General features: G+C 43.2%; 1 protein-coding gene across 2 annotated transcripts; it reads right to left on the reverse strand.

The window, feature by feature from the left end:
• Positions 1 to 263: 263 nt before the first annotated feature.
• LOC134403643 (regulator of G-protein signaling 5-like) lies at positions 264 to 58,933 on the reverse strand. Of its 2 annotated transcripts, XM_063133997.1 has the most exons (6): positions 58,767 to 58,933; positions 37,221 to 37,331; positions 16,007 to 16,068; positions 13,604 to 13,770; positions 12,621 to 12,677; positions 264 to 396 (listed from the first exon to the last, which is right to left on the reverse strand). In XM_063133997.1, the coding sequence occupies exons 1-6, from the start codon at positions 58,808 to 58,810 to the stop codon at positions 304 to 306; spliced, it is 534 nt and encodes a 177-aa protein (XP_062990067.1). In that variant the 5' UTR covers positions 58,811 to 58,933; the 3' UTR covers positions 264 to 303. The 2 variants fall into 2 exon arrangements, with proteins under 2 accessions (XP_062990067.1, XP_062990060.1); XM_063133990.1 differs by lacking the exon at positions 264 to 396 and having other exon boundaries at positions 8,464 to 12,677.
• Between the last annotated feature and the right edge of the window lie 12,061 nt (positions 58,934 to 70,994).

Genomic DNA, 70,994 nt, shown 5'->3' on the forward strand with positions numbered 1-70,994 from the left:
AGTCTTTGTGCTCTTTTTCTTTTGCAGGCTTGAAAGCTGGAGCATCAGGGTTAAAAATAAAAAAAGATGTATTATGTATATAGTTCGAGTTCTGGTTGTCTTCTGAGCCCAAGCTGCCAACAGCTTCCGGTGTGTCAGGCAGCAGAGGGCTGGGTCCTCTGGGTCCCGGACCAGAGGGGGATGATATTTCTTTAACCTACTGCAATGTGTCCACTTACTGCTTCCAGCGAGCTTCACGCAAGCATGGCTGATGGCAATGATGTTATAAGGTCTTTCCTACTTTTCTTTCAAGTTTTCTTTATTCTACTTTTTGAGCCAAACCAGGTCTCCAGGCTGGAACAGGTGCAGGAAGGTATCGAGCGGCAATGTTTGGCAGGAAGCTGCATACGGCCGGAGCTGCAAGAGAATTTTTTGCAGGGCAGTAAGATGTTCTTGTAACATGTGGTCTCCTACTTCCCAATTAAGAATTTCTTTAGTGGCTCTTGGGATTCTAGGTGGGAACCCAAACATTAATTCAAAAGGCGAAATTTTCATCCCTCTTCTGGGCATCCTTCTAATTTTTGTCAGTGCTAATGGTAGGCCTTCTACCCAATTGAGATGAGCTTCTATCTGGATTTTTCGCAAAGTCTCTTTAAGAGTTCTGTTGGTCCTCTCTACTTGATCTGAGGCCTGTGGCCTCCAGGGGGCATGAAAATCCCATTTGATATTGAGGGCTTGTGCCAAGTTTTTTGTAACTGTGGCGGTAAAATGAGACCCTTGGTCACTCTCAATGCAGTCAGGCAGGCCAAATCGAGGCAGAATCTCTTGGAGCAGCTTTACAACTACTACTTGGGCTTTACAGGTCTTACAGGCAAAGGCTTCTACCCATTCTGTAAGCTGGCAGACTATTACTAACATGTAGCGGTGTTGTCGAATTGGGGGCATTTCTGCAAAGTCAATCTGGATCCGCTGGAAAGGGTAAAAGGCCCATTGGCGTCCTCCAGGAGGGACTTTTCTCCCACCTGGGTTGGCCTTTTGACAGGTTAAACAAGATTGTGATACTCTTTTTGCATGCTGGGCGATTCTGGGACAGAGGAATTGTCTCTGCATGTATTCGATAAGGGCAGTGGCTCCTGGATGACAGAGAGACTGGTGATATTTTTCTACCATAGGCCTTAACAGAGCCTCAGGGATATAAAGCCGTCTTTCATCTACTTCTATCTATCCATCGTCTTTAACTATAGTAGGAATCTTGTTATCTGTTAGGAGCTGCAGGTCCTGTGTGGAGTACTTAGGTGGCTGTGGTGGTAAAGTTAATATCATAGTTCGGATTTGATAGGGGTCTCCCCACTGGGCCGCTTGTTTGGCTGCCTGGTCAGCATGATAATTTCCCTCTTTGAGGAAGGGGTCTTTTGCTTTCCCATGTGCAGGGACATGTATAACAGCTACTTCTGCTGGTTTTAATACAGCTTTTAGGAGCCTCAAGATGAGCTCTTCATGACTCACAGGTTTCTCTATTGCTGTGAGAAATTCTCTCTCTCTCCACAGGTGACCATGGCCGAAGAGGATCCCGTGAGCATATTTACTGTCTATAAAAATATTAATTCTTTTTCCTCTTCCCCATTCTAGAGCTTCAGTAAGGGCAATTAGCTCCACAGCCTGTGCTGACAATGTTCCAGGCAACCTGATTGCACATTGCTGGGGCGGGTCTAGTGAAATAATGGCCGCACCAGTATATCTCTTCTCTTGGTCCACATAACTTGATCCATCTGCAAAAAGGTTGAGGTCGGGGTTACTCAATGGTTCACCTTGAAGGCCTTCTCTGGCCTTTGTATCAAAATCAAGTACCTCAACACAATCATGCTCTAGGGGGCATTCTTCGGGGATGTTAGGGAGCAGGCTGGCGGGATTAAATCTTCTCACAGCCTTAAAAGTTATTTCTTCATTGCAAAGGAGTTCTATTTCATATCTCAGTTGTCGGGCAGGATTTAAGAATTTGGTGCCACTCTTGCTGGCCAGGATCTGAGGCACCCCGTGGGGAACCAGGATTTCAGTGTGCCCTCCTAGAGTCATCTTTTGTGCTTCTTGAAGCAAAACAGAGACCGCTGCTACAGCCCTAAGGCAAGTTGGCCACCCTTTAGCGACGGGGTCTAGGACTTTAGAATAATATCTAATAGGGTGCCAGCCAGGTCCTTGTTTCTGACACAGGACTCCGGACGCTACTCCTTTCTTCTCAGAAATATATAAGCGAAATGGTTTTTGATAGTCTGGTAGACCAAGGACAGGCGGCTTAGCAAGGGCAGCTTTAAGGGAAGCAAATGCTTTTCTTCTTTCTCTAGTCCATTCCCACTTGTGCGCATTTTCTTTATTTAGGGCCTCATAAAGAGGTGAGACCTAAAAAGGCTCTGAGTTCTTTCTGACATGTGGGTTCTGGTGCATTTTGCACAACTTTGACTCTATCTTGACTGATCAGTCTTTGTCCTTGGCGGATTTGATATCCTAAGAAGGTAACTTCTTGCTTTAAAATTTGAGCCTTCTTTTGGGATACCTGATATTCGCAACCTGATAAGGTATTCAAAAGACTGATTACAGCCTCTTTGCCCTCCCTGAGTGTTTGGGTTCCAATCAGAAGATCATCACAATACTGCAAGAGGGTAACATTTTTGCGTTGTTCCTTCCAGGGTTTTAAATTTGCCTGGAGCTGGCGACTGAAGGCATCAGGTGCGATATTCAGCCCTTGAGGCATCACGGTCCAACCTAGTTGAGTCTTATGGCCAGTATCAGGATCTTGCCACTCAAAGGCGAACAGCTGTTGACTATCGGGGTGTAGTGGGATGCTGAAAAAGGCATCTTTGAGGTCTAGGACGGAGAACAAGGCATCCTCTTTCTGTATCTGCGTGAGGATGGTGCGTGGGTTTGGCACTACGGGATGTGGGGCAATAATCTGCCGGTTCACGAGTCTCAAGTCCTGTACCATGCGATAAATCTCATCAGATTTCAGGACCGGCAGGAGGGGGGTGGAGTCCAGACAGCAGTGGAGGCTAACAGTTTATTTAGTTGCAACCAAAGGTGCGACGAGGTCGGACCTCGAAATGGCGGCAAGCATCAGGTTATATATTCTCTAAGCACCACCTCAAAGATAGTGGAGGTCACGTGGCTAATAAGGCGGAGCTCCACAACTTTGCGTACGTGGCAGCAATAACATACAGCACGGCACAATAGAAAAAAATACAAAATACACTTCTCTTTCCCTCACAATAGCACTTAGACCCTTCCCCAGTGTTGGCTCCAGGTTTTTGAGGGACCTTGAGCAAGAAACCCATTATTATTATTATTATTATTATTATTATTATTATTATTATTATTATTAGTTACATTTGCATACTGCCCCATAGCCGAAGCTCTCTGGGTCGTTTACATAAGATTAAAACACTTAAAAACAACATACAAAATTTTGAACTACAAAAACATACAACATACGCAGAAACATACATTTGAAACAACTAAAAAAAACCTTCCCACAGTGAGTCTACCTTTTCACCACCATTGTCACCAGCCTTTTCTGTGGTGGCCCCCCAATTGTGGAATAATCTCCCTGATGAGGCCCACCTGGTGCTGACATTGTTATCTTTTCGGTGCCAGGTCAAAACTTTTCTCTTCTCCCATGCATTTAACAATATGTAATTAGCCTCGGTTTGTTTTTGTATGTTTTTGCGATTTAAAATTTTTGTATATTGTTTTTAAGTGTTTTTATCCTATGTAAACCGCCCAGAGAGCCTTGGCTATGGGGCGGTATACAAATGTAATAATAATAATAATAATAATAATAATAATAATAATAATAATGCTCCTCATCCTCTTTTGCATCATTGCTACCACTTGCAGAGAGTCAGTGAGCAAGTAGACAGTGGCAGCAAGTAGACAGTACCTAGGGAGGTTGTGGGCTCTCCCACACCAGAGGCCTTCAAGAGGCAGCTGGACAACCATCTGTCAGGGATGCTTTAGGGTGGATTCCTGCATTGAGCAGGGGGTTGGACTCGATGGCCTTGTAGGCCCCTTCCAACTCTGCGATTCTATGATTCTATGTATTGTTGCTCTTTCTCACCACCTCTGTCATCTGTGCCAGAGTGTGAGGCAGGGGAGAGGCAGCTGAGGAGGAGGAGGAGGAGGAGGAGGAGGTGGTGGTCCAGGGGGCTCTTGTCAGTGAGCCCCTGCTAGGTCGTGGGCCCTTGACAGATGCCCTGCTGTGCCTACCATTGATGCTGGTCCTGGCTGGACAAACCTACTGTTTTTCACGCTAGGCTTAGCCTGAATAGTTGCAGCCTATCATTATTTTCTGGGGAATTCTTACACAAGGAAGACTCTACAAGTATGAAAAGACTTACACACACACACACACACACACTGTAACAACAGTCTAGACTCCATAGTAATTAGAAGAGAAATGGAAAAGGGCACAGAAACAAGAGTGATGAGTGATTTATTAATGTCAAAAAGGAGAAAGCAAAATCTTGAGTCTCGTGATCTTCTCGCACAGAGTAAACATATACAAGGGTAGTGTTAGTCCATAAGTACAGGTGCTTATGTCTGTGTTTCCAAGTGTTATCATTTCTAAAGGGTATTGCCTAGCAATACTGCACAAAAGAACAAATACTGCACAAAAGAACAAACACTGCAAGGAATAGTGAGATATTTTATTTCATACTGGATAAAAAGCTGAGTAAATACTTTTAACTTGTCATCTGAATGCGGCTAGCACATTCAGTTTATGTACAATTCAACACACAAGTTACTACATTCTAGCAAATAGTAATTCCCTAAGAATTCAGACAAGACTGAGAAAGATTCACTGGGAGCTTCTTCTACTCAGGCCCCAATGAAATGAAGTATAAGTTCCATTCATTCCAATGGGACTTGTGCAGGAGAAGTTCTATGTGATCTCAGCCCATAATGGTTATATATGAGTCAGTAGGTAATAATAGAGAAATATAATGAATGTAATAATATGTGTATCTTATAATAAAAGTAGCATAAATATATAACTTAACTGGAAATGAAGCTTTCACTAGCCCACTTTCTCTGTAGCAGCCTCCAAAATAGTAATTAAAAAATCTTCATTGCTTTCTATCCCCACCCCCAACACACACATCTGACTTGCATTCCTGGAAAATTACACAGAATAAGAGTACACAATTACACTTTATTAGAAATACTGGAAACTTATGTTTGGCAGGACTTCTCCGGTACGCAGTGGTTTACAGTAATCCAGGTTCACTGGCTCATTGTTTAAAAGGTGCCTAAAAGGAGATTACATGTTTCATTTGTTGTGGCATAATTAAAGAATGCACAAGTTCTTAAGAACAAATCAAGGTGCCCCCCAGCCCTTGCCCCAAGCTGGGCACGTGTACAATGAATGTGTGAAGTGACAGAGTTCTGGCTTCGGCTTTATGTGAGGGCAGTAAACTAATTATAGCTCCAGTCAGTCTTTGGCTTCCAAACACTTCCTGCTTGCTACATGATGCTGTGCAAAATTTTCAGTATTTTTATTGGACAAATCAAGTTAATTAATAACTACTGACATGACAAGGGATAGACAGCCAAGCCCTATCTATGGGCATGTGTACACTAGCCCTATATCCTGGGATCATCCCGGGGCATCCAATTGCCACACAGGGGATCCCGGGAGCAGGCAGGGATGATCCCTCCATTTTCCTGGGATAACCCTTAGGTGTAGAAAGGGCCTATATGTCAGAAGATGAGGAATAGAGTAGATATAAACATGTTTTTGGGAAGTAGATAAAAGAAAATGCAGGCAATCTAAAGAGCTGATCACCCAAGTATATTTCTATACGATTAGACAAATATTTTTGCTAAGGTGTTGGAGGAAAATTCTGAGAGTGCCTTGGACTGCAAGAAGATTAAACCAGTCCATACTCCAGGAAATAAAGCCAGACTGCTCACTGAAGGGAATGATATTAAAGGCAAAACTGGAGTACTTTGGCCACATAATGAGAAGACAGGATACCCTGGAGAAGAGGCTGATGCTAGGGAAAGTGGAAGGCAAAAGGAAGAGGGGCCGACCAAGGGCAAGATGGATGGATGATATTCTGGAGGTGACAGACTTGACCTTGGGGGAGCTAGGGGTGGTGACAGCCGACAGAAAGCTCTGGCGTGGGCTGGTCCATGAAGTCACAAAGAGTCGGAAGCGACTGAATGAATAAACAACAAACAGCCACCTAGGTTGTGTAAAACTAAATTAGAGAACACAATTCCCTACACCTTTAGATCATTCGAGAAACACATGGACTACAGTTACAAAAACAAGTGATCTTGAGGGTTTTTCGGTGGTTTTTGCACATCTATAGGTTCCCATTCAATCCACCTTGAATCTGAATGCACAGCTATTGTTCTGCTACAGAAGCTTTGAAGTGAGAAGCAGTGGTCTGCAATAGAGAGGTGGCTATTAGGCTTTGGGTACTGGAAACTACTCAGGCAGTGAACTCATTGCACAGCCTTTGGCCAGTCAGTCACTCTCTCAGCCTAGCCTGCCTCACATGTTGATATAAGACTAAAATGAGAGAATTCAATATGGGCTTGAAGGAGAGGCACAGTGAAAATAAGACATTTCCCAAGACACATTTCAATCACCTTGAGAAACACTTACATTAAGGGCCCATTGGGTTTGAATTCCTACAACTGTCCTGTCCCGATGGGTCCCTGATCCAATCCTATTGAAATCATTGCTTTCTGTTCAGGATGGAAAAGACCAACATGAGCTGAGGAAACTACTATGATTTTTTTAATAGCCCCTGCTTCTCTCCTACTCATTTATCTTCAACTCTAGACAGCAAAAAACTGAAGCTAGTTCAAGACATTGGGATTGTAATGTGTTTAAGATAAACTGGGCCAGGCCAACTCCTCAAATGTAACTCAGAATTCCTGATGCCACAAGTCTTCTCCAGATCACCCAGAATGCAACACAACGCCATTCAAATTGGGCCAGGACCCACAGTGGCCATTGTGAATAATACAATAATGAATTGGACACGTCCATGTGATTAACTCCCCAATGCTTATGTGATGATGCAAACTTGACATCAGAAAGGACTCCAAGCCTCCTCCAGGAGGCAAAAGCAATCTATGACATTCTAGGCAAAGAAATCAGCAAAACCCCAGCATGGAATCCTTTTTCTCATGCTGCAAAGGTTTATTAGATGTTTTCTGGAAAGATCAACCTGACCCTACTTTTAATACTATTAGCATGGAAACAATATTCAACAGTTTATTTTATTTATTTTTACCATACTTATAACAAGTTTGTTGAGCCTTTATTTTATTTCATTTCACCAGCTGTCTCATTGAGCCAAGTGAGTGAGCTGCTGGATTAAACATGTTGATATGTTGTTTATACTGTCAGAGACAGAGAAGCAGAACAAGCCCCAGCCTAAGCAGCAGCCATGCAGGCTTGCTCATGCCTCACTTGTTGGCCAGGATCTGGAAAATCTGTCTCTAGGGAGGTGGTGTCTTGATGGCCTGTTCAGTTATCAGCATCTCTAGGAAGTGTGTGTTCCCAAAAATAGCCCCTGGGGATAAGCCAGCCTTTCCCACGTTTACCCCACAATAACTGCACACAACAACAATAGAAGGCTTATGTTCCAGGGTAAGACGTTGGTGAAAACCAAACTCCAAGCTTAATCAATCCTCATTGTCATGTCTTTCTCCCCAAAAAGAAGAGGATTAAAGCATCTTAAAGAAATTGGCATTTCCTTTGAAATGGGGGATACTTGGCTCAGCAATACTACAAACGAGAAGGATCTTGGAATTGTTGTAGATCGCAAGCTGAATATGAGCCAACAGCGCGACATGGCTGCAAGAAAGGCAAATGCTCTTTTGGGCTGCTTTAATAGAAGTATAGCTTCCAAATCACATGAGGTACTGGTTCCTCTCTATTCGGCCCTGGTTAGGCCTCATCTAGAGCATTGCGTCCAGTTCTGGGCTCCACAATTCAAGAAGGACGCAGACAAGCTGGAGCGTGTTCAGAGGAGGGCAACCAGGATGATCAGGGGTCTGGAAACAAAGCCCTATGAAGAGAGACTGAAAGAACTGGGCATGTTTAGCCTGGAGAAGAGAAGATTGAGGGGAGACATGATAGCACTCTTCAAATACTTGAAAGGTTGTCACACAGAGGAGGGCCAGGATCTCTTCTTGATCCTCCCAGAGTGCAGGGCACAGAATAACGGGCTCAAGTTAAAGGAAGCCAGATTCCAGCTGGACATCAGGAAAAACTTCCTGACTGTTAGAGCAGTACGACAATGGAATCAGTTACCTAGGGAGGTTGTGGGCTCTCCCACACTAGAGACATTCAAGAGGCAGCTGGACAACCATCTGTCAGGGATGCTTTAGGCTGGATTCCTGCATTGAGCAGGGGGTTGGACTTGATAGCCTTGTAGGCCCCTTCCAACTCTGCTATTCTATGATTCTATGAAAGGCTAAACAGTTTATTTATATTTAGAACTTGGAGGATTAAAAGTTCTTTATTAAGCAATTTAAGAAAACTAGAGATGATGATCAGGGTGATGACAGCAGCACTTACGTTTAGCACTTTGGGTACATTTTATAGGTCAACTCCTGTTATTCCAACATAACTAACCACATTGTATTGGTAGAGTTACCAGGTCCCCTCAAGATTAGATCTGAGACTCAAGGAATAGTGCCAGGGACCTAAGGGTTGGCACTTGGCATGTATGGGGAATAAAACATTATGGAATTGGGTAGAACTTTAGAGGATGGCACTTGGAAGGGCAGGGGGCAAAACCTATCTGTGCCTGAAGATGGGGCGGCCTACACCACAAAACCTTTCAATCCATGTGGAAAGTAACTTACTCTTTACTTTGGATCCATCCCCTGACTCTGAGATTTTAGTCTTTCACCTGGAATGAGATTGAAAACCTGAAGTTTTAAATCAAACCGTAAGAACTGGCAACCATGTGTATGAAGCAGTGTTACAGGCTTATTAAGGCCGCTTATAAACACTTTGTACATTACAGACCTTAATTTACTTTCCATTTCTGTATCCATATCGAAGTAATAGGATTTGTGCATGAGCCCACTAGAAGTTCTCCTGTACAAACCCCACTGGAATGAATGAGGGCTCTTCGAGAGCATGGTAGCACCCAAATTTAGCTTTGCCTGTCTTTAAAAGGGAATAAGTTATAAAAAGGGCCCTACATGATGGTGTTACTATGAGAATTAATCAAATAACAACATGGGGTCAGGGCAAGCTAGAAGCAAACATCTATTTGTGTAACGTTGGCACCTGTCAGCTTGAAATCGTAGTGAGATCAAAGACGTTATTTGCAACATATAACAGGGTATTTTCTTTGGCCAGGGCTCGATTTGAGTTGTGAGGGTTCCACGTACATTTGATGGGAAACAGCACTAACGTATCCCCATTACTAACATCCTGTGGAGTCAAAGTAATGAGAACTGAGTGACTATTTTTAACCAAAAACTAAAGCTGATTAAATGCCACTTTTTAATAAACCAAACATTTATAAGAAACATAATAATTCCTGCCAGAGGTTTCTTGGTTTTGTATTTTCTTTTTATCTTGAATTTAAAAGGGTTTCGCAAATGGTTTTGTGTTTTGTTTTTAAATCATATAGATTTGGGGTTCATTTCCTTATCTTTACAACTTCCCAAGTCTTAGAATTCTGGAAAATAACAAAATAGTTAACGAAATAATTTTAATTTCAATTTTTTTAAAAAAAAACCCTATTAGAACTATATCCAACACTTTTCTCTAAAATTTCCAACCTTCCTTGTATTTGAAGCAGTTCAACAGACCAAAGGAGGAAAAACCCTATGTTTAACCATGCAATGTTCCAACATATTGCTGGACATTGGAACAAACTTTATTAAATAGATGCGTTTATGCACCCTGATCCAGATAATGCCCACATGTACACACACATTTATGCTGTTTGCACAGTTTCCTATCAGCAGAGATCCACCAGACAATTGTGTGTATGTGTGTGTAGCTCTGGTCAGATGCTCTGAATACCAACAGTTAACTGTTCAAGACAGGGACCTGGGGGCTGGATTTCCCATGACTGGCACTATCTCCCCACGATTGGTACTCTTAAGAGCACGCATGTACACACTTGGATTGCAAGATGATATTATTTACTCTGGTAGCACTGATAGGTTTTCCAAATTTAAATTTGCTTCCTTCAGTTGTGTTTGGATCTATGTCCTGTCTATGTAAATGCAGTCTAAACAGGATTCCTTAATGATGTTTTTACACACATCCTAATAATAATTTCTTCAGATTAAAGTTTCGGGCCAGAATACCACTTTGGCAAGCCTGCTACAGAGAGAGTTAATAAGAGAAGACTTCACCACAAGTATTTTCATCACAATTCAGAAAAGAGTACTTCAGGAGCATTACGTAAAGCTGTGCGTAGGCACTGGAGGATATGCAGGGCCACTATATGAAATTACAACCCCAATAAATCTAATGCAGGCAATGAAAATAGGTAAGAGGCCTGGGTTGTTAAATAAGCCATGCTGTTTGGGCAGTGATCATTTGATTTATTTTTCTCTGTGTCTCCACCTCCAAATGTTTGGGTAACAGCTATTTTGTGTGAGTATTTTAAAATAATAGGATTTACAAATCCCTCCCTTTAACTCTAGCACTGTGCAATATACTCGAAAAACATCAGCCACTGCCTAAAAGCAATCACTTTCTCTTTAGCCTTCTTTGTAGTACAGCTGCCCTGCACAACTTGGGATCCACCAAGGTTGCAGAGCCAACAAGGAGCTCGACAAATGCTTGGTTTTGCTGACTGGCAGGACTGCAAAAAGAGGGGGCTTCTCAAGCACCTGGCATCTGACTTTGTGGGTCACACATTGTGCAGACCTGCAGAAGACGTACGTTTCTCAGTTCCCAGGAGATAATCCTTTGTTGCAATACTACTACTACTACTACTAATAATAATAATAAATTATTTATTTTGTGTATATACTGCCCTTCCCCCAAGGGAGCCCATTGTAACTCATCAATCATTGTGCTGTCCTTGTTATCTGCTGCCTATGAAGGTTATTGATTAATGGTTCTACTTAAGATAAATTTGAGGCTTTTAGCAGTTATAGCAACAATGCTGCCCAGGACTTTGATCAGCTGATTTGTCTGATCAAAGTGACAGACAATGCATTCATTAAAGTTAAATTCAGATTATTGAGACATAAACCTAAATCCATCATCTACTTATTGCAAACTTCAGGTGAGTTTCACCAGTGTTAATTTCATCTGGTGAACACGTTGTGTAAATGCTCCCTGATATGACAGGTGCTGTAAGGTAAGTATGGTAAGGTAAATACCATCTCTCTTCAAGCAATGGTATATTCAAACAACATATTCACCGGCTGAAATTACTGGGGTAATAACACCTTGTAGTAGTTTTGACATGGTAATATATGGACCTCACGGAATGAATTACGTTTTAAAAAGCCACAATAAAGCACATTGTTTCTATGTGCCAATGCTCATCCTTATCCTTCCTTATAATCTTGAATTCTTACAGCTGAGTCATGCTGTCTTGATCATCCACCTGGCTACAAATTTATTTATTACATTTATTAAATGTCTCATAAAATACATTTCTCTAGGTGTTTTACAATTAGTATAAGAAATAGTAGGATGACACATGCAGCTCTGAATCTTTCTTTTGAAGGACACGTAACATTGTTAGAAGACACTGCAACCTTCTTATCATTGTTTATTTGACTCTGGATCTATGCAATCACTGATTAACTTGCAACTGATAGTTGATGGGGATAATAAGTACAAGGCCGTAGCTAGACCGAAGGTTTATCCCAGGATTGTCCTGGGGTCAAACCTGTTGATCTAAGTGCCACACAGGGCATCCAGTGCTCAGGCAGGGACGAACCCGGGATGATCCTGGGATAAACCTTAGGTCTAGCGACAGCCCAAGTTTCATGGGTTTAAAACCATGTGTATACAGTCTATCTGGTCACTGATTGATTTGCTAATGATGAATGATAACTACCGGTTGCCCAGTAGTTCTAGTTCTCTTAGCATAGAAAGTTCAAACAGAGGTGCACATCCTATACTCTCCTTGAGTCTAGGGTGCTTAGTTCAAAAATGGGTAGTAGGATTTAGAATCTATTTGGCCTTGCGTGTATAAATAGTTAACATCTGTTTTAGCATTTTAAACATTTTAACTAGGAATGCCCATCTAACTCTTTTTTGTAACACTGATCTTAAATGGAGCAGAGTGGGGAGGACAGATATGAGAAGATAGGGTAAAATGGAATCATCTGGAAGGAGAGACACCAAAACAGTATGAGCAGAACGTTTAACACAGCCATTGAATCTCAGAAGCTTGGAATACACACAAAAGCAAAGCAACTATCAAGATAATAGTACACACTGGTTACTAATAATTGGAGTAAGCAATGACCCTGCTTTGATGGGTGGGAGTACCAATGCCTTGCACAGCTCTGATACATTGCTACTTTACTAACTCCTGATATATGCTGGAACGCACAAATCTGGGGAGGGAATCTTTCTCCATCAGCATGAAGATTCTCTTCTGGGCCAAGTCAAAAGTACTCACAGATGGCTCCACCAGGTTCTTCATGGTCACAGACTTGGTGAAATGGTCGATATTCACCTGGTAAGAGGGATGCGAAAATAATACTTGTAGGAATTGCACAAATTCTGTCTCTTACTGGGTTATAGAAAACAAGGGAGCTACCAACAATATACTTGCCAATAACGTTTTTGTTTTGTTTTGTTTGTTTTTGCAGAATTGGCAACATGCATCGCCCAGAATTTGGAGTTGGCAGCAATTCCATACATGAAGCAAGGAAAAGTCTGTCTATAAACTACAGCTGAAATTAATATACATTCAACATCTGGAACACAAGTTGAAAATAGTGAAATATTTGTATTTCTAGGTGTAAATATGGCTTGAATTTGAGATTTTGAATGTGTGCTACAAATCCTAGAATGTATGAGGTTGCCTTGCACTGAGTCAGACTATTGAATATCAGGCCCAGTTTTGCTTTCCAGTTTTGCCTATGATGGAGGGTACTTCCAGGTGAGGTTTTTATGGTGGCATTGCCCTGCCTCATTCATGGATGTCTACAAGGGGGCATGGGGGCATGTTCCAAATAACACCATCTTATAGACTTGTAAACCTCCTGTGTTTTCTGACCACTACTCCCCCTTAAACCTTTTTAATGAAAATAGGTAAGCCAGTGTCCTGGCTTCGAAGCCAGGAGCAGCTTCCGGCCGGGCGCTGGCTTCGAAGCCAGGACTCTGGGGTTGGGGGGCTGGGTGGCAGCTTCAGAACAGTGCAATGTTCGGCGCCCTCCTTTGCTTGGCGCTCTAGGCCGCCACCTGAGCTGCCTCTATGGCAGCGCCGGGCCTGCCCCCACCCTAAGGAGAGGTTCTTCACACAACCAATGGATTGCATTTAATTACAGGTTAGCTGTGGGTTGTTTAACCCACAATTAACCTATAATGTCCGGGTTTGGACATCAAATAGCAACTGGATATGTTCAATTGACCTCTCTTTCAATTCAATCAACTGACCTCTTTGGGAGCCTCACATTGGATAAATTCCTCATAGATTTTCTTGGCCTTTTCAGCCATTTTAGCAGGCAATTTGGTTTTCTTATAGTCTTCACAAGCAATCCAGAACTCAATGTTCTCCTCACTGAACTCAGACTGGAGGAAGCTCTGGAAGCTGGCAAGCCCATCTGCACAGAGAAAAAATGAGAAAAGTTCAGCTTCTAAAAACATGGATTGACCACAGTCCATTCACATGAGAGATTTTGATCTCTGACATGGAAATTCTTACCCAGTTATATTATCCTCCTCCAAAAACTACTTACACACACTAATGGGATAAATTCAGACAAGTGGAAATCAAATGAGAAAAAGGAGCTGGGGCAGAAATATATTGTTCCAGTATAGTAAACATAATCTGAATATGTGATCAAAGCAAAGGTAATGCAGAAGTTGAACAATAGGATAATATCCAACAGGTAACGTTAATTATGTTGCACTAATATAATCTGCTCTTGTGCAATGCTAATAGTGTTAGCTAGTATGCCAATCTTCCTGGGAAAACTGGCATGCCAGCTAATGCTATTCCTTGTATTATTAGTTTTACATTATTTGGAGCATTTGATCTCGAAAGGGACTCCCATGGCAGCTTACAAAAGATTTCAAAATAACAGTAAAAATCAATTAAAATTCAATACAATAGTCAGTAGAGTGTGATCACTGGGAGAAAATCGGGTTTGCTTACCATCACTTCTCCGCCCACGCGTTTGTCCCTCACTACTTCCTCTTTCAAAAGAGGAAGTAAACAACGTGCATGTGGCCCATTCAATGGGTCGTTTTGACCACGCTGCTTCTCCTGCACACAGCAGGAGATAGTGGCAACTTCCATCTTTAAAAATAAGTCGGACTTACTGTTTTTTTGTGGCTCAAAGAAGGCTAGAAGGAGCAGGGGACACGCAAAAATCTGTGAGTGCCCAGTAGTAAGTGTGCAATAAAATATTCATCTTTTGGGGCTACAAAAATCAATTAACTAATAGATCTAAAAGGCCTGAGCAAATAAAAAACTTCTTCACCTCGCTGATACTGAAAAGAAGTGAAACTTGGCACTAGACAAACCTCCCTAGGCACTACAACCAAAAAGGCCCCATGCCTGGGCACCACCCTCCTCACTCCCAATGTCTGGGGAACTCATAGAAGGGCTCCTTGAGCAGACTCATATGATAGAACGTGGTCCTTGGTATCATAGAATCATAGAATAGTAGAGTTGGAGGGGACCTACAAGGCCATAAAGTCCAACCCCCTGCTCAATGTAGGAATCCACCCTAAACCATCCCTGACAGAGGGCTGTCCAGCTGCCTCTTGAAGGCCTCTAGTGTGGGAGAGCCCACAACCTCCCTAGGTAACTGATTCCATTGTCGTACTGCTCTAAAAGTCAGGAAGTTTTTCCTGATGTCCAGTTGGAATCTGGCTTCCTTTAACTTGAGCCCGTTATTCCGTGTCCTGCACTCTGGGAGGATCGAGAAGAGATCCTGGCCCTCCTCTGTGTGACAACCTTTTAAGTATTTGAAGAGTGCTATCATGTCTCCCCTCAATCTTCTCTTCTTCAAGCTAAACATGGTTCCAAACCATTTAGAGTTTTAAAAAGTAAAACCAGCACTTTGAATGGTACTCAGAGATGGACCTGAAGTCAGTATAGTTGTTTTAAAACTGATGTGTTCCACTTGCCTGGTCCAATTCAGTAATCTAACTGCTGTATGAAACAACCCATACATTTGTCATTCTGTAATAATATCTTGTTGCATTGAGCACCATAAAGATATCATGGTATTTTATTTATTTATTTTCTTTTATAAGCCAAAAACGGTGGTGATGTTTTGGGTATGGGCTCTTTGTATTAAAAAAAATAGTATGGGAAATCCAATCTCAAAAGATTTCTGTGATGTACTCAGTTGGCCTAAGTGCTATCTACACTACCAAGTTAAGTTTGGTCCTACTCTAGGGCTCATGCCATGACTTCCCTTAATGAATCCTAAGAATTTTTGTTCAGTGAGTAGGGTGGCCATGTATGTATCCAGTCCACATGGAGGCTCAGGTAGGGAGAAGCGTGTTGTACTCCTTTACCATACTGTTAGAGAATAATCTCCCAACACTACCCCATGGGTAAATGTATGATTGGGGTAATGGCATTTAAATCAATATACCATTCGAGTGTATGCAATCCCTCCATGTCTCTGATTTGAGGAATAATGTTTCATTTTTATCAAAAGCATAACAACAACAACTTATTAAATTGATTATTGTATTTATATCTTACCACTCCCTAAGGACTTCAAAACAGTAGTTTAACCTACTCACGGCTTGCAAGTACTCTAACATTATAAGGACAGGTGGTATTCCAGTGGTTGGGGAATTTCACAGCAGACTTACAAGGATTTAGAAGGAGTTTCTCCAGAGAGTTGCGCCACTGCCATGCCTCTTCTGGAGAAGGCCTGAAAAGATGAAAGGAACAAGTATATATATGAGTACACCCCTTGAAGGAAGTGAAACAGCAGTCACTGATTAATGGGCTCTAATAGCAGAGAGACTTTGAGCTCCATCACACCTGCATGTTTGCCCTGGTTTACCCTCAAATTATCCGCCCTAGTTTCCATAGCGTGTGAAAGCCTGATCAACTTACACCTTTGCGCTTTTACATTTCATTCATCTTTACACCTCTCCTCTCATGCGCACCAGCATATCACTGTTCTTCCATTGAGATGCACATCCCCCCAGATCTCCTTTGTACCTCCCACTACAGTTCATTGGTTGGTGGTAGTTGGACAACGCGCCCTCCCTCTCTATGTGGTTATTCCCTGTTGCCTAGTCAATGCCTGTTCCTCTTACCCCGCCTGGAGGCTTTGGAGCGTGACTATAGTAAAATCAGATGGAGGCTTACCTTTGAGTAAACACCATTGAACAGAGAGAGACTTACTTCTGAGTAATCAGAAGTAAGACCTCAGAAGTAAGCATGGGGTTGCAGAGCATTTCTTTCCAGTTTGCTGTTTTAAGACTTTAAAAAGAAAGCTTCTGAATGACCACACTATTAAAAGTCAGTTCTATATGTGTTTACTCAGAAGTAAGTCTCTCTCTATTCAATGGGGTTTACTCAAAGGTAAACATGCATTAGTATGACTGGGATGTAAATGCAGTTGAAATCAATGGGATTTACTTTTGAGTAAGGGAACCGGCAGATCTGTAGTTTATGAACTTGAAGATGCACAACTTCGTATGATCAAAGAAATGGAAGATCGATCCTTTGCATTAGTGAACTACTAGGAAAAAGGTTTAAGGGGGAGAATTTTTAAAAATCATAAAAAATCAAGGGATGACCCAATCTGATTCAAATTTGTCATACTGAATGCCCTCCTTAAGAGCTATCACTGTGCCAATTGTGATCTCTTTATCTGTAAAACTTACACAGATGTAAGCATTTGTTTAATTTCCATTTTAAAAATCCCTTAAAATCAAGGGATGACCCCATCTGATTCAAACTTGGCATGGCTAAAGCCCTCCTTAAGAGCTATCACTGTCCCATTTTTATCTCTCTATCTTTAAAAATGAGGGCGCTGCTGGCAAGGAGGGTGCATTTTCCACATTTCTTTTAAGGTGAAAATGCCTGCTGGAGAAAAGGCACATCCCTCTTGGCCCCTTGAAAACATGCCCACAGAATATCAGGTTGAAAACGATGGATGAAAATACACGTTGAGGGTAGCTTGCATTGTCCTTTTGATTTACCAAAAGAACCAGACTTTCCCCGCGCCAAAAAACTGCGGGGGAGGGGGAAGCGACAGCAGGGCAGGACGTGGATGACATCATCTGAGTCCTTTGCACACAACCCACGTTGACAGCGAGCTATAATGCTGGTGTGATGGAGCCCTTTGTCAGCATAGTGGAGAAGGATAAACAGTAATGTACCACTCAAAGCATTTTACACACATTACAACACCCCTATATGGTAAGTCAGTATGATTATCCCTGCATTACAGATGGGAGGATTGATGATGATAGAAGTAGTCTTGATTTATAACTCAGGACTCAAACAGATGAGACAATGGAGATCTACGATCAGATCTCTCCTCTCTTTAAATATTTGTAAAAAGCAGCCACAAAGCAGGGAATTTTGACTACAATTGCACCATTAGGGAAAACATACGGACACAGATTCCAAGATCCCTTAGACTCCAGGTTTGAGAACTGCAGTACTTGCCCTCATTTGACCAGAAGGAATGATGTACATATAGTATGTAACACATGAAGGTGGCAGCAATGTCGTGACAAAGGGTTTTTTTTAGTATTGATTAAAATGGGTGACAACATAAGGTTTGTATTGAACGTGTATTTAAAAATGTGACTTTATGACGAGATCCAGAGGTTCCAAGAATCAGCAGATAAAACCAAAAATCTAGACTAACACTGCCATGATTGTGTCAGAAGCACTAGATAACTAGCTAGAGCCAGGTAGTGTGTCCCGCCTGCCCCGAGTGTTGAAGAGCCACATGCTCAGAGAGGGCTGTAGCTCAGTGATAGAGCACATGCTTTGCATGCAGAAAATCCCGTGTTCAATGTCCGCTTCTCCACATAGGACTAGGAAAGGAACCTGCCTGAAACCCTCCAGGGTTTCAGGCAGGATCCTTTCCTAGTCCTATGTGGGCTAGATTAACCCATAGTCTGACTCAATATAAGGCATCTTCATATGTTCCACAATTTCTGACATATCTGGTCAGTTTTGCAGGGGTTTTTTTTTTTTAGGGCTTTAAAGTCTTCAAATTCTCTTCAGAGAAATCATAACAGAACAAAAGGTGTGTGTGTGTGTGTGTGTGTGTGTGTGTGTGTGTGTGTGTGTAGTACGCTGTGGATGACTATAGCTGTCATTCATACCACCTTCATACCACCTCTCTTTAAAAAGATTTGCTCCCAGCTAAACCAATACTTCTTAGCATGTGCTACAAGCATCTCTCATTTTCTCACGTTGTGCATTACAATTTCTGTCATGGAACCCAATTAACACCATCGCCAATGGTGTCAGCCATCACGTGATGTAGCACTGCCCGCTCCAAATGGTAGAATAAACATTCGCCATCACAGCCACAGAACTGAAGAGAAATCCCAGGCCATAGCTAGACCTGTTTATCCCTGGATCGTCCAGGGGTCAAACCCGTTCATCTAGGTGACACACAGGGGATCCAGTGCTCAGGCAGGGGAGAACCCTGCATGATCCCAGGATAAACCTTAGGCCTAGCTGTGGCCCCAGAAACAATAAGATAAATACTGAGGGCAGCACTACAATTACACTTATCATTGGCCTACTGCTAAAATAGCATTCCCGTGTTGAATTCCCCTTCTTCCCCCATCATGTATACTCTAGGATCACTTACCCTATGTCCTCATGTCATACATTTCCCTGCTTGAGGTGGAGTGGAACTGGGGGAAAGGCACATTATGATGATGTCAGGACATAGGGTAAGTGATGGGCATGTTATGGGCAAGAAGAAAGGAACTCAATGTGGGGGTGTAGTTTGGGGCAGTAGCAGTCCTGTGCTGAGTATAACACACACTGAAATATTATATAAAGCTTCCTCTTAACATTGGGGCTTTGGACATTTCTTCCCATCTTTCCATTTATAACATCACCAATTTGGCTTGTGTGAAATCAGGCAGAAACGTTGTGAAGCAGCGTGGTGAATGATCCCTCCCCAACCTTCTCCATCCCCTGAGTATTTACTCTCTCATTCTCAAAATCTGAAGGTTAAAATCTTTCCCCTGCTCCAGCTGTGGCTTTGGGGGCTGCTTTTCTCCCTCCCACAGATCAACGGCCAGTTCCCACGGTCTCCTAAGGGATGTAGTGAACAACGCCCTTTGTATCAAGCAAGACATGCCAAAAGGTTCTCACAGCAAAGTGGATAAAAATTATCTGATTTTATCCAGACTTTATGGATTTGAATTTAAGTGATTAATTTAAGATGAGGGAAGCAATAAAGGCCATGAACAGAAGCTGAAAATACATGCAGAGACTGTTACTCAGCAGCCAGGAGGGAGCAAAGAGGCCTCTTAGGCATAAACCTGCCTACTTCAAAGAAGATATCTATTTCTAACTAGCTGTCTATGGGGCTGTCTAAACATTCTGGAATCCCCGAGGTGGCTCCGTGGTGCTGCTGCGTCAATTATATGACACAGCAGTCACCTCGAAGCCATCGTGCAGCTTTCCAAAGAACCCCCCGCTCTTTAAAAGTCAGGGATTTACCCTGACTTTTCAGGATGAAGCAAGGTGGGCACAGCCCTTTGGCCATCTAACCTTGCTCCATCCTCAATGCGGAGGTGTGGCTGGGCAGATGGTGAGCCCTGATGGGTAGCCATCTACCAGGGCAGGGGGCGGGCCTGGCTGCTAGAAATCCCGCGCTTTGCTGCAGCATTGGGATTAGCTACCGCAGGGTGACCATATGAAAAGGAGGACAGGGCTCCTGTATCTTTAACAGTTGCATAGAAAAGAGAATTTCAGCAGGTGTCATTTGTATATATGGAGAATCTGGTGAAATTTCCTCTTCATCACACCAGTTAAAGCTGCAGGAGCTACCCTAGAGTGACCAGATTTAAAAGAGGACAGGGCACCTGCAGCTTTAACTGCTGTGATGAAGAGAAAATTTCCCCAGATTCGCCACATATACAAATGACACCTGCTGACATTTCCTTTTCAACACAACTGTTAAAGATACAGGGGCCCTGTCCTCCTTTTCATATGGTCACCCTAAGCTACCGCCACCCCAAATCAGCAAAAGCACAGGGTTTAGCTTATCATGGTGGCAACCTGCCACTGTATAGGCAGCCCCTAGGTCCTAGAACTTAGGTGTGCATTTTGCAGGCAGGGGACTTCCTTACTTGTGAGTAGACACACAGATTATTTGGGATGCTATTTCAAAGTGCTGCTGATTCAGTCCTGCTTACTTCTGAGTAGACTTTAATAACAATAAACATGCTTGATTTGACCCCACCCAATTCTACCTTTGGCTCCACCCACATATGGAATGCGGACTCCAAGACTTTCCCCATTTTGCAAGTTGGTCCTCAGGCTGAAAAAGGTTCCCCGCTCCTAGCCTAGGGTATTTAAAAAGCTTCATCACACCTACCCATTTCCCTCGAATTATCCCATAGGCGCATGAAAGCTATTGTTTTTGTTGTTGTTTTTGTTAGCCCCATCACACCACCTCTGGCCTGCTCCTGTGCGTAGCCATTTCCCCGGGCGGCGGGGGAGGGGGAGGGAGAAGAAGGAAACTTCACACGGGGGAGAGGACCTCTTTATAGGGAGGGTGCGGGGTGACAAGGGAGAGATGCTCCTTCAGGGCCCCTCTGCTTTTTCTGTGTGTATTTTTACTCAAGAGTAAGCATACACACACACCATGCACACACTAGCAAAAGCAAAAGAGCTTACTATTTCTGTGATTGGCAGGGATAGGATTGATCTGTTAGTATCTTTACTCGAAAGGAAGCGCCTTCCTGAGTGTCAGAATGCTTCAGCTGGGCAACTCTGCTCTCATCATTCTCCTGCGCCCCCAGTGGCTGCTCGGAGAACAACAAAAGATTCTCTCTTAAAGGGGTCCAAAATACATCGCTTCTTTTGGGGAAGGAGCGCAATCAAAGCAGGATGCATTGGAGTACTTCACAATAAAAGCTGATTATAAAGTAGGAAACATCGGAGTCCTTTCCATGTAATTCGCAGTGAATGCACAGTATAACGCTGGTGTGATGAAGCTCAAAGAGAAACAACTACCAGTGTGGTCTAAAGAATAGAGGGATGAACCTGAATCTGGAATTCTAGAGTCAAGAAATGGAAGTTCTGGGTTGCCACTTATGCCATGGACTAGTTGTGTAGCCTTGGTAAGTCTCTCCCCTTGAACTTCAGTTCCCCATCTGTAAAACTGGAATAATAGTTATTACCTAATGAGTTTGATGTAAACTAACCTGGAGCCTGTCTTTATGGTGCTGCTTCACCGCTTCTTCCCCTTGAAACCCCACAGTATCGCTGCTGTGGGGTGGAGGTGGGAAATCCCCATGCCAGGAGGGAGCATGGGCTTTTCCAGAGGTCATCTGGGTACTCAAGCCCGCTCCCGCCCTCTTCCTGGCTTCTGGTGACCAATCAGCAGTCACCATTTGCCCTGGAACACCCCCAACTTAACACCGAAGCAAGATCACGAGGCGGAAGGGCCATGGTGAACTCACTTCAAAGGAAAAAGTCAGGGTAAGTCCCCAACTTTTTAAAGGTGCAGCTTCAGGGAAAAGCCCCAGGGTGGCTGCGACACAGCAACACCACGGAGCAAAGAAGATGTTTAGACAGCCCTGTAGTAATCTTGCAATAAATAAAATGCAATAAATGAAATAGTAATCTTGTAAAGCACTTTTAACAGGCAAAGAGATATGTAAAAATAAGTAGTACTAATAGTACAACTAGGGTGTGAAGAGACATACACAATTAGATGGATGAGCTGCTGTGGAACTGGCTTGTTCCAGTTTCGGTCAAATTCACAATTGTCACTGCAGCACAATCAACTTTAGAAGCTCTGCTCCTTTTTAGCAAAAGCCTGCTGTGTCCCACAACAATTGACTTGACCTTGTGACATCATAAAAACACCTCCCCAGAGTAACTTTTCAGGTTAAAAAAAAGTGGGGGGCATTTTAAAGTGCCAAACAAATGTTCTATTGGATAAAGTGGCAAAATGCCTAAGAAAAAAATAATTAAAAACAAGGCAGACAGCTTGCCCAAAGTGCGGAGGTGGGATGAAATCAGTGCTACATTCAGAAGAAAGTAAAAATGTCATTTGAGGAGCAAATGTGGGTGGAAGCAGAGCTTATCCTGCAGCAGAAAACAACAACACAGCTCCTGTTTGTATGTACATGACATCTGTGTACATCTCTAGAGTAAGCAATTCTGCAAAGTTCACTGATTTCCATCCACAGAACCCGCATTCTTCATGTCGGCAGTTCATACATTCTCTGACTTCTCAGTGGGAGCAACAGAAACACAGGAAGGCACATGTTGATCCTGTACAGATGGCAACAGCCCACGCTCATACTCAAGCGTCCTAAGAAATGGCAGGTAGCTTTCCTGCTAAACAGCGCATAATTCACCTTGCACTAGCGGGTGGCTGAAGTCTCTGCATGAGATCAGCTGAAGTGAAGCCGCGTTTCCATTCTCCAAACACAGACCTGTGCTCTTGGGCCCTTTTCCTTCTTGCTTTAGAAAGCAGACACACAGGTATGCACAGGTGGTATAATTCTTATCTGAACTATTCATTTGAGTTCAGTGTGACTGGCTTCCAATCATCATCCATATAGCACAGACTTTGGACTGCCTGTGCTATAATTTGTCATGTCTTCTGAGAATTTATTTGCTTAAGAAGGGAATGAAAGCTAGAATGGAAACAAAAGCATTCCCCATCATAACAATCATGAAATGGTTTGGAAAGCGATTTCACATCAGTGAAAGGGTGAGCAACTTTTCAGTGCAACTTGAAGCAACGAAGTGTACATTCCAAGCTTCAACAAGGGCAGAAGTGACCACCATTAGTGCAAATGAAGCTATATTTTTAAGGAAGGAAATGGGGGACCCTAAGTCTTGGGCAAGTAATGATCTTTGTGCCTACATTCCTCGTCTGCAAAATAGTTGCCCAATACATAGGGCTGTTGTGAGGACAAACAAGAAAAATGCTGCAGTCATTTAAAGCATTAACAGTACAATACTATTCATGTCTACTTATATGTAATAAGCCCCTACGACCTGGTTTGCGCAACATTTCAGCCCACTGTGGCTTAATTTACCCATGTGGGATGTTGTGTGGCTGCAGGCGCCATTTTTACATGGCTTGTTGTGTTGTGCGAACCCAGGCAGCAGGGGTTGTTTGAAAGTTGTCTGAGGGTTAGGCAACCCTCAGATAACCCATAGGTTGTTTTAGGCTTATTTGAGGGTTGCCTAACCCTCAAAAAGACCTCAAATAACCCCTGCTGCCTGGGTTTGCAAGCTGGGTGCCTGTAGGAACCATGCAAAAATGGCACCAGGGCACCTGGTATTATGCAACAGCCCTGGCAGTAGGGTTTATTCTAATGTGTAGCTGGATACATTTTGTGCTGCTGGGAAAAGGTTGTGCAGTGGAAACGAAGTCTTTATGCAGTTAGGCATATGAACTTTAAATACTATGAACCACTTTTGCACTGTTATAGGATAAATCAGATGCTAGCTTACTCACAACTATTTCGGAGGTGCTCATGCATTGGGGCTGGGAGCCTGCACCAGTGTCTTGTGTAGTTGAAAAAAATGATTCGAATAAACCCTTCCTGGCAGGTAAATTGACCCACGGTGAACTGTTGTGACATGCAAACAGGTCCATTGAGGTCAATGGGTGCTAGGTGGGAGAGAAGGAACTGCCAAGTTATTATATTTTTATATATTTTATCTATATTTTTAGAATGACAAATCACCTTTGAGTCTATTGTGACTTCTAATACTACAACATTTAAAACAGTAAACAGAAGCAGTCATGTATGAAATACAAAACCAAGCAGAAAATATTGATAAAACAGACATTTAAAACCTATGAATCCAGTAAAAGAAATCCATGATAGATTGAATAGCATCTCTTAGAACCAGTAAATCATGTATCCACAACTTGTCTTGTCTGAACTGAGTTTTAGTTGAGTTGCTGTCATCCAGCTCAGTGCTCAGTTCAGGCACTGCTTCAACATTTCTGTTTCTCTAGGTTCAGGTTTAAAGGAGAAATAGAATTAGCTCCCCACCATCCTACTTAACCAAGATTAAGCACCTCACTGTCATTTTATTTATTTAAGGTGCAATTCAATATGTGACAAGACAGAAAAAAGTCCTACAACTGGGTAGGGCATGCTGGAAGTTGTAGGATTCTTTGTTGTTGTTTAAACACTCTTAAACACACTGCACTCTTATTTATTTTACTTAAATATTTATAAGTTGCCTTTCTGGACCGAATCTTGAGCATCAACAGAGAGAAACTGGCTCTCATCCTCCTAACCATGATTACCATGGGCATATATTGTTAAATCTGCACTGGATCTGTGTATGTTTCAAGATTATCAAAAGCTAAACTCAGTTTAGATTTTCTTTCTTTATGTAGGTTTGATTTTCCCTATCATAAACTATGATGTACATGCACAAATAAGTTTTTGAAAAGCACCATGAAACTATTTAGCTGCAAGGCTAATAAACTGGAATAGTATGGTAATTACTGTTTTTGCATCAAATAACACAATATTGTTTAAGCACATGGCTGGTGCACTCTTTTTTGTGTTGGAGTGGTAGAGACTAGAAAGAAATGTATTTGGAAAGCCAGTTTTTACTTTGCTAATAGTTTATTATTTATTTATTTATTTATTTATTTATTACATTTTTATACCGCCCAATAGCCGAAGCTCTCTGGGCGGCTCACAAAAATTAAAACCACAATAAAACACCCAACAGGTTAAAAACACAATCACGAAATACAGTATAAAAAGCGCAACCAGGATAAAACCACACAGTAAAGTTGATATAAGATTAAAATAAAGAGTTAAAACAGTAAAATTTAAATTTAAGTTAAAATTAAGTGTTAAAATACTGAGTGAATAAAAAGGTCTTCAGCTGGCGACGAAAGCAGTACAGTGTAGGTGCCAAGGGGGACCTCTCTAGGGAGCTCGTTCTACAACCGGGGTGCCACAGCGGAGAAAGCCCTCCTCCTAGTAGCCACCTGCCTCACTTCCTTTGGCAGGGGCTCACGGAGAAGGGCCCCTGTAGATGATCTTAAGGTCCGGGTAGGTACATATGGGAGGAGGCGTTCCTTCAGATAACCTGGCCCCAAACCGTTTAGGGCTTTAAATGTCAATACCAGCACTTTGAATTGGGCCCGGACCTGGACTGGCAGCCAATGAAGCTGGAAAAGGACTGGCGTAATGTGATCTCGCCGGCCAGTCCCTGTTAGTAAACGGGCTGCCCTATTTTGTACCAGCTGAAGCTTCCGGACCGTTTTCAAAGGCAGCCCCACGTATAACGCATTGCAGTAATCCAAGCGAGAGGTTATCAGAGCATGGATAACTGTAGCTAGGCTATCTCTGTCCAGATAAGGGCGTAGTTGGTATATCAACCTAAGCTGATAAAAGGTGCTCTTTGCCACTGAGTTCACCTGTGCCTCAAGTGACAGTTCTGGATCCAAGAGCACCCCCAAACTACGGACCCGATCCTTTAGGGAGAGTGCAACCCCGTCCAGGACAGGGCAAACATCACCTCGCCAGACAGATGAACCACCCGCTAACAGTACCTCCGTCTTGTCTGGATTGAGTCTCAGTTTGTAAGCCCTCATCCAGTCCATTACCGTGCCCAGGCACTGGTTCAGAACAGTCACTGCCTCACCTGGGTTTGATGAAAAGGAAAGGTAGAGCTGGGTGTCATCCGCATATTGATGACACCTCAGTCCACATCTCCGGATAACCTCCCCCAGCGGCTTCATGTATATGTTAAACAGCATAGGGGATAAGATAGAGCCCTGCGGAATCCCATGGCTTAGGAGCCACGGCACAGAGCAATAATCCCCCAGCACCACCTTCTGGAATCGGCCATCCAAGTAGAAGTGGAACCACTGCAATGCAGTACCTCCAACTCCCAGCTCAGACAACCTATCCAGAAGGATACCATGGTCGATGGTATCGAAGGCCGCTGAGAGGTCCAGGAGAACCAACAGGGTCGCACTCCCCCTGTCTCTCTCCCGACAAAGGTCATCCCACAGGGCGACCAAGGCAGTTTCCGTTCCAAAACCAGGCCTGAAACCCGATTGAAATGGATCTAGATAATCCGTTTCATTCAAGAGTGCCTGGAGTTGTCCTGCAACCACCCGCTCAAGCACCTTGCCCAGGAAAGGGATATTAGCCACCGGCCTGTAGTTGTTAACATCCTCCGGGGCCAGGTTAGGCTTCTTCAGGAGTGGTCTAATTACCACCTCTTTTAAAGAGGCCGGCACCACTCCCTCTCCCAAGGAGGCATTTACAACCTCCTGGACCCAGCCAGCGATCCCCTCCTTATTTGATGTAATGAGCCACGAGGGGCAAGGGTCAAGCACACAGGTGGTCAACCGGACTTGGCCAAGCACCTTGTCCACATCCTCGGGCCTCAATAACTGAAACTCATCCAATAAAACTGAGCCGGACGGCGCTCTGAACGCCTCTACTAGTGGTGGTGCATTAAGTGTGGTGTCCAATTCATGACGAATCTGAGTGACTTTATCTTCAAAGTGCCATGCAAACTCATCACAGCGTGCTACCGAGGGTTCAACCGTCTCACACCTTGGCCCAGAGTGTAACAGGCCACAAACCACCCGGAAAAGCTCCGCTGGACGACACTGAGAAGACGCAATGCTGGTGGAAAAGAACTGCCTCTTTGCCACCCTCACCGCCACAGAGTAGGCTCGATAGTGAGCTCTAGCCCGTGTTCGATCAGACCCAGCACGAGTTTTCCTCCACCTGCGTTCTAGCCGTCTCCCCTCTTGCTTCATCGCCCTCAGCTCAGATGTATACCAAGGAGCTGACCGGGCTCTGCTCAGAGGGAGAGGACGCTTGGGCGCGATCGTGTCAACCGCCCGAGTCATCTCTGCATTCCACAGAGCGACCTGGGCTTCGACAGGAGCACCGGCCATATCAGCAGGAAAATCCCCCAGAGCCCTCTGGAATCCATCGGAGTCCATTAGCCTCCGGGGGCGGACCATTTTAATAGGCCCCCCACCCTTGCAGAGGGGAAAGGCCGCCGAGAGTCTAAACCTCAGTAGGAAGTGATCCGACCATGACAAGGGGGTAGATGTTAGTTCCCCCACTTCCAGATCACCATCCTCCTGTCCAGTCGAGAAAACCAGATCAAGTGTGTGTCCCTTTGCATGTGTTGGGCCGATGACATGTTGAGACAGCCCCATGGTTGTCATGGCAGCCATGAAGTCCTGAGCCGCTCCGGATACAGCAGCCTCGGCATGGAAGTTGAGATCCCCCAGAACCACCATCCTGGGGGTTCTCAACACCAGGTCCGAGACAACCTCCGTCAGCTCAGGCAGGGAGACTGTTGGGCAGCGGGGTGGACGGTACACCAGCAGAATCCCTAATCTGTCTCGAGTACCCATCACACAGTACAAACACTCCAGACCAGCACTCGACTGAACAGGAAGCCTAGAGAGGGAGATTGTATTCCTATAGACCACAGCAACGCCCCCTCCCCGGCCCTCGAGTCTGTGCTGGTGCTGCACTGAGTACCCAGGAGGGCAGAGCTGGGTGAGAGCAACCCCTCCCAGTTCACCCACCCAGGTCTCAGTGATACATGCCAGGTCAGCCTCCTCATCCACAATCAGATCATGGATGAGGGAGATTTTGTTTTGGACTGACCTGGCATTCAGCAGCAGCACCACCAGACCCGAGAGCAAGCTGATAAGGCCGCCAGGAACCGTCTGGTTGGGGGAAGGACTAGAAGAGGGGATAGCTGTAAGGAATCTGTCCCCTCTTCTCCTCATCTGCCTGTTCCTCCCCCAGCACCATACCTCCCCCTACCTGTGACCACAGTTATGCAGGCACCCCCATATTCCCCAGAGCTCCCCAGGCACATATTAAAAATTATTTAAAAATTGATTAAAAGTTTTTTGAGAAATTGCTGTTGGTTGCTGGTCGGCTGGTGTTCTCCAAAACAGGGTGGCTCCTCTGTGTGACGCAAAGTGCGGCGCCAAGTGCGCACTCGGCGCGTCGCCAAGGCGCTGCCTCTGGCCGGCTGGAGTTTTACCTGTAAGCAAGGCGGGGCACTGGTCAGCAGATGTTCAGCAGCTGGGGGAAAGAGACTGCAGAGCCCAGGCTCCTGCAGCCCCAGGTCTTCTCTCCCCACTGCAAGCAGCAAGCACACCCTCCAATTCCTAATAGTTAGGAATTGGTCATTTTACTTTGGTAATTGTTAGGAATTGTTGCCTGCTCTGATATCTCCAGTATTCGAGGCAGTAAGCCTGTGTGCACCAGTTGCTGGGGAACATGGGTGGGAGGGTGCTGTTGCACCATGTCCTGCTTGTTCATCCCTGGCCGATGGCTGTTTGGCCACTGTGTGACCAGAGTGCTGGACTAGATGGACTCTTGGTCTGATCCAGCATCAGGGCACTTCTTATGTTCTTATGAGAGCATTTATGCCCTGCAAAACAGTATTAGAAAATGTGTATATTGGTCTTTGTATATTGAAAATACTGTATGCTAAAACTCTGAACTTTCTTGCCAGTTCTTTTACATGTTGCCTGCAAGTATTTTCATGTATATATCAAAATGCATAACATTTCAATGTATAACATATGCTAACATATGCCCCTGCATCTTTTAGAGCTACTCAATGTTCCTACGTAGCTTTTCAGACAAGGGAATAACTTTGGGTCATTTCACTTGCTCGTGATATAATTTCGGAGATAATGGCCTAAATGCAATTGCTACCCCAACTGGAGTAGACACTGTGAATCAATGGGAACTTGGTAAGTCCACACTTATCTATGTTCCATTGCTTCTATGTGTCTGCTCTGGTGGGGACTAGCACCTGGGTTGGTGATCTGACCGGTTTCTGTAATAGCCAGAAGCGCAAAATGTGACACTGCTGGACCCAGAGTTCAGCCACCTGAGAATCTGAACTTTCCTTTTAAAAAGGATTCTAGCCTTTATGGCTGCAAAGATGTTATTGGAAGTGTGTCATAATGCTTGCTGAAACCTCAGCATTTGAATTCTTTGATGGTGATGTAACCCACTTTTGTTTTTGAGAGACGTGTTTGTAAAGTAAACATGGGAAGTGGTGATGTCGTAATCCTGCCCCTTCTTTTTCCCAACTCTGACTGCATTTCACAACAGTAATGGTTTAGTTGTAGGATTCAGAGATGCTCAATGATATACTTTATTGTCTTTTAGATTCTGGTTTACAATTCAACAACTCAGACAGGTGACCAAGGCCATGCGCCCCCTTGGGAGCTGGGCATGTTGGGGTGTGAGCCTCCAAAACCCACATTTGGGCCATAGCTAGACCTAAGGTTTCTCCCAGGATTGTCCTGGGGTCAAACCTGTTCATCTAAGTGCCACACAGGGCATCCAGCGCTCAGGCAGGGACGAACCCGGGATGATCCTGGGATAAACCTTAGGTCTAGCGACGGTCTTGCACTCCTTTCCCTGGGTATTACCCTGGAGGAGCGCAATTGCGGGATGTCAGATAACAAGGTGCTAATGCAACCTGGAATACATATGGCCTGGGTTATAGTGGCAAGGGAGTTTCTTAGCCCCTGAAATATAAGTTATTTGCTAGAAAAATAAGAAATCCCATAGGTGCGATTGCCCAGTGCAGGAACAGGTTCCCAATACAGGCATTGCTGCGGATATATTTCATATTTATTGTTGTTCCATGGCACTTTTAAAGTAGTTAAAACTACTCAATAAGCACATTGAGCTTATTGTCTAAAGAAGAAAATGTGACCATAAATATAGTATATACCCCTGCTTCGCCTGAATCACAGAGCAATAGCGGTCTCATATGAAGCTCTATGTGTGTGTTTTCACTTTTTCTGATTAATGGTGTCATTGAAGCAGTGGAACAATCTCCCCCTTTTTCAGGGCTTCTCTTCTCTTCTCTTCTCTTCTCTTTTCTTTTCTTTTCTTTGGAGCCTTTTGGCCCCCGTCTATATGGAGGTGCTTTGGCGCCAGGACGTGCCTTGCACCCACATTTGCCTTCCTTCCCGGCATCTGCACAGGAAGGAAAGCAAGTGTGAATTTTCCTGCCCGGCGCCTCTGAAAAGTTTTTTTAAAAAAGGAACAGGGGTGGGGGAGGAAAGGAATGGGGCTGCCCCTCCCAGGGGGCAGAGAAGGAATGAGGCTGTCCCTCCCCCTCCTTTTTTAAAAAAATTTAAACAGCATTTTCAGATTGAGGGTTGCCTGGTCCTCCCAAACAGATTGGGGGTTGCCTGGTCCTCCCAAATTTATATTTGTTTCTGCAGAGCTCCACAGATTTAGAGCATTAAAAAAATAAAATAAAAGAGGGAGTGTGATATGTGGATGTATATACCTTTAAGAGGCCTGTAGCTGCTAGTCTCCAGGTCCTCATCGAAGGCCTGGGCGGAGCCTCTGTTTCAGTCAGTTGGTGTTGTGGGCCTTGCTGAGGGAGTTTGGTGTCACTGTTCTAAGAAGTTTTAGTAATAAAGGAATCCAGCAATGAAAAGACTCTGATGTTATTGCCTGGTAGTCTAAAGGCAAGTGGCAGGCTGAGCAGGTAAGCTCACCCGTATGGTCCCTATGCCTGAGGGATACTACATGGTGTCAGAAGTGGACTCTCCCCTCCAGAAATCCACTTGAAGAGGGGTTTTAGTGCCCGCCGCCATATTGGAATAAAACATGGAGCATTTTAAACCTCCTTCTGAGCTAAGCTTTATTGGGAACTTAGGAGAAAATTGGAGGAAATGGGAACAGAGACTACAAGTATACCTTACAGTTACAAAAGCGGAGAAAGAGTCAGAAGACTACAAAATTGCTGTAATGCTGCACTGCATAGGAGAAAAGGCTTTAGAAATTTACAACACCATTCCTAATATCTATGCAGATCCTGAAAGTCAGACACTAGAAGAAGCCCTTGCTGCATTCAAAACTTATTGTGAGCCCAGGAGAAACCCTGTTTTTGAACGGTACCAGTTCTGGCAGCTTCCTTATAATGAGGAAGCAGGCATAGACTGTTTTGTTACAGCCCTTAGAGAAAAATCTCAGCATTGTGAATTTGGGGCCTCCACAGACCTGATGCTTAGAGACAAAATTGTTTTCAGCATCTCAGACAGCAAGCTTAAAGAAAAGCTTCTAGAAGACCCTAAGTTGACTCTAGAGCAAGCTATTACCATCTGTAGAGCAAAGGCTCTTATCAGGGCTCAGGCAACAGCAATGACCTCAGAAACAAACATCTTAGCCATCCAACATAAAAGCGGAAGGACCATAAGCTACCAAGAAAGTAAAAGGGCCCCAAAGCAGACCTTTGCAACAGTTAAACCTACAGCGGCAAGGGGCAATTCCTGCAGTAGATGCGGTTATGTTCACAGGCCCAGGCAGTGTCCAGCTTTTGGAGAGACCTGCAATAGGTGTGCAGGAAGGAATCACTTTGCTAAAATGTGTAGGACACAATCTGAGCCTTCCAGTCTCACCAAAGATGTAAATGCCTTATTCATGGGAGTAATAACTACATCCCATCAAGCTAGGCTCATGGGAAGCCCAGAAGCCTGGTATAGCACAGTAGTTGTGGCAGGACTTCCAGTTGTTTTCAAGTTAGATTCTGGATCTGATGCTAACACAATTCCAAAAGATATTGCAGAGTGCTTGCAGGATAAAGTGCATACAGCAATGACAAATGTGACACTAATTGCCTTTGGTGGAGCAAAGGTCAAACCAAGAGGTACCATTATAGCTCCTTGCAAAAATGGTCTTAAGAATCGAAATCTAACCTTCTATGTCACAGAAACTGGAGATCCACCACTTCTGGGTCGGTCAGCCTGTGTAGCCCTTGACTTGATCAGACGTGTGCACGTATTAGCAGTACATTCTCCAACCAAGATGGAGGGTCTCCTCAAACACTATTCTGATGTTTTTGAAGGCCTGGGTCGTTTCCCAGGTGTGCATCATATTCATGTGGATCCCACAGTATCACCTGTGGTGCATGGATGCAGAAAGATTCCATATGCAATCATAGCCCCTTTGAAAACAACATTGGAAGACCTAGAGTCAAAGGGAGTCATTACAAAGGTGACTAATCCAACAGCATGGGTCAACAGCATGGTGATAACACAAAAAAAGAATGGTTCACTCAGGCTGTGCCTTGATCCCAGGGATCTCAACAAGGCAGTGAAGCGACAACATTTTTCAATCCCTACAGTTGAGGATGTGCAGAGAGAACTTGCTGGCAAAAAGTTGTTTACCATTTTAGATGAGAAGGATGGCTACTGGCAAGTGGCCCTAGACAAGGAGTCATCGGAACTATGTACGTTTAACACCCCGTGGGGGAGGTATCATTTTAATAGACTGCCCTTCGGCATTAAGTCAGCAAGTGAAGTCTTCCAGCAGAAAAATTATGAGTGCTTTGGGGACATTCCTGGCATCCATATCATTGCCGATGACATGATTATTGCAGCATCCAGCAAGGAGGAGCATGATAAGATACTTAAACAGGTACTTGACAGAGCGTGGAAAAAGGGTGTCAAGTTTAATAAGGACAAAATTCAATTATTGGTGGATACTGTCAAGTATATGGGCCACATCTTCTCTAAGGATGGTGTACAACCAGATGACAGCAAGGTGGAAGCAATCATCCGATTACCTCCCCCTGAAGATAAGAAAGGTCTCCAAAGAATTCTGGGCACCATTCAATACTTGGCCCAATACATACCTAATGAGTCCAGCCTAACAGCTCCCCTCAGGACTCTTCTATGAAATGATATTATGTGGCAATGGGAGCCTGAACAGCAGGCAGCTCTTGATGGACTAAAACAAGCCATTACAACTGCACCAGTCTTGCAGTATTTTGACCCTAAGGAGCAACTATGGGTCCAAGCTGATGCATCCAAGGATGGTTTGGGGGCATGCCTATTCCAGAAAAAGAGACCAATTGCATATGCTTCTCGTGCCTTATCCAAGGCGGAGCAAAATTACGCACAAATAGAAAAGGAACTCTTGGCAATCGTCTTTGCAATGTCAAAATTCCATCAGTATGTTTTTGGTGTCCAAGTAAAAGTCCAATCAGATCATAAGCCACTGGAGGCAATTTTTGCCAAGCCACTGGGGAAGGCCCCAGCAAGATTACAGAGAATGTTATTACAACTGCAGAAATATGATATTCAGATCCACTATACGAAAGGCAAGGACATGTTTATAGCGGACACACTTTCTAGGGCGACTACAAGTACTCTCCCCACAGATACAGAACCTCTGATGGAAGATAGAGTGATCTACAGTTTGTCCAGTACAGACCCGCTTAGTGATCATATGCTCAAATCATTGCAAGAACACACGTCAGCAGATACATGCCTACAGGGCTTGAAGACTCTACATATTAATGGCTGGCCCAGGAGGCGCAAGCAGATTAGGCCTGAACTTTATCCCTATTGGCCTCTCAGAGACAGTATTCGAATTGAAAATGACTTGTTGCTGGTGGGACACAAAATCATCATCCCCCAGGGCGCCAGAGACAACATGTTAAAACTGCTGCACTTACCACACCAAGGGGTCAATAGATCTAAAGCACATGCTCGGGCATTGATGTATTGGCCTCGTATGAATGAAGAGATAGAACGGTGGGTCAACAATTGTCAGCCATGCCAGGAACATCAGCCAACCAATCAGAGGGAACCAATGATCCCTCACGAGATCCCAGACCTGCCATGGCTAAAGGTAGCAGCTGATATTTTCGAGTTACAAGGTCACTCTTACCTGGTAGTCATGGACTACTTTTCTAAGTTCCCTGAAGTTCTCCACTTGACAGATAAAACAGCGGTGACTGTTGTTGCCAGATTGAAGGCAACATTTGCACGTCATGGTATACCTAAAGAGATAATCTGTGACCATGTACCATTTGCGAGCCAGGTTATGAGACAATTTGCAACTGAGTGGGGGATCACCTTGACACATTCGAGCCCAGCTTACCCCCAGTCCAACGGGCAAGCAGAACGTACTATACAAACCATCAAGCACATGCTATCGAAAACTCTACAAGATGGCGCTGATCCATATCTGGCTCTGTTGAACCTGCGTAATACTCCAGTAACAGGTTTAGATTTTGCTCCTGCCCAATTGCTCATGGGACGTTTACTACGGAGCACACTGCCAGCTATTACATCTGCCCTGAAGCCCAGGGTGCCACGTGGAGCGCACCCTAGATTACAAGATCGACAGAGGCAGCAGAAAGCATATTATGACAAGCACACAGCACCTCTTCCACCTTTGCAAGTAGGAGACCGGGTCAGGTTGAAAACAACTTTAGGTTGGATGCCAGCATCAGTAGCTCAGAAAAGAAGAGAGCCACGCTCATATGTAGTGGAGACTCCCCAAGGTCAAACTTATAGAAGGAACAGGGGGCACCTCAGGAGGGATTGCTTTTCCCCTGTGAGTGCAACCAATGTGGATCTAGGGGTTGCAGAGGAGCTGGCATCCCCTGAGGCAGTGGTCTTGCCAGAAGGACCTCAAGGTGAGCTGGAGCTTTCGTCAGATGGAACAGCAGATGGAATCGAACGGACACGGAGTGGGCGAGAAGTGAGACTACCAGCAAAGTTTAAGGACTATGTTATGGGATAGTGGTGAAGAGCTGAGATTGACAAGTTAAGATTTAATTGAACAAAAGTTATTGTTTTTATGGAGAAGGGGGGATGTGATATGTGGATGTATATACCTTTAAGAGGCCTGTAGCTGCTAGTCTCCAGGTCCTCATCGAAGGCATGGGCGGGGCCTCTGTTTCAGTCAGTTGGTGTTGTGGGCCTTGCTGAGGGAGTTTGGTGTCACTGTTCTAAGAAGTTTTAGTAATAAAGGAATCCAGCAATGAAAAGACTCTGATGTTATTGCCTGGTAGTCTAAAGGCAAGTGGCAGGCTGAGCAGGTAAGCTCACCCGTATGGTCCCTATGCCTGAGGGATCATTAAAAAAAAAATAAAAGGGGGAGGAACAACACTCTTCCTCTCCTCTTCCCCCCCCCCCCCACCGTTTTTGTGTTTGGGGGTTGTTGTTTTTTGGCTTTATTTTGCTTTATTTTGCTCCGCTGCCAAAAAAGTCAGGGTAAACGCTTGACTTTTTTTGAGCGGATTTTCCAGGCTTTGCCCCTGGATGGCTTCGCATTTGCGGCTGCGTCACCTGTCCGAAAATGCAAAGATGCGCATTTACGGCGGTGTAAACAGCCATATGGACAAGCTCAACAAACACAACAGTCTGTTTTACTCCCTCCTCATTTAATTAATCTGCCTGCATTTATAGCAAGCGTGAACTGTGCTGGTCAAATCATCTTGATTTTGGTAGGTAAACCTGTGCAGCCTCTCTCTGTCGACATGCACAAACCACGTGCCCTAAATATCCAGGGCTGTATGATGTGCAGGGTCACAGGATATTGTTTTGGGCAGAATCTCAACTTCCATTAAAAAAAAAAGTTTCCTATCACTCAGGTCTGCAAAGATATGCTTGAATACTTGAGACTAAGGCCTGCTAAAATACCTCAAAACCAAAGGAATGGCTGAATAAGATTTCCTGAGACAGGAGTGGGGGCTTCAATGGCATTTGCATCTCTGCATGATGAGCAAAATCAGAATAGATGACAAAAAATAGACCATTTTTGAATAAATTACACAAACATAACAGACATCATGCAAACTTTCTCGGCTTGCATAATTTGTACAGGATGCAGAATTCAGTATGGGATAAGTACAGCCAATATCAAAAGAGACAGGTGACTTCATACAAAACTTTCACTCTAGCAGGGATAGTGGAAAACAGAAAGCTCTCCATCTAAATAACCAGAGGAGGATCTGTCCAGCAACGTGCCTTTGTCATGTCAAGAAGATGAAGAGCTTCACTGCAACTGAGAAGTGCACTGCCTAATTTGCTCCAAATGGCTATCAAAAGGAAAAGTGCATTATTATCTATCTAATTTGTCTCTAATGTTTCTTAAAACTAGGCTAATAACAGCTGCGGCAATCACGATGCAATCTTCAGATCAGCCCATCTGCAGAGCCTTCTTTAGGTATAATTGGAAACAGATTCAGGGACAACAAGCCAGGAGATTTCCCCCCCCCCCCCCTCTCACTGAGAATCAGATGCTACTGGTGCTCATTTTGTATCAATTCCTGGAACGGATTTCTCTTCTGTACTGTTTTCTCACAGATAAAAATGACAGTGATTAATGTGTTAGGTCAGCATGCAGCAGTACTTTGATGGGGTTCCAAAACAATCCCAAATGGAATCAACCACACTAAGGCAGGATCTACACTACTGCTTTAAAATGGGTTATAACAGTAGGGACAACTGTTGGGGCCCAGGACACGCTCCCCATACAGTTTTCAAACCATTTCCAAAGTGTCATATCCTGCTTGGTGTAGGTCCAGCCTAATATGCAGACCAATACATCTTGCAATACATCTTTGCTTTTCTCTACCCTATCAATATGCATCTAATCCCTGTCTTAAATCCTTCAAGTAGTTGGTCTTCCTCCGTTCCCTCTGAGAGATACACCCATATCTTACCTTCACCTGAACTTTTTCAGAGCATGACTTTTTAAGACAGTTTACACCTCAACTCATATCTATGAAAAAGATAGCAACATTGCAGTTTACATATATCTCCACAAGAGAAGGCCTGTGTGTGGCATTCATGCTAAGATTGGCACGTGTATTGCAATGTCTTGCCATTTTTACAATACTTTTACATACACAAGAGACTTGTGAGAGTTTATCCATTCCTTTGAAATGTGAGAAAACGCCCTAAAAAGAATGGGAAAACAGAAACAGCAGAAAGTAGGGACATTGTGTGGTTGTAAATCACTATTTCGGAAGAATATTTTAATGCACCAATGACTGTGTTCTTACTTCTGGGCCTTTGCTGACTTCTCCGGCTTCTCTGGGGAAGGGATTATCAGGTCAATAGCCGAGTCAGGCTTCTGGAGGAGGGTGCCCAACTTGGTCTTGATCTCCTTGGCCCTGGAGAGAGAGATTACGAGAATATGCATGAATGCAGTCGCCATTGTGTTTAATAAATGCTGGACTGTGTAAAGATGCTCCACTTGACACGCCACTGTACTACATTTACTGCAGTTTATGAGACATACATTTTAGTCAACTTACATTTTGAAATGAGCAGCATTTACTCAAACTTGGTGACATTAAAGCAGCCTTCCCTAACCAGGTTCCTGGTGTGTTGGACTACAATCCCCATTGTTTTCATGGTAAACCAGAGGTGAGAAAGGTAGATCTCAATCAGCACGGATTTTTGAATCTAATTTTCTTAGCAGTCGCAAAACAAACAACTTCCCCCTAAATCATATTGCTGAAATGAAGAGAGCTTGGGGTAACTAAAAGTAGATTTTTGCATGGAAGGGTTGTAAGCTAAATTCGATTTTGGTATTCAAAGCAAATTCCTGCACTCAGAATTCTTTAATTCTAAGTATATATCTTTTGAATTAGGCTCCCATTGGTGGATCTAGAGGTTCTAGGTTTGTTTGTTTTTAAAGTAGATCCTGCGAGGCTGAACTCTTACCAGTGCCAACCCCTGTTATAAACCACCCCTGGAATAATTATAAAGTGGTATATACATTCCATGAATGAATGAATGATCAGTGAACAGTTTTGCTGTCTTCCAATCCATTTTTGGGCCAAATTTAAACTAGTAGTAGGGTGACCATATGGGCGGATTTGCCCGGATTTGTCCGGGGTTTTGACGACAAATCCGGGAGGGGGGAGGGGAAATCCAGATTTTCCAAAGAGCAGCTCTAATGGGACTTAACAAAAATGCTCATAATACCATCATTTTTTAAGATAAAGACATGAAACTTGGCACGATGGTAGCTCTTAGGAAGGGCTTTAGTCATACCAAATTTGAAATAGATCCGTTCATCCATTGATTTTTAGGAATTTTTTTAAAATTGAGGTTTTAAAATTATTATTTTTAAAATCATCATTTTTAAAAATAAAGAGATGAAACTTCGCACCATGATAGGATTTAGGTAGAGCTTTAGCCACACCAAATTTGAAACAGATCCATTCATCCATTGATTTTTTATGAATTTTTTTAAAATTGAGGTTTTAAAATTATTATTTTTAAAATCATCATTTTTAAAGATAAAGAGATGAAACTTTGCACCATGATAGGATTTAGGTAGAGCTTTAGCCACACCAAAATTGAAACAGATCCGTTCATCCATTGATTTTTTTAGGGATTTTTTAAAAATCAAGGTTTTAAAATTATTATTTTTAAACTGTCATTTTTAAAGATAAAGAGCTGAAAGTTGGCACCATGATAGAGTTTAGGTAGAGCTTTAGCCATACCAAATTTGAAACAGATCTGTTCATCCATTGATTTTTAGGATTTTTTTTTAAATTTGAGGATTTGTTTTTTTTAAAAAAAAAATGCTATTTTTAAAGATAAAGAGATGAAACTTGGCACCATGATTGCTCTTAACAAGGACTTTAGCTATGCCAAGTTTGAAACAGATATGTCCATCCATTGAGTTTTAGGATTTTTTTAAAGTTTGAGGTTTTAAAATTATTTTTTAAAAATGACATTTTTAAAGATAAAGGTCAGAAAGCTGGCACCATATTCAGCAAACTGTTGGAGAGGTTGTGGGGGAAAAGGAACGTATTTACATATGTGGTGGGAATGCAAATATGTACAAAGATTGTGGAAGATGGTGTTTTTGGAGATTGAAGAAATAGTGGGAATGAAGATAGAACAAACACCAAAAGTTGCATTACTGTCACTATTTGAAGATTTAAAATGTGGAAAAGAAATTAAAGAATTGATATCGAGTTTGCTGATTGCAGCACGATTGATGGTAGTTAGGAACTGGAAGATTCAAGGGGAATATTCTATTGAAGAATGGTATAAAGAAGTATGGGATATAGCTATTAATGATAAATTGACTTGTAATATTAAGTGGAGAAGAAGTATAGCTAAAACAAATGATTTTGAAGGAATTTGGAAACAGTTCCTAATATTTGTGTTTTCTAAGGGAAGTGGGAAACCGCCAGCAGAAGAAAGTATGAGATTTTGGAATCAGGAATGAGATCCCGAGGTGGGGGGTGCACTTATATGTTAAGATTGATTATGTTATGATATGATATTTTGTAATCAACATTTATTCAATATGTATGTAGTATGTTGTTGTTGTTGTTGTTTTATTGTAATGATGTGTGTTTAAGTAATGTGGAAAAGCAATATATATATATATATATTTTTAAAGAAAGTTGGCACTCTTAAGGAGAGATTTAGCCATGCCAAGTTTGAATCAGATCTGGTGTTGCACATTGAGCAGTTTCAGCCCTTGGCATTACGGGGATCTCCAGTCTTTAGGTAAGAAGTCTTGGGCAAGCAGGGCACCTTTCCTGTTGCAGATTTGGTGGGCAGTCGGGTAGCTGGAGCTCAGCAGAGGCAAGGCATCCACAAATCAAAATGACATTGAATCTCTCACTTGTTCTTTATTTCAGTGATTTTAACATTAAGATGTTATGTAGAACAGATTTGTCTTAAATGTGTGCTGTAAAATCAGACATGTGACCAAGGCTATGTTTGGGTGGGCACGCCCCCTTGGTGCTGGACACGCCCCCTTGGAGGCCAGCCATGTTGTCCTCCTTTTTGGTTTCCAAAATATGGTCACCCTAACTAGTAGTTATAACCTTTGAAGCTCTAAACAACTTAGGGCCTGGTTACCTTAAAGAACACCTCCTCCTCCATGAACCTGCCCATTTATTAAGGTTTTGTAATATATCCTGGCAACAGAGCCATATTTGGCTGGGGCACGAAAGAAGCATTCTCTGTAGATTACATCCCCCTTGGAGTTTTTTGCTGCCTTGTGAAGAACTGTTTGGTTCTGGCAGGCATAGGGTGACCATATGACCAGATTTGCCCAGATTTGTCTGGGTTTTTGATGACAAATCCTGGAGGGGGAGGGGAAATCCGGATTTTTCCAAAGAGCAGCTCTGATGGGAATTAACAAAAATGCTTATAACTCCGTCATTTTTTAAGATAAAGACATGAAACTTGGTACAATGGTAGCTCTTAGGAAGGGCTTTAGTCATACCAAATTTGAAACAGTTCCATTCATCCGTTGATTTTTTTAGGATTTTTTTTAAAATTGAGGTTTTAAAATTATTATTTTTAAAATCATCATTTTTAAAGATAAAGAGATGAAACTTCGCACCATGATAGGATTTAGGTAGAGCTTTAGCCACACCAAATTTGAAACAGATCTGTTCATCTATTGATTTTTTAGATTTTTTTTAAAAAGTGAGGTTTTTAAATTATTATTTTTAAACCGTCATTTTTAAAGATAAAGAGCTGAAAGTTGGCACCATGATAGCTTTTAGGTAGAGCTTTAGCCATACCAAATTTGAAACAGATCTGTTCATCCATTGATTTTTAGAAAAATTTTAAAATTTGAGGATTTAAATTTTTTTTTAAAAAAATATTATTTTTAAAGATAAAGAGATGAAACTTGGCACCATGATTGCTCTTAACAAGGACTTTAGCTATGCCAAGTTTGAAACAGATCTGTACAACCATTGAGTTTTAGGATTTTTTAAAAAAGTTTGAGGTTTTAAAAATATTTTTTTAAATGACATTTTTAAAAGATAAAGGGCTGAAAGTTGGCACCATGATAGCTCTTAAGGAGAGATTTAGCCATGCCAGGTTTGAATCAGATCTGTTCATCCATTGTTTTTTTAGGGGTTTTTTAAAAGTTCAACATTTTAAAATTATTGTGTTTTAAAACTGCTGCAGCCATATCCTTCAAACTCAGGTTGTCAAACCTCCTCTTTGGGGTTTTGCATATTGAGCAGTTTCAGCCCTTGGCATTAAGGGGATCTCCAGTCTTTAGGTAAACTGTCACAACACCTACCCTAATGTAGGTGTAGAGAAACTTGTGACAATTATACACAAGCTTTTTAAAAAATTGAAATTAAAAAAAGCCAGCCATCCGGTCGGCCAGTATCGAACCCTGTTAACAACAACAGCAGCTTGCAATGAGTGAAGATACAGTTAGAAAAGATATTTGAGGGAAGGGGAGACTGTAACACACAGAGTATAGCAAAAGCTTCAAAGTACAGCAAAACCTACAAAAGTAAGAGTGAGTGAAGTTAACTTCAGATACATTGAATCTCTAACTTGTTTTTTATTTCAGTGATTTTATCATTAAGATGCTATGTAGAACAGATTTGTTTTAAATGTGTGCTGTAAAATCAGACATGTGACCAAGGCTATGTTCGGGTGGGTATGCCCCCTTGGTGCTGGACACGCCCCCTTGGGGGCCGACCATATTGTCCTCCTTTTTGGATTCCAAAATATGGTTACCCTAGGCAGGCACATAACTTTGCCTTTGGACTGCTGATGTTTGTAGAATTTCGTAAACTTCCATTTTTACCTGCTTTCCTTTTATAATGATTCATACAAAGAGATCCATCAGACGAGTGTTTTATTGCATGCTCGTAACTGGGCACTCACAGATTTTTGTGGGTCCCTTTCATGACATCGTCTGTCTCCTGCATGCCTCCCACCCCTTCTAGCCTTCTTTGTGCCACTAAAAAACACCCCAGTAACTCCGACTTATTTTTAAAGATGGAAGTTGCCGCCATCTCCTGCTGTGTGCAGGAGAAGCAGCGGGATCAAAACGGCTCACTGAATGGGCTGCATGAAAATTGTTTACTTCCTCTTTCATGAGGAAGTAATGAGGGACAAACTTACGGGCAGAGAAGTGGCGTTAAGCAAACACAATTTCCCCCTGTCTGATGACGCTCAAAGAATGTAACCATCAACGAATCTTTTAAAAAGTATAATGAAAAGAAAAAGCACAAACTTCAACTCTTCCACCATCACTCCACCCCTTTACAAAGATTCAAGAAGGACGCAGACAAGCTGGAACGTGTTCAGAGGAGGGCAACCAGAATTATCAGGGGTCTGGAAACAAAGCCCTATGAGGAGAGACTGAAAGAACTGGGCATGTTTAGCCTGGAGAAGAGAAGATGGAGGGGAGATATGATAGCACTCTTCAAATACTTAAAAGGTTGTCACACAGAGGAGTGCCAGGATCTCTTCTCGATCCTCCCGGAGTGCAGGACACGGAATAATGGGCTCAAGTTTAAGGAAGCCAGATTCCAGCTGGACATCAGGAAAAACTTCCTGACTGTTAGAGCAGTACGACAATGGAATCAGTTACCTAGGGAGGTGGTGGGCTCTCCCACACTAGAGGCCTTCAAGAGGCAGCTGGACAACCATCTGTCAGGGAAGCTTTAGGGTGGATTCCTGAATTGAGCAGGTGGTTGGACTCGATGGACTTATAGGCCCCTTCCAACTCTGCTATTCTATGATTCTATGATAGGTCCCAGCCTTCACGGCACAGCATTGGCGCCACTCTGCTGCCAAATCCCGAGGTATCGCTGATGTGAGGTGGTGGCGAGTAATCTTAACTAGTGGAGGCAGCACTGGCTTTCTGGTGGCCATTCGGTTCACCAGGCCTGCCCCATGTCCCTTAGTGGCTTCTGACGACCAAATAGAGGTTGCCTTCCTCCCGCGAATGCAGAGCCGTAGTGACCTCATTCCAGCAGGAGAAGTCAAAGTAAATCACCAACTTTTCCAATGCACAGCTTAACGGGAAAGCCCCACAGTGGCTGTGTGGTGGCTGCTGCATTGTATAACCAATGCAGTGCTAGTGCAGAATCACCGTGGGGCTTTTAAAACATATAGACAGACCCCAGGTTGCAAACGATGTACAATTCTGTTTGGCTGATCCTCTTTCATCATTATTTCTTTAGGCTTAGAGTGCCAACTCTACTGAAAGCTGAACCTATCAAAATATCTGGATACCTTTTCTGGGTTTTTTTTTTACAGGGAACAGCAGGTGCTTAAATAAAAAGCAAGCACAGAAAGCATTCCTTTCCCCCTGATTTATAATAATATAAAACTGTCTTGCCTGAGAAGACCCAAATCTCTTTAGAAACATAGAATCATAGAATATTAGAGTTGGAAGGGGCCTATAAGGCCATCGAGTCCAACCCCCTGCTCAATGCAGGAATCCACCCTAAAGCATCCCTGACAGATGGTTGTCCAGCTGCCTCTTGAAGGCCTCTAGGGTGGGAGAGCCCACAACATCCCTAGGTAACTGATTCCATTGCCGTACTGCTCTAACAGTCAGGACGTTTTTCCTGATGTCTAGCTGGAATCTGGCTTCCTTTAACTTGAGCCCGTTATTCCGTGTCCTGCACACTGGGAGGATCGAGAAGAGATCCTGGCCCTCCTCTGTGTGACAACCTTGTAAGTATTTGAAGAGTGCTCTCATGTCTCCCCTCAATCTTCTCTTCTCCAGGCTAAACATGCCCAGTTCTTTCAGTCTCTCTTCATAGGGCTTTGTTTCCAGACCCCTGATCAACCTGGTTGCCCTCCTCTGAACACGCCCCAGCTTGTCTGCATCCTTCTTGAATTGTGGAGCCCAGAACTGAACGCCATACTCTAGATGAGGCCCAGGGCCGAATAGAGAGGAACCAGTACCTCACACAATTTGGAAGCTATACTTCTATTAATGCAGCCCAAAATAGCATTTGCCTTTCTTGCAGCCATATCGCACTGTTGGCTCATATTCAGCTTGCGATCTACAACAATTCCAAGATCCTTCTCGTTTGTAGTATTGCTGAGCCAAGTAACCCCCATCTTGTAACTATTTGGTTTCAATTTCCTAGATGTAGAACTCGGCATTTATACCTATTAAATTTCATTCTGTTTTTTTCAGCCCAGCACTCCAGCCTATTCCATCCCCTGTCATTTAGAAGTGTTCTGTCTCTATCCATGGAAGTTCCATTTAGCTATCCGGATCTACACTACTGCTTTAAAATGCTTTATAACAGTAGTGACAACTGTTGGGGCCCAGGACACACTCCATAGACAGTTTTCAAAGTGTCATATCCTGCTTGGTGTAGATCTGGCCCTTGGCTCAAGAACAAAGATTTGCTACAAAGCATGTGTTGTAAAAAAAATCTTTTACTCTGTCATCCGTGTAGGCTTCACTCACACCTCTCTAAAATTTATATACTTATTTATTTATCCATTAAAAGCTAGTCTGCAACATCCTCTCTGTAAACATTGTACTTTGTATTTTATGTTGTTTTTGTTTTAGCGCTTTATACCCCCCTTTTTTTTGTAAACTGCCTGTCATACAAATGACCATAATAAATATATACATACATAAATAGTCAGAGTCTTTGCCTTTGTCAGACATTTCTTTTACCAGCTTAGGCTGATATACCAACTGCGCCCTTATCTGGACGGAGATAGCCTAGCTACAGTTATGCATGCTCTGGTAACTTCTCGTTTGGATTACTGCAATGCGTTATACATGGGGCTGCCTTTGAAAACGGTCCGGAAACATCAGCTGGTACAAAACAGGGCAGCACGGTTACTAACAGGGACTGGCTGACGAGACCACATCATGCCAGTCCTTTTCCAACTTCATTGGCTGCCAGTCCAGGTCTGGGCCCGATTCAAAGTGCTGGTATTAACATTTAAAGCCCTAAACGGCTTGGAGCCAGGTTACCTGAAGGAACGCCTCCTCCCATATGTACCTGCCCGGACCCTAAGGTCATCCTCAGGGGTCCTTCTCCGTGAGCCCCTGCCAAAGGAAGTGAGGCAGGTGGCTACCAGGAGGAGGGCCTTCTCTGCTGTGGCACCCCGGCTGTGGAATAAGCTCCCTAAGGAGGTTCGCTTGGCACCTACGTTATATGCTTTTAGACGCTAGGTGAAGACCTTTTTATTCTCTCAGCATTTTAACAGTCTATAAATAAATTTTAACTTGGTGTTTTAAATTTGTAATTTTGCATTGCTGCTGCTTTTATCTGGTTGAGCTTTTATATTGTATTTTATATTATGGTTTTATACTGTTGTTTTATACTTTGAATGTTTTTAATTTTTGTGAACCGCCCAGAGAGCTCCGGCTATTGGGCAGTATAGGAATGTAATTAATAAATAATAAATAAATTTCAAAGACACTCTGCCATAGGATGCAATGTCTAAAGGTCCCCCTGGAAAGTTTCTCTATTAGTTATCAGCCTCCAATCTTTTCATTTTCTTGTCTTGTCTTTCTATTTCTATACACAGGAAATCCCATAGTTCTCAAGATTGACCGTTATGTTCTTAGCTTTTCAGACTCTGGAGTCAAAGCCTTACTCATCTGTCTCTTTGGAGGACGTCAGCAGATGCTAAGGCCATTTCCATAATCAGCGGTTCCAAGAAAACTATTCACTTGACCTGAGAAAAGCCTTTTTCGTAGGCCAAAGGGTGGCCAAGTCCCCATGCTCTCTTTTGACCGAGGTGTCTCTTGAGTAAGGATACTCTCATTATAACTGCACAGTAAGAATGTCTCCAAATTCCACCTCCCCCTGCACCAATATGAGAAAGGAAACTTTGCATCTTTGAAGCCACAGAAATTATAACCAAACACACACACACACAACTTGCTTGAGAAGCTTTAAAAAAACATAATAGCTTGAGTAGACACAGGAGGCCTAATCTAAATCTTAAAGCTATCCTAGTATTTCCCACACTAGGGGCCTGATCCAGACTGCGGCCTAAGATCTTACTTAAAAGTGAAAAGAGACATACCTGCTAGATATTTAAATACAGTTTAACACACACACCCCAAGCAAATGAAGCTCTGCAAATTCATTTGAAATGACAAAGATTCCAAAGGCAGAGGGGGATGGGCGTCACGTATTTCTCATTCAGTGACACAGTACACTATTGGATGCATAGTGACGTGTAGGGTGAGATGGATACATTTCTCCCTGGAGCATCCCCAGGAAGCTGCCCAACTAGATCTGGTCCCTGTTCTATCTGCACTGTAGGGACTGGAGTTTCTGAACCAGTGATTTCAACCTATTGAATTAATGAGGTAAAGACCTCTTACCATGGGCCTTGCTAGATGGAGGTTTAGCCCGGTACTTGCCCCGGGCTCGCCCCTGTGCGTCCAAATGACACACAGGGGTTCCCAGGGTCAGGCAGGGGTGAAACCTCCCTGGGCCCAGGGTAATTGAAGCCGGGAAAAGCGGCAGATGGGCCACAGCGCTCCCGTCCCCCGCCCCCCGATTCCCCCCCTCCCTTGGACTCTGATCCCCCCTCCCCCCATGTCCCCACCTGCTGTTTGCCGTCGCCACTGCCGATGTCCGAAGCTGCTCTGTGCCACCGCCGCCACTGATGTCCCAAGTCGCTCTGTGCCGCCGCCGCCGCTGATGACGCCGATGTCCCCAGCCGGCGTTTCCTGCTTTTGTCATGTCCCCCGGCCTGCAGGCATCACAGGCCGGGGCACAGATAGCAGGAAACGCCGGCTGGGGACATCGTCATCATTGGTGGCAGCACAGAGCAACTTGGGATATTGGCGACGGCGACATACAGCAGGTGGGGACATGGGGGGAGGGGGGATTGGAGGCCAGGGGAGGTGGGGGGCTTTAAAAAAAACTTACCTGGCCGTTGGTGCACTCCTGTGCACGCGGCCGCTTTAAGGGAGGGGAATGGCGAACGCGACAGGGCTTCCCTCGGCCCCGTCACGCCTCAGGTGTAGACAGGCCAGACAGGCCGCACTATTTCTAGCGCAGCCTGGCCCCTCCTCACCGGCGGATTCGGCGGTAGGTCTAGCAAGGCCCTGTGGGATGACCTCTGTCGGGAGAGAGACAGGGGGAGTGCGACCCTGTTGGTTCTCCTGGACCTCTCAGCGGCCTTCGATACCATCGACCATGGTATCCTTCTGGATAGGTTGTCTGAACTGGGAGTTGGAGGTACTGCGTTGCAGTGGTTCCGCTCCTACTTGGATGGCCGATTCCAGAAGGTGGTGCTGGAGGATTATTGCTCTGTGCCGTGGCTCCTAAGCCATGGGGTTCCGCAGGGCTCTATTTTATCCCCTATGCTGTTTAACATATACATGAAGCCGCTGGGGGAGGTTATCCGGAGATGTGGACTGAGGTGTCATCAATATGCGGATGACACCCAGCTCTACCTTTCCTTTTCATCAAACCCAGGTGAGGCAGTGACTGTTCTGAACCAGTGCCTGGGCACGGTAATGGACTGGATGAGGGCTAACAAACTGAGACTCAATCCAGACAAGACGGAGGTACTGTTAGCGGGTGGTTCATTTGTCCGGCGAGGTGATGTTTGCCCTGTCCTGGACGGGGTTGCACTCTCCCTAAAGGATCGGGTCTGTAGTTTGGGGGTGCTCTTCGATCCAGAACTGTCACTTGAGGCACAGGTGAACTCAGTGGCAAAGAGCACCTTTTATCAGCTTAGGCTGATATACCAACTGCGCCCTTATCTGGACAGTGATAGCCTAGCTACAGTTATCCATGCTCTGATAACCTCTCGTTTGGATTACTGCAATGCGTTATACGTGGGGCTGCCTTTGAAAACGGTCCGGAAGCTTCAGCTGGTACAAAACAGGGCAGCCCGTTTACTAACAGGGACTGGCTGGCGAGATCACATTACGCCAGTCCTTTTACAACTTCATTGGCTGCCAGTCCAGGTCCGGGCCCGATTCAAAGTGCTGGTATTGACATTTAAAGCCCTAAACGGCTTGGGGCCAGGTTATTTGAAGGAACGCCTCCTCCCATATGTACCTACCCGGACCTTAAGATCATCTACAGGGGCCCTTCTCCTTGAGCCCCTGCCAAAGGAAGTGAGGCAGGTGGCTACTAGGAGGAGGGCTTTCTCCGCTGTGGCACCCCGGTTGTGGAATGAGCTCCCCAGAGAGGTCCGCCTGGCGCCTACACTGTACTCCTTTCGTCGCCAGCTGAAGACCTTTTTATTCACTCAGTATTTTAACACTTAATTTTAACTTAAATTTAAATTATACTGTTTTAACTCTGTATTTTAACCTTATATCAATTTTGCTGCGTGGTTTTATCCTGGTTGTGCTTTTTATATTGTATTTTGTATTTGTATTTTTAACTTGTTGGTTGTTTTATGATGATTTTAATTTTTGTGAACCGCCCAGAGAGCTTCGGCTATTGGGCGGTATAAAAATGTAATAAATAAATAAATAAATTAATAAATATCTCACTACAGGTAAAGTTGCACCTGTTGAGTTTCTGCAAGTTGCAGAGCTCACTAGTAGCATCCCAGAACAAGACCAGCACCCCAAGGTCATGAGGGAGGCAGCCATCAGCCAGGTGGGAACCAAAGGCAAGCAGTTTAGTTCAGGAGGTTCCAGAGGCAGCAACTACTGTACGGAAGGGTGGGGGCGAGCTGGATCTCAGTCTAGCAATCTCTTCTCATTAGGAGACACCTTATTCAGACTGAAAAGCGGGCCTCTGGACGGAGACTTTATAGAGCCAGCCAGGTGGATTTGCATTGGTCTCCTGGGCTACCTGACTGGATTCTGAGTTAGCTAGTGAACGGGGCTTGTAGAAGTGCCTCTGGGTTCATAGCCCAGCCTGTAATTCCTTTGGCAGATATGCAACCTTGGTGGTGCAGGAGTATGGCACTGGAGCACAGCCTAGCCATACTCCTGCAGCTGTTGCAGGTGTCATAAAAGAACGGGTGCTGGGGGTGGGGGAAGTGGCAACTCTCTAATGCACTAAAATGCAACTTTCCCCCCAAATGATAGCCATGTCTAAAACAGCTGCATATGCCATTGTGGACAAGTTGGGAATGTCAGTGGGTGCCCTTATAAGCAAAACGTACATACAGCCATATGATCCTCTGTGTTGCTTTGCAAGCAGAAATGAAATGGCTTATATCACTTGGAGTGTGTGGTGCACCATGCGTCTCTTTCTCTTTCCCCCTCACTGGTCACTCATCCTTGCCACCAAAACCACCTCCAGGACTTTGCTTGTGCAGAGGACTTTACAGACACATGGAACATTATCTGATGGCCCTTTTTAAAGGGGAAGAAAACATTGCTTTCAGAGGAATAATCACAAGCAGAGTAGCAGAGCGTTGAATATTCTGCCACTTGTCCACTCCAATTCGCCTCTATAAGCAAGCAGCTGCCCCGCCCCCCGCCCCCCGGAAAGTTTCCAAATCTGTATTTGTGCACAAATGTATCTGAAACCATGACCTTTCTCTTTTAAGCCTTTGTACTAAGACCTCACAATACCTCTCTTTGGGAGCCAGTAAGGAAATTAAATAGTTTCAGATTAGACCTAATTCTCACTGAGGGCCAAACTAGCCATGATGTTAATTAAATGTAAGCAATTAACATTCAAAGGTAAAAATGTTACAATAGCTGCTGTGATAGGGAAGGTAAGTAGGATGTGGTGCACAAGCAGGGGAGTTAACTATCCCACCTGCCACAATCCCAGTGAAACTGGTATTGGCCCCAGGCCGGAAGTTCCCAATGGAGGAAAATGGATAACTCCAAACCCTTCTTCCCACTAAAAGTTGCTTTTAACTTTCCCCAAAACCCATGCGAGATCCAGTCACAGATCTCTCAACATCTTACCTATTTCATCCTTGTAGTTTCCGTAACAATTAAAACACAGACCTACTATTTGACTGAGGATCAGACCTTAGTATGTGCCCAGTCCGTGTAACAAATAACAACAGCATAAACTGACCGCACTACATGGGAGTCTCAACATTGCTTTCTCGGTCATCCAGAGTAGTTATGTAAATAGGATTAATGGTTTACTGCAGAGCAGCAAGCCTATGATGGTGCCAAATGCTATAAAATAACTGTTTAGTGTCTGACAAAAGCCAAATAGTAAAAGAAGAAAAGAAAGTGTAAGCAAAACCGTCTAACGTCATATATAGTCTGATGGGATCTGAGCTGATGGTGACTGATAGGATTTTGGGGATGTGGTGGATAGTTCGATGAAAGCATTAACCAGTGTGTGGCTACTGTGAAAAAGGCAAATTCCATGTTGGGGATCATTAGGAAAGAAAAATAAATCACCAATATTGTAATGACTTTCTATAGTGTAACCACACTTGGAATGCTGTGTACAGTTCTGGTCACTACAAAGAGCTGGAAAAAGTGCAGGAAAGAGCAGCTGAAATTAATTATCAACGGGCTGAAAAAAGAATACAATGTTTGGCTGTCTTTAGTTCAGACAAGAAGATGAATAAAGGGGGACATGGTGGAGACGTATAAAATTCTGCAAGGCATAGAGAAAATGGATATAATAGTAGAAGTTGGGGCCATCCAATGACGCACATTTGTGAGATATTCCGGGCAGATAAAAGGAAGTACTTCTTCATACAGTGCATAGTTAAGGTATGGAATTTGCTACAACAAGATGCAGTGATGGCCACCAACTGGAGAGCGTTGAAAGGAAATGGCAGAAATTTAGTGAGGATAAGGCTATTGGGGGCTACTAATCATGATGGCAGTATACTGCCTCCGGTATTGGAGGCACTATACTTTTGAATACCTCTTGTTTGCAAACATGACTAGGAGGGCGCTACTGCACCTATGTCCTAGTTGTGGGCTTCTCTTGGGCATCTGGCTGGCCACTGTGCAAACAGAATGCCTTTGTTCTGATCCATCATAGCTCATCTTATATTAAAAAGCAATTGTCAAAAAATTATCAAAAAAGTTACGTTTTTCCAAACCCAATCTATGAAACCACACTTTAAAACATAATGCACCCCATGACATAGAAGTGGTCCAGTCAGCAGGAGTATCTGTCTGACTATGCAACATTGTTTTTAATTATCTTTTTATTTGCAACATAATGGTCCCATTAATTGGCATTCATATAATAATAATAATAATAATAATAATAATAATAATAATAATAATAGGCAAATGAATAAAAAAAATGCTTGAGTATATTGGTGGTTCTTCTTCGCCATTTAAAGTGTATATTTGCACAAGCTTATTTCCTGGGACTTAATCTTAACACAAAGAGATTCAGGAGGGTTCTATATTGGCTGCTTTTAAGCCTTTGCACTCTCGTGTTATTGTTGGGTTGCTCTTCAATTTAATCAGGTCCTCTGATGAAAAACAGGCTTTTTCTTAGATTGATAGTCCTTTGCCATGTAGGCTTTCATGTTTGGGATCCTATTCTTGTTTATTTTTATTCTGTGATGATTTATCACAATGTTTCTGCTGTCAAGGGCTATGGCTAATAAAACCTATCTACACCAACACTTTGTTTTCTCTGATTATCACATCACCAGGAACACAAAAGGATTGCACCTAAAGCTGCTGTCCAATGAACGTGGAACTGAAGGAGGGCAAGCACCGGGTGTTGACACAGAACAGGTGTGGGAGTGAGCAGGACTAGTAAAAGCATTAATACCTGGCCCTAGCGCTCACTGATGTGATAAAGACGTGTCTGGGCTATGTCACTTCAGGCAGCAGGTTGGGGCTCTTATGCTTAAATGTTCTCCCATACAAAAACAAAAACCTCTTCACGGAGAAAAGTGTGACTGTCTGTGTGTGAACACATTTTGTTTGACCCCATCCTCTTAACCATTCCATGTCTTAGATACCTAGTCTTTCTCTTTGTACTCAATAACAGTTTGAATCCTATCAGTGGAGTCCGGTGGCTCCAATGTCAGTGGGGCAGTGAATCTGCTTCAGGTTTCAGTCACTGACTGGTTGTGACCGAAACCCGGACCAGGTTCACTGCCCTACAGACGTCGGATCCACCAGGCTCCACTGGATCCTAGGATATTAAGTTAAGGAAATTAATGGAAAGAGTTTCTGGTCACCTCCTGCCTCCCTGTAGCCACCTGCAAGGCCGGTGCCAGACTATTTTGCGCCCTAGGCAGGTGAGCTGCTTTCACCCACCCACCCCCACCCCAGTGTACCTGGGCACGGGGTGCCATCTCACTTGCCCAGCCGAAGCGAAGCCAGAACTCTGGGGTGGGGGTGGCAACTTCAGAATGGGGTGCCCAGTTGGAAGCCGCTCTGGGAGAGTGACTTCCGGGCGTGCCGTTCCTAAGCTATCCCACACCCCACACCCCAGCGTTCTGGCTTCACTTCGGCTGGGCTCCCACCCAGCTGAAGCAAAGCCAGGATGCTGGGGGGGGCGTGGCTTCACTTTGGCTGGGTGGGCGCCCAGCCGAAGCAAAGCCAGGATGCTGGGGTGGGGGTGGGGGCCTGCAGGCGGGTGGCTTTGGAACTGTGTGCCCGGCCAGAAGCTGCTCTGGGAGAGCAACTTCCAGGAGTACCGTTCCGAAACCGCCCCACCGCCCCCCAACCCCAGCGTTCTGGCTTCGCTTCGGCGCCCACCCAGCCAAAGCGAAGCCAGGACTCTGGAGTGGGGAGGTGGCCGTGGCTTCACTTCGGCTAGGTGAGTGCCCAGCCGAAGCAAAGCCAGGATGTTGGGGTGGGCAGGCAGCTTCGGAATGGTGCCCCCAGAAGCTGCCCTCTCAGATCCGCTGTGGGAGAGCAGCTTCTGGGCGTGGCATTCGCTCCCCCCTTACCTTGGCGCTCTAGGCAGCCGCCTGAGTGGCCTCTATGGTAGCACCAGCCCTGGCCACCGTACTTATCCAAAAGCCTCTCTGATGGTCAAGGGGCTCCTCCTGAACAACGTGAATTGATGTATGGTGGTGGGCTGCTAGGGAGCGAGGGAATCACTCAAAATTGGGCTTGGATGCTAAGATATTAACGTAAAGGAAGTCACAGAAGGAGAATTTGCTCTCCACTCCATTCCAGAGCAGCCCCCACATCTCAGCCCACATTTTTCAGGAGGGTCCCCCCTCCCCAGGAGAGATTTTCTGGGGATTGCAGATGGCCACAGGAGGGGCAAAAGGAAATGAGAAACTTTCTTAAATTAACTTAGGTTCCAAGCTAATACCTGGTTTGTTGGCATTTTATTGTGGTTATTTTATTCCCTTGGTCATAAAAATGTTTATAGTGTATTTTAGTCCATTGGTTATAAAAAATGTTTACATGAACACATTATCAATAAATGTTTTAAAATGCATTCTAAAAATAGATCTCTAATTGTAGAAAACTGTGGTAGGAAATGTAAAAATAGGTGTTTCCAAAAGACTGGATATGTATATTCAGAAACTGAAGTACCTGGTCTGACGCAGTGTAGTGATTAAAGCAGCCTTCCCCACCTGGCACCCCTGGCTAGCATAACTGGCTTGGGGATGCTGGGAGTTGAAGTCCAACACAGTGGGAAAGCACCAGTTTGAGGGCAGAATAAGCATATGAGCAGAAAAGCCTCTGTCATGGGCTGAGCCCATGATCCCTTTAAGAGAACATCTTTTGCTTCATCCCAGGGAGAGGGGTTTCTTTGTGTCTGAAAAGGGAGTAGCAAGCGAAATGCCAAGGCCGCGCTGGGCGAGAAGCGCCTGGCATCTGATAACGTCTCCCCGGACTGGTACTGGGGGCGGGGGAAGTAACAAGTTGCCGCTGTGCAATGTCTAGGAGCATTCCCCCCTTCCTTCGGGAGAGGTGTGGGTTGCTATGGGGTTTCTATTGGTCAGGGTGGGTCTGGTGACAAGGGCATCCCAGAAAGGGATAAGAGACTTAGGCACCTAAGGGTCCAGTCTCTTTCCTGTGGGTATCAGGAGTCCAGTGTGTGTGTGGTGAGTCAGAGCATCCAAGCCGAGCCGGCTGGATGGCGGAGGCTCCACGCAGCCGCTGAGGGAAGGAGTCCTAATTCGAGTGGCGTGAAGCCAAGTCGGAGTGAGCAACAAAGGGGTTGAGTCGCAGAATTAAGTGTTTGTTTTATTTTAGTCTAGGTCTGGGTACAATTGGGCAAGGGACCTTGCTGGAGTTACGGCTGGTGGGTGGTAAAAGTGGGGAGTGAGTGCGAATTCTATTAGGCTTGAGCGTGTAAAGGGGGAGGATAAGGTATTAGTCCCTGCTGTCCTAAGTGTGTCATTCCTTTGTCCGTGTTTTTCCCCAAAATCTCTTACGTGTTTACCTTAATGTGTGGACCCTTATGGAAGTGTGTAGTGTGAAGAATAAAAGCGTTTGGTCCCTATTTCTGGAGTGTGGTGTGTTTCCTTGAGAACCTAGACTACAAAGGGTTAACAAGGGCAGTGAAGGGGCATGTGTCTGGGCTGGCTGAGTCAGACCCCCCCTTCTCCGGCCGGGGAATCACGGAGTCAACCCGAGTGATTCCACTACAGCCTCCAGTTCAAATATAACTTCGGCTACGAACTCAGTGGTGTCCTTAAGAAAACCACTACGTCTTAGCCATCACAGCCCCTCTAGAATATGGAGATATAAGCCCATATAACCAATGCACACAACACCCTCCCTCCCCCAGTTATCCAATCAGCAACCCAATCTTTTCTCCTCCCGCCACCAACATACACATCTTCTGGCTCATGTCTCTCTTGCTACCATTTCACCCATCTCTTTCTCTTCTGGTTGCGCTTTAGCACTGCTAGCATTGTCATTTCTGCAGTTAGCCGGATGTGCCATTAAAACAGTGGCTTCCTATAGCACAGCACCACACAGGCAGGGTGGGGCTGCAGCTCAGTGGTAGTTGCCCCTGCTTTGCACACAGGCGGTCCCAGGTTCAGTCTCGTATCTCCAGGTAGGGCTAGGAAGGCATCCTGCTTGAAACTCTGGAGAGCTGCTGCCAGTCTGGGTTGACAAAATTGAGCTAGAGAGACAAATTGTGTGGCTTAATAAAAGGCAGCTTCCTATATTCCACTCAATCCTGTGCTGTATTGTCCAGTAATGTCCTTCCCTATGGCCAAGATTCTTCTATAAAGTTTTTTAGAATAAAGTCCCATTCAGCAAAGGGCCATGAGAAAGTTAATCCATTGCTGCCTGTTTGCAGGTTCAGCCCATTTAGAGCGTCATCACACAGGAGAAAATCGTGTTTGCTTACCGTCACTTCTCCAGCTGCGTGTTTGTCCCCCATTACTTCCTCTTTTGAACGAGGTAGTAAACAACGTGGGCTGTTTTGATTGCGCTGCTTCTCCTGCACACAGCAGGAGATAGTGGCAACTTCCATCTTTAAAAATAAATTGGACTTACTGGGGTGTTTTTTTGTGGTGCGAAGAAGGCTAGAAAAGGTGGGAGACGCGCAGGAGGCAGACAACATCATGAGAGGGACTTGCAAAAATCCATGAGTGCCCAGTAACGATCATGCAATAGAACTCTTTGTTTCTTCTTATTGAGTGGGCTGACGGGTTACTGATTAATACATTCTATTTGCTGCCTGGAGAGCTTTGCTTAACCACCACTTACTGACCAGATGCAGACAATAATTGCTCTCCACGGTGGCTTAAATAAGGTACCTTAGTTTGTAGGACATGCCAGGTGCCCACGGGCACTCATTCAATAACCCAACCACTGCTCATAGGTTGTCATGTTGCCCAAACACAGCAATGGTAGGTTGTTGGCATGGTTAACAATCCACCCACAACCCAGCCCATGGGTTCTGGGTGTTTAACCTCACCAACAACCCACCTTCACAGGGTTCAGATGACACAACAACCTACGAAGGGTGGGTGTGGTTTACACAATAGGCACCTATAGGGCACCCAATACATGCTGCAAAGCATGGTAACTTATTTAAGCCACCATAGATGGCAATGATCATCTGAACCAAGCCACTATCAGTTTCTGTTTCAATGACTGCTGGGAGGGAGTTTTATTATTGATTTTCTTTTCATTTTTGTATAGTTAAATAGCACTATTTTGCTGTTTAAAAATGAAAAGATATAAAACAATGGGGAAAAGTCGTCATTACTGCCCATTCAAAAAACAGAAATTGACAATGAATGACAATTATGGGAGGCAATTCAAGTAGCAAATGGATGGCAAATTGAAACAATAATTCCTAACACTGCTCAGGAAGAAGTGACAAAATGGGCTGGGTCTGTAAATAAGAGGCTTTTAAGTATAAGGCACAGGGGACCTAAAAATCCTCAATAGGACTTTTCCTGTCCCCACTTTACAGCCTGGTTCTGTATTTTTATTTTATTATTATTGTCGTCATTATCATTATTATTATATAAAACCACAAATCAGATATGAAAAAAAGATCAGAAAATAACACAGAAAATACTGGAATGCAACAAACTGTCATTGACATCACCTGGACTCTCTCTAAAACAGTTAATGAACAAGCGATGACAATTCCAGAGAAAGGGGCTACTGTGGAAATACACACACACCCCTCTTTCTTGTTGCTTTCTCAAGTGAGGAACGAGTGTTATATAGACGCAACTTGCAAGGGGACCAGATATGGATATCCAGTCTGCTTTTCTTGAAACCTTTGTATAACTCTCTCCCTTTTCTTTTCTTTTCTTTTCTTTTTTTGGAACGGTACATATGATGGAAAATGATGATAATTTTAAATACACAATGTATGGCTGTTGTTTTCCAGTTTTCACAATGTATTTTCTGTTCTATTTGTTGATATTTGCTTCTATTTTTTTAAAAAATGAGGCAATTAAATGCTTTTAAGAATTCAAAAGTTCTATATAAACAATGATTGTGAAAATGTCCAAAGTTCTTCCAATGGGGTTAGCTTGCTGCCTACATCATTGTGCAGAACTGTTCTCTCATGTAGTACAAACAATTGTACCTATTGTCATGGAACAAATCCTTCTAGGCAGGCACTTTTACTTAGAAATCCAGGCTAATGTCAGCTATGCCCTATAAAGCCAAAATAGGGATTGTACACAGCAAGCCTAGAATATTTCTCCCTGCCACCTTCATTAAAGCATAGTGACACACACACACACACACACACACACACACACACACACCCCATTCTCAGTAATAAGGCAGAAGGCCTTTTAAAAAAAAAAGACTTGTAGCTCTTTACAGCACTGCTGAAGTCCCAAACTAGAAGTTTGCTATTAATACATGGGACCTTCAACAAAATGTTTCAGCATGTAGTGGTGCTGTTCAAGATTCCAGCCAGCCATTGCATTTTCAGGATACCTTGTTCAGGATAGCTCTACTCCCCTTAGTCTAGTGTCCATTCCACCTCCGTCCACACAGAATTATTAGGCTGTTTTGTGGGGTGCGTGGCATTCTCCGTTAGGCCTACTTTCCTAAAACCAAAAGCCAAACCAAACCACGGGCTTCCCCAAAACCTGATGACACTTTCCTCTTTTGCATGGAAGGTGCTGTTTTGGCTACATAAGGCTCTCTTACTCAGAAAATGTGTTAGCTATTCGTACATAGGACTGCTAGCATTTCAAATGTTCAAAGCATTTAAATACACGAGCTCGGTAAACCTTCCAATAACCTGTAAAGTGTCAGGATTATTTCAAACAGAATTCCTGGGTTTTTTAAAAAATTGTCTACAACAACTGGGCTGTGGACTTGGCTGAATGGATTCTACCGGTGGTGTAAAATTATAAAAAAGAAATATGTAAGCATGAAGAACAGCTAAATGAGAAGGCTTAACCTCCCATTTGTTTTGTCATCTTAACCTAAAAAAAAGGTTCAAGAAGGCTTTTGCTTTATGTTAAGATTCTGTGGTTACATTGAAGAACTATTTTAAGAATAAAAATACAGATTTATGGCACCAGAGTTTTGCTCTCCCCTTTTTTTCTTTGTTATATAACTATAGCCAGTGTGGTGTCGTGGCTAAAGTGTCAGACTGAGAGTCGGGAGATCTGGGTGCTAGTCCCCACTCGGCCATGGAAACCCACTGGGTGACTTTGGGCCAGTCACAGACTCTCAGCCCAACCCACCTCACAGGGTTGTTGTTGTGAGGATAATGTGGAGAGGAGGAGGAGGATGTACACCGCCTTGGGTTCATTGGAGGGGGAAAAGGCGGGATATAAATGCAACAACAATAATAATAAATGTGAATCCTAAGATATTCACCTATTGTTATACATAGTTATATTTGGGGTGGCTTTCTGAGGCTTGGAGGAGAGGCGCTTTCCTAAGTTCACCAAGTGAGCTAATGAAGCCGCAGTGGCCCACTTGTGTGCAGAATCAAGTCTGCCACAAAATCCATATAAAATGCCAGTGGTGGTGGGGGGGGGGGGGTTGACAGAGAAAGATTTAAAGTGCAGCATGGATAGGTGGAGCAGGACCTAAAAGGCAGTTTCAGGGGAACGGCTTAAGACATTTTTTTCTCCTGGTGGTTGACATTTGCACTTGTCAACAGCAGCAGCAGCAACAACAAAAACCATCACTTTTATCAATCCAAACCTAATATAGCTTTCTGGTCACATACTTGATTGGAAATCAGTTACTCTGTTAACTGTGCTACATTGCTTAATTCTTGTCTTCCTATGCTTCTCAAGCCATCCTGACTTGAATGCCCATGGCTGTTCTCCTGCGCAATCCTTGAGCCAGTGAATGGGAACTTGAGATATCCTAGCATCACTTTAGTCAGGCTTGTCTTGATGCTAAGAATATATATTATATTTCTTTTCTTTGCCCATACATAGGTTAAATCATCTCATTCTAAGAAGCCGCTGCTGGGTTGCCCTTCAGTCTGTCACCCCATTCATTTCCCTCTTTGAAAGATATAAACCTGTTCACTCACCTCTCCAGACATGTGTGGGGTAGAGCTGCTAATCCTTTGCACATCTTGCCGTATGGTGATTGTGGCCCTTGATGCCAAGCAGACTGTTTGTGTGAGGGCTGAGACTCTGTCTGTAACGCAGCCTGCTTCTTTTCAGAAATTTATAAAGCGGCTGCCTTGAATCCCGGCCAGCTCCTTTGACCAATCACATCCAATGTAGTGTTTCTGAGCTGAGGAGCGGTAGCCGGACAGTCACAGACCTCATCATGAGAGAGAGAGAGAGAGAGAGAGAGAGAGAGAGAGAGAGAGAGAGAGAGAGAGAGAGAGAGAGAGATGTGGTCTTCCTTTCCTCGCTTTTTGCTTTTCACAAATTAGCTGCTGTTGACTCAAGACCACTTCGGTATGGTTGCCAACTTTTAGCCTTGCAGGTGATGGCAGTTGAGTCCTTTACTGTGGGGCAAAATAAGGAGAATCTCAAGGTGATGATTAAGGCCAGAGTACAATTATGAATGAATGAATTGTGAAATGCTGATAACAATGTAACTACGTTGGGGCAATGGGGCATCTGCCTGGGCACATTTGGAAAAGGCACAAAATGGGCATCAAAGATCATATAATATATGGACATTTATTAGAATAACATTAATTTATGTAATGCTTTCCTTTGCAGAATGGAAAGCATTGCATAAATTAATGTAATAAAGGCATGTTTCCAAGGTGGTAGAAGAAAATCCCACGTTCAGCTTGCTTACTAAGGCCAGAAGAGAGGCAGCGTGGCACTATCATAGCTTCTCCCTGGTCCTGTGCCTAACACAGTAAATCGCATCCATCCATTGAAACGTGCTGGTGGAGGAGAAAATGGAAACACACAACTCTGAATAGCTGCTACTGCTTGATCAGCAATGAGAAAGATTTTGCACAACAGTTTCTAAGCTGGAGTTGTCTGTCTTAGCAATGAAAACGTGGATGGCCCAGTCCAGGGATACGAGTTTTAATTTCTTTCCCCTATATGCCTCTCTAGAAAATCTGTCAGACAATCTATTTGAACTTGTACGGTGCTGGTTCTCACAAGGATGAGGTTGAGGTTTCCCTCCTGTGGGGTTGTGCTTGCTAATCTCCACGTCAAGGAGGGAACTAGGGCCAGGGCCAGGCTATTTTGTGTCCTAGGCAAGGTGAGCTACTTTCACACACACACACACACACACCAAAAAATGCCAACTTTGATTTTTAAAAACAGATGTTTCCTGGAAAAAATAAGCACAAAACTTGAAACTGCTACATTTATTTTAAAGTGCAAGAAATGTCATGCCAATTATAGCAAACGAATTGGAAAGGAACGTCTATGGGTCTAAAATGCATTGTTTAAGAGGAATGTCACCAGCAAATCATCCCCCCCAACTTACACGCGCACGTACGCACACACACACTCAGCATCACTCACTCCAAACAAACACACGCATGAACACATGCATTCACTCAAAGACCCCCTGCACTCCATGCACCCATACATTCTCTCTCTCTCTCTTCCGGGCGCGTTCCGGAAGTCCGAACGTGGAGCCGCCCCACCCCCACCCCAACGTCCCTGGCTTCGCTTCGGCTGGGTGGGCGTGGTGCGCCATCTCGTCCGCCCAGGCCCAGCTGAATCCTCGGGCTGGCTTGGCTCACAGCCAACGCGCGTGAGTGCTGTGCTGTGCCTCGTGCTCCTCTTAGCTTGGCGCTCTAGGCGGCCGCCTGAGTGGCCTCTATGGTAGCACCGGCCCTGGAGGGAACGCAAGGTTTCTTGCAGTCATCTGGATACTGGATCTATTCCCCCCGTCGCACCCTCTTCCTGGCTTCTGGCAACCAATTGCCTGTCGCCATTTGCCAGGGCCACCCCCGATCAGCCACAGAGCGAGGTCAGATGGTGGAATAGCTGCGCTGACCTCCCTCAGGCAGGAAAAGTTAGGATAGGTCCCAACTTTTCAGCTGCGGATCTTCAGGTCTTTGTCCCGGGGTGGCTCCGAATCAGCAGCTGCGACATATAACTGATGCAGCACAAAGGAGCCACCCCAGGGCAAAGACAACATAAAGACAGCCCATGGGTAAATATGAACCTTTGAGTGTGTGTGTTAGATTGAGAGGAACCTAGGCTTTGCTATGTTAACAATATGCTTACTACTTTATTCTTTATTCTTTGAGTAATTATAACTTGTGTGTATTTAGAGATGTTTGTGATCAGCCTCATCTTAGCTAGTTATTCTCTTAGACTCTTATTCTTTAATACCATATTTGTGTTGTCTGGTTTGAGAAAAGTTTCAAGGATCACTACCCATACATTAATTCTTGAAGCCCAAAAGACTTAGTAAAAAAAATGTAGATCTATCACTGAGTTGTGTCTGTCCTTTAAAGCCACTGCATTCTCTCATGGTCTGGTGAATCTCAGATACACCCGTTCAAGTTTGAGAAACAAGTCAGTCGCGTGAATAACTGTAGTAGTTATTCATCTCATTTGTGCCTCCGTTTCCACAACGGAAGAAATCATATTTATATTAGTTTATATAATATAATAAATAATATATATTTATATTAGTCTTACTGGACAGAATCTAAAGTAGTGTTGGAGACCCAGAAAAGCCCAACTTAGCCATCCCCCAAGCAAACAAAGTAAACAAGCACACCCACATGCATTTATACAGTGCTTTCTCAGTGTTCAAAGAACTTCATGAACATTATCTTTACAGCAATCTCACAAGGGAAGTCAGTTATCTCCATATTGCAAATTGGTGGGCTGAGAGAGTGCAGCCACCTGCAGTGTTAATTGCTGGGATGGGGTCTGAACTGGGGACTTCTTGATTTGTAAATCAGTCTATTAGCCCCAGGGCCGATGCTACCATTAGGCCAACTAGGCAACCGCCTAGGGTGCAAACCTCAGAGGGGCGCAGTACTGCCCTTTAAGGGCCACAGTCTTATACAAATTAGCTGTTTTAAGAAAAAAACAGAATAAGAGTTCAGAAACTCTTCTTGAACATCTGAATCAAAGTTGGCAATTTTGGGGGGTGGGTGTGCAAGTTGCTCACCTTGCCTAGGGTGCAAAATAGTCTGGCACCAGCCCTGATTAGCCCCTACACAGTACTACTCCACAAAAAGGCACATAGTTTTCGGCAAGTCATAATAGCCCAGTTTCCCACTTGTTGTTGTTGTTTATTCGTTCAGTCGTTTCCGACTCTTTGTGACTTCATGGACCAGCCCACGCCAGAGCTTTCTGTCGGCCGTTGCCACCCCTAGCTCCCCCAAGGGCAGGTCTGTCACCTCCAGAATATCATCCATCCATCTTGCCCTTGGTCGGCCCCTCTTCCTTTTGCCTTCCACTTTCCCTAGCATCAGCCTCTTCTCCAGGGTATCCTGTCTTCTCATTATGTGGCCAAAGTACTTCAGTTTTGCCTTTAATACCATTCCCTCAAGTGAGCAGTCTGGCTTTATTTCCTGGAGTATGGACTGGTTTGATCTTCTTGCAGTCCACGTCACTCTCAGAATTTTCCTCCAACACCACAGTTCAAAAGCATCTATCTTCCTTCGCTCAGCTTTCCTTATGGTCCAGCTCTCGCAGCCATAGGTTACTACGGGGAATTATTATTATTATTATTATTATTATTATTATTTATTTATTTATTTATTTATTTATATAGCGCCATCAATGTACATGGTGCTGTACAGAGTAAAACAATAAAATAGCAAGACCCTGCCGCATAGGCTTACATTCTAATAAAATCATAATAAAACAATAAGGAGGGGAAGAGAATGCACCAAACAGGCACAGGGTAGAGTAAAACTAACAGTATAAAAGTCGGAACAAAATCAAGTTTTAAAAGCTTTAGGAAAAAGAAAACTTTTTAGCTGAGCTTTAAAAGCTGCGATTGAACTTGTAGTTCTCAAATCCTTTGTTGTCAGTGTGGTGTCTCTGCTCTTAACTATTTTATCAAGATTTGTCATTGCTCTCCTTCCAAGAAGTAAACGTCTTCTGATTTCCTGGCTGCAGTCAGCGTCTGCAGTAATCTTTGCGCCCAGAAATACAAAGACAGTCACTGCCTCCACGTTTTCTCCCTCTATTTGCCAGTTATCAATCAAGCTGGTTGCCATAATCTTGGTTTTTTTGAGGTTTAACTGCAACCCAGCTTTTGCACTTTCTTATTTCACCTTTGTCACAAGGCTCCTCAGCTCCTCCTCGCTTTCAGCCATCAAAGTGGTGTTATCTGCATATCTGAGATTGTTAATGTTTCTTCCTGCGATTTTAACTCCAGCCTTGGATTCGTCAAGCCCAGCACGTCACATGATGTGTTCTGCATACAAGTTGAATAGGTAAGGTGAGAGTATACAACCCTGCCGTACTCCTTTCCCAATCTTAAACCAGTCCGTTGTTCCGTGGTCTGTTCTTACCGTTGCTACTTGTTCGTTATACAGATTCCTCAGGAGGCAGACAAGATGACTTGGTATCCCCATACAACCAAGAACTTGCCACAGTTTGTTATGATCCACACAGTCAAAGGCTTTAGAATAGTCAATAAAACAGAAATAGATGTTTTTCTGGAACTCCCTGGCTTTCTCCATTATCCATCGGATATTGGCAATTTGGTCTCTAGTTCCTCTGCCTTTTCTTTTCTTTTTTTTTTTTAATTACATCACATAAAAAAACACACACAACATACTACATAATTCAGTTGAATACAATATCTTATCTTAATAACATAATCAATACACCTACAGTGCACCCCCCACCACGGGATCTCATTCCTGATTCCAGAATCTCATACTTTCTTCTGCTGGTGGATTCCCACTCCCTTTAGAAAATACAAATATTAGGAACTGTTTCCAAATTCCTTCAAAATCATTTGATTTAGCTATACCTCTTCTCCATTTAATATTACTTGTTAATTTATCATTAATAGCTATATCCCATACTTCTTTATACCATTCTTCAATAGAATATTCCCCTTGTATCTTCCAGTTCCTAGCTATAATTAATCTTGCTGCAGTCAACAAATTCGTTATCAGTTCCTTAATTTCCTTTTTACATTTAAAATCTTCTTCAAATAGCGACAGCAATGCAACTTTTGGTGTTCTTTCTATCTTCATTTCAACAATTTCTTCAATTTCCAAAAACACCATCTTCCACAATTTCTGAACATAGTTACATTCCCACCACATATGCAAATACGTTCCTTTAACCCCACAACCTCTCCAACAATTTTCTGTTTGCTGATTGTTTATCTTGTTCAATCTAACCGGAGTTAGGTACCACCTCCATACAATTTTATAATAATTCTCTTTTATTCTTACTGACATATTTCTCAACGCTCTTTGTTTCCATATTCCCTCCCAACCCTGTTGTCCTATTTGTACCTTCAAATCTGTCTCCCAAACCGTTTTACCCGAGTTATCCATTGTCCCTTTCTCCACCAATATTCTATATATTTCGCTCATCAACCCTTTTAACACTGTTCTTTTCCCCCTTTCCTTATCTTTCTTATCTATTAATTCTTCAAACTTTGTTAATTCTCTACACTCTCCATTATCTCTTACCCACTTTTTAGTCCATTGTTCTAATTGCCTATAATTTAACCAAGTTAACTTTTTATCCTTCAAGACCTCTTCTATGTCCTCTCTTGTACCCATTCCTCTTAACCAATCTCTTAATTTCATTTTATTTTTTTCTATTAAAACTTTGCTTAATCTACTCTTTAATTCCTCCGGGAAATTCTTCAACAATATTACCGGTGACAAGGGAGAGCTGCTCGGAAGCAGCGCCCCTTTATATTTACTCCAAATTTCCCAGTGAAACCTCAAAAGCGGATTATTTATACCTTCCACCCATTTTTTTTTTCCTTCCATAAAAAAAACATTTTCTAATTTAGTCTCTATGTTACTCATGTTTTTTTCTTCCATCCAATCTAAGTTCCCTAATCCTAAAATTGCCTCCACAATATATCTTAATCTATTGGCTACATAATATAATGTAATATTCGGGAGACCCAATCCTCCCTTTTTTTGACTCAAATACCATTTACTTTTATTTACCCTCGCTTTCTTATCACCATTACAAAAATTATTTATAATCCTTTGCCAACTTTTTAACTCTAGTTCTGAAATTTTTATTGGTAGCATCCTAAACACAAAATTTATCTTTGCTAAAATTTTCATTTTTATTAATGCTATTCTTCCAAACCAGGATAAATTTAACCTTTTATATTTTTCCAGTTTTACTAAAATCTCTTTTTTTAAAACATTTAAATTTTCTTTCTCTAAACTCTCTAACTTCTGCGTAATTTTTATTCCCAAATATCTAATCTGAGTCTTAACTCTCATTTCTCTTCCCCTTTCTTCCCAATCTTTCTCTTCTTTTTTAGTATAATTAAACAACATCAATTCTGATTTAGACCAATTTATTTTTAACCCCGTAATATCCTCAAATTCTCTCAGTTGCTGTTTAATTCTCCCCATCTTCTCTATTGGATTCTTTATCGTCAACAAGGTGTCGTCTGCAAACATGTTCAGTTTAATTTCTTTCATACTACCTATTCCTTCAATCTCCTCATCTTCTCGTATTGCATTCGCCAATAATTCCATTACCATTACAAATAGGACTGGTGAGAGCGGACAACCTTGCCTTGTCCCTCTGGCTAGTCGTATCTTATCTGTCACACCATCATTCACTACCACTACGGCTGTATTTTGAGAGTATAACTGTTCTATTATCGCTTTAAATTTATTTCCAAACCCCATTTTATTTAAAACCATCTTTAAAGCTTGCCAGCTCACACAATCAAAAGCCTTGAAAATATCCAGTGCCAGAATTCCCGCTTTAACCCTAAACTTATTTATCACCTGAATTGCATTTAATACTCTTCCCACTAAATTAGGCATCTGTCTACCTGCCACAAATCCACATTGGTCCTCCCCTATATATTCCTCTATAAATTTATTCAACCTCCTTGCTAAAATAGTTGAAAAAAGCTTAGCATCCTGATTTATTAATGAAATAGGTCTATATGAGTCAGGGACAGTCAAATCTTTATCTGGTTTTGGTATTAAAATTATTAATGAATGTTCCCATGATTCTGGCGTTCTATCCCCTTCCAGTATGGAATTATACAATTTTATTAATTTTGGTATTAAAATTCCTTTAAAAACCTTATAATATTCTGGTCCTAAACCATCTACCCCCGGTGATTTACCCGGCTTCAAATTCCCAATTACTTCTTCAACTTCTCCTTGAGTTATTGCCTTCTCCATTAACTCTTTATGCTCTATTTTTATTCTCTTCTTTGTATATTTTTCTATATAAGCTTCCAACTTTTTTTCTTGAGTATCTTTTCCCTTATACAAATCCTGATAAAACTCTTGAAATATCTTTATTTTATCCTTCATTGTGTGACAATACTTCCCTTGTTTATCTTTCAAAATCCCTATCCCATTCCTTGCTTTTTCCTTTTGTGTGAGTCTGGCTAGCAGTTTAGAATTCCTGTTGCTGTTTTCGAAATACTCCCTTTTCATATACATTAAATTCTTTTGAACCTCCTCTAAATTTAAATTTTCTAATTGTTTTTTCTTTGCCTGTATTTCTATTAATTTATGCTTATTTTTGTGTTGCCAATAATCTTCCTCCATTTTCTTAATCTCTTCCTCCAATTGTTTTTGCTCTGCTACTTGTTGTCTTCTTAAATTACACATTTCTCTAATACATATCCCTCTCGTTACTGCCTTCATGGTGTCCCAAACTACTGCCCTTGATGTTCCTCCTTTCTCATTCATTTCCCAAGCCTCCATCAATTCACTTTGTATTTTTTCTACCACTTTATTATATTTTAAAAGTTTTGTGTTTAATTTCCACCTAAACGCTTCCTTGTAATTTTTTTTAACTGTAAATTCTAAACTTAACATTGCATGGTCCGTTACCTTTATTACTCCCATTTCCATTTTACACATCTTACTTGCAAACTCTTTTGAAACCATTATATAATCTATTCTAGAGTATGTCTGATGAACTGGGGAGTAATAAGAAAATCCCGGATTCACGCCATTCAGTAAACGCCAACAATCCACATAATCTTTCTCTCTTACTAATTTATTCAATATAGTAATGTTATTTCTTTTTTCCACATTTGTGGGGTTTGATCTATCCAATCTATTATCCATTACCATATTAAAATCCCCAGCTAAAATTAAATATCCTTCCCTAAACTCCTCTATTTCACTAAATAATTTCATAAAAAACTCTCTATGTTTCTCATTAGGAGCATAAACATTTACTAATGTGTATTGTTCACTTTCTATTTGCCCCTTTATCATAAGATATCTACCATTATCATCCTTTCTTACAGTTCTCAATATGAATCCACTTTTTTTTGAAATCAAAATTGCTACTCCATTTTTCTTTGACGTCCCCAATGACTTTTCATAATAAACAGACCACCTTGTCCGGATTTCATTTGCGCCATCAAATTTTTGGTGTGTTTCTTGCAACATAATAATATCCGATCTTTCTTTATTTAACATTTGTTCTATTCTCCTCCTTTTCACGACTGCCCCCAGACCTTTAACATTGAACGTTGATACTTTAATATTCTTATTCATAATCTTCCTTTTTATTTTCCTTCTGATCCCTCGTGCTCTGTGACTCATAAACAAATACAACAACAAATATAATACTAAAAATAAACCCTAACCCCCCCTTCATCCCCCTCCCACCCCCCCTAATATCCCCCCCAACCCCTCTCCCCCCCCTACTTTCCCCCTCCCCATATCCCCGCAAGTCTATTACTCCGGCCACCTAATTAGGGGAGAGGGGGGAGGCGGTGCCCCGCCACGACGACCCAATCTCTGTATTTAATTACTTATCATATCAATTATCTCATAATAAACATTCCCCTTTACCCCATCCCAGATGCTCCAGCTACAGCTCCATTCTCTTCTCCAGCTCCATCACTTCCATTCTTCATTAACCCCAATCTCTTCAGCAACTCCCTTCCTTGCTCCAAAGAGGTTACTCTATAATCACTCCCAGCGTAAGAAAACTTTAAGAAGACCGGGTAACCCCAAGCATATCTCACTGCATTTTTTGTTAATGTTTCAGTTATTTGCTTAACGCTGCGTCTCCATTGGAGTGTTTGCTGACAAAGATCGTTGAATACTTGCACTGCTTTGCCTTTATATTTGATCACGGCCATGGCCCTCAACTTCTTCATTACTAACTCCTTCTTATAATAACTGCCAAATTTCACCAGCAAATCTCTGGATGATCCCTTGTACTTTGCTCCTCCCACTCGGTGAATTCTCTCCAAATCGCTGTCATTTAAATCCGAGCCTGGCATCATGTCGTTGAACCACTTCAAAACTATTTTCCTCAAATCTTCTCCTGGTTCTTCAACAAATTGCTTGATGCGTATGTTACAACGCCGAAGCTCGTCCTGAAGCCGAATCAGCTGTAAATCTTGATCTTTTGATTTTACTTCAGAAGTTTTTTCAAATACTTCCTGTTTGTTTGCAAGAGCTTTAACTTCAACCCCTACTTCCTTTAACTCTCTCTCATTCTGAGCCAGCCTATCAGCTAGCGCCCCCATCCGTGCCTCTGCCTTTTTTTCATTATCAGCAATTTGCTTGCTCAGAGCGGCTTTGGTTTCCAAAATCAGCTTTTTAAGTTCATCCATTGTAACAGAAGAAGTTGGCGCCATGCCAAAACCTTCCGCCATTTTCACAGACTCGTCTGAGCCTGAAGCTGAATCACTTCCCGAGGACTGTAAATCTTTTTCGACAGGCACTTTCTCAAGACGGGCCAAATTATGATTAGAAGGGTGTGCTCTTTGCCAAGCAGCCTTCCCCGGGGTTTTTTTCTTTCTAATATACGGCATGGATTTATGTTTAAGTTCCGTCAATGTCCGGTTTCCGATCCACCACGTCTCCCCCTTCTTATCCCAAAAAGTCTTATTTTTCAATGCTTTTTTTTTTCTTAAGAAGGGTGACTTTACTACCAGACATCTCTCTCAGATTAGGGGTATATAAATCAGCATTTATCAGACTAGAAGACAGGAGAGCTCCAACATTCCAAACATTCCAAAGTTCATCAGTTCTTGCTCTTGCTCCCCCCTCCTTCCGTCTGCTTACAGTCAGAGAACAGCCAGAAACGGGCTATTTTCTCCCCTTAATCTGTAATTGCTTTCACAAAAAACAGGATTTTCATCTTCTCTCAATAATCATAACCATCCTTCGTCACTTAAATTAACAATCCATGCCTCTTTAAGTGAGATAATAAGCTTTCCAAATCCCCCCTCTCGGGAGCTCTCAAACAGAGATCTTACCCGTCATGACGTCCGGCTCCGCCCCCCCTCTGCCTTTTCTAAACCCAGCTTGTACATCTGGCAATTCTCGCTCCATGAATTGCTGGAGTCTACCTTGCAGGATCTTGAGCATTACCTTGCTGGCATGTGAAATAAGTGCCACTGTCCGATAGTTGGAACATTCTTTAGTGTTTCCCTTTTTTGGTATGGGGATATAAGTTGATTTTTTCCAGTCTGATGGCCATTCTTGTGTTTTCCAAATTTGCTGGCATATGGCATGCATCACCTTGACAGCATCATCTTGCAATATTTTAAACAGTTCAGCTGGGATACCGTCGTCTCCTGCTGCCTTGTTATTAGCAATGCTTCTTAAGGCCCATTCAACCTCACTCTTCAGGATGTCTGGCTCTAACTCACTGACCACACCGTCTGACCTATCCCCAATATTATTATCCTTCCTATACAGATCTTCCGTATATTCTTGCCACCTTTTCTTGATCTCTTCTGTTTCTGTTAGGTCCTTGCCATCTTTGTTTTTGATCATACCCATTTTTGCCTGGAATTTACCTCCGATGTTTCTAATTTTCTGGAAGAGGTCTCTTGTCCTTCCTATTCTACTTACGCACATGCATCTGGGATTAAGTCCCATTGAACACAATAGAAAGTGCTTCTGAGTAAACATGCACAGGATTAGGCTATAAAGCTGAAGGAACCATGTTTCATTGAAATCAGCAGTGCAAATAAAGCTGCTTACGTAGTGCTGAAAGATGACATTGTAAAGTAAATTATGGTGAGTCCGGTCCTTCATTACCTTATTTTGTTGTGTTTGCAGGTTTGTTGATCATACACACACACTCCAAGCATCAGATACTTTTCATCATCTTAGTCATGAAAAACTCATGCTTATGGGAATTCATTGGCAGTCTGTCCGTTTCCCAGACATGTTTGCACTTTCTTCCTTGAGAACTGCTAATAAGTTTCTTCTGAGTCATTCACTCAATTTAACACATACACATGCATGAGTGTGCACACAGACACAAACACAGTTATAAATCTATACAATATTTCTGTCTCCCTTAAAATAAAAAAGAGGCTGTCCTCAGACATCAGATAACAGTGAGAGGCACTGACAGACCTACCTGTCTTTTGGTACAATTGAGTTGGATGTTCTCCTGAACAAATCTCCATTGAGGAGAATAGGAACGGTGAGAGAGTGCAGTAGTGCCTTCATCTCTATTAGCCATTATGATTTAGCTCATAAGGGGGATAAAGGGTAGGGGAAGGGCTTGGTTTGTTTCTTGCATGGGTATCAGATGCACCTGCAGTGCAGGAGAGAGTTGCATCCCATGGTGCAACCCCCCACAGTTATGGGTTGAATGCTGCAACTATGTGGATCGACCCTGACTTCTCTGTCTCTTTTTAAAAATAAATAAATAATAGAAAATTCCTATAACACTTTTCTTTTTAAATATATATATATCCCAAAACAGTTCTCAATAGAAAATCAGTATAAAACAACATTAAAATACCATAAAATGAATCAATAAAACAATGAAACAGTAATAAAACAATAAAATAACCACCCCAATCTACATGGAAATAGAATAAGAAGTGCTTTCTGGTTATATCTGGATTTTCATGAAATTGTTTTGATCCATCAGAACAAGAAAAGTGGAGTATACACTACCTAAAAACCCGCTTTGACAGGTCACACAACACTTGAAAACCACACACACCCCATACCTTGGTGTTTGGTGGGCGGGGTAGAACCGGATGTCCTCAAGCCCATAGATGCTGTGCAGCAAATGAGAGAGGTTTGTTCCCTGCCCTGTCCATACTCGTCTGCTCTGGGGAGTTCACTTAAAGCATTGAATTAAGCCCCTGCTATTTACCCCATTCCACTCCTCTCCTCTCCTCTCTCATCCACTATTAGGATATTGTG

Source organism: Elgaria multicarinata, chromosome 1 (genome assembly GCF_023053635.1).
Source record: "Elgaria multicarinata webbii isolate HBS135686 ecotype San Diego chromosome 1, rElgMul1.1.pri, whole genome shotgun sequence".
Taxonomy (NCBI): Eukaryota; Metazoa; Chordata; class Lepidosauria; order Squamata; family Anguidae; genus Elgaria; species Elgaria multicarinata.

Excerpts from the sequence above, each read along its gene's own strand:
- LOC134403643 (XM_063133990.1), bottom strand. The coding sequence starts at position 58,810 with ATGTGCAAAGGATTAGCAGCTCTACCCCACACATGTCTGGAGAG. Across the intron at positions 13,771-16,006 it reads GAAACTCCTTCTAAATCCTT|ATGGGCTTGCCAGCTTCCAG; the intron begins GTAAGTCTGCTG and ends TTCTCTGTGCAG. Across the intron at positions 12,678-13,603 it reads AATGTGAGGCTCCCAAAGAG|GTGAATATCGACCATTTCAC; the intron begins GTCAGTTGATTG and ends CCCTCTTACCAG.